Here is a 72,089-nt window from a genome sequence, read left to right on the forward strand (position 1 = left end):
TTGTCTGCCCTCCTTGGATGGTGATATAAAACTCTTCTCCACGATGAGATAGAGATCAGGTGAAGGATGTTAGCAAGAGTATTGCACATGGGTGGAAGGTGAAGTGCCAGACAGGCAGGCATTCATTTGGAAATCACTGGATATATAGCATGCAGAACTAACTTGTACATTAATATATAAGATAAAATCAAAAGCTCAACTTCAAACAGAGTGCCAATGATGAGGTATTCATATAGTAGGCTGTGACCTATTTTATTTGATAATAACTGTATTCACAAAAATGAACATTGAGTTACTGCCTCTTTTCTCTAAACAATAAACATTCTTTAGTGTATTTTTCTACTAACATTGTGCTTATTTTTTCATATAATTTCAAGACTTACTACCAACTCAAGACTAATTCAATCTCCAAAAATACGCAAAGCCCACCAGGAGAGGACTTAATTGTCAGGAAAGCAGTTCAGGTTTCTTTACTTCTTAATTGTTCTTTCATTTTTTATTACCTTTCCTTAGATCATGCCATACTTTTTCTCAAGCTGTTTTACATAATCTAAAAAAGAATCTGAAAGAATATATCCTAAAATTAGGAAATGTGGATCCTGCTGATTTTATAGGAGAAAAATCAAACCATTTAGATATCTATCTGTTGGCTGTTTAAGGGAGAGCACATCAAAACAACAGTCAGTCTAGCATTCTCAGAAACAACTTTTGTTCTTGCTCTCTGTGGTGTGTGTGTGTGTGTGTGTGTGTGTGTGTGTGTGTGTGTGTGTGTGTGTATTTTCTTCCTAATACTTGGGAAAAAAATTTCTGAAAGTTATAGGCCATGATGCATTCTCTGATTTTTTTATTGCATCAATCCATAACCAGATGTGCCACGATGCTCCAACATGCTGTTGACTAACCTTCCCACAAATGTCCCAATGTGCACATTCCTCCTCCCCTCCCCACATGCATCTGATCCACTTCAGCTATTGACTTGCAGCTGTTTCAGCATCCTGCCATCATCCATCCTTCACATATATCCTCTCCAGTGGAGTTATATTAAAATGAGTGGGGCTTTATTGCAGGGAGATTGGCTGTGCTCCAGGACTTCATCATTAGTGATCCTTCTTACACTCATGTTTCATAGGCTCTTGGGTAGTGCTGAATTATGTTTTCAAGAAACTCAATGGAGAGTTGAGTGTGCCTGCACTTCACTGCCTCAACACTGAGGACACCAAGGGCTGCTGGTAACAAGCACATCCTCCACACAAAGGAAACGTGCAGATAACCTGGTATTTTAAATTTTTGTTACGGAGCTGACTTGGCAAAGGTCATGGTGAATGCAACTGGTTAGGGGAGGAAAAACATACCATCCCAATCCTGAATATCATTATGTTAAAAACTTTTATAACAATGAAGATTTATTTCATGAGAAAAGTGAGAAGTATTAATATGTCTCCATATCATCAAACTCCTGTATCCTAATTCTTTAACAACTAAGAAATTTTAATAGGATGGTGCTTTCATCTTCTATATTAGTTTAAACTTGTCAGAAAGATTAAGGAAAAGTTTAGCAGAATATAAAATTAAATAGAAATATATTCTGAATTCATTTTCTATATTTAGAACAAATGAAAATGAAGACCAAAAAAGCAGAAATAGAAACCCTAAAGTGCTTTCTCCTTTAAATTATGGTCCTAACATGGTAAATATACATGGATACTATAATCTAGCCCTATAATCCAGTTTGCCAAGTAGTCACCTAGATAATTTCATTCAGCAAAATGAAAAAATGTTTTAGCATTATCTACTGTTTCACACTTTTCGAAAAAGAGAAATGTTGAGCAGTGTAGTAAGTAGCAGACAGTAGCCCACAACTCTTTGCACTACCTCTGAAAAGGCAGGTTATACTGCTTCAGACAGAAACCCCTCAGATTCACTTGTCCATCAGCCACTTCCCTCTCCCTTCAATTTATTTCTCCCTCTTCCCCAAAATGCCATATTCACTCCTTGGGAAGTTTATTATGGTAAACAAGGAGGGACCACTCAATTATACTTTTCCATAGAATTTGCCTAGATCATGCCACAAACACTCAATAAAACTGACTGAGCATCAGAAAACACATCCACCTCCCTGCTCTTCTTCAAGAATCATACAGGGCTAGTGTAGAAAGAAGCATATAATGTAAGAATAAAAACATATGGTAGAAGGTCAAAAACTTGCTCTTTTGAGCCATCTCCTTTATTTGTTTATTTTTTAAATTTTTTATCTTACGGTGGAGCACATCTGTAATCCCACCACTCGGGAGGTTGAGGTAGGAAGATCACAAGTTCAAGGCAGGCCTGGATTACACAGTAAATTCAAGTGCAGCTTGAACTATACAGCAAGACCCTGTCTAAAAATAAGAGAAGAAAAAGACTTCTTATCTTATTTGTACATGTTTGAAGTTCATGTAGTTTATAATTGACTTGGGAATGGTTGCATATACAAATTAGAGCATGTTTTCTTTTTTTAATCTCTCATCTCTTTTATTGACCATATGATCCATATACATCTTGTTATGGTTTGTGTTTCAATGCCCCACCAATGCCTCATGTGGGTGAGATGGGATGTTTTTTTCCAGAGGTAGTTGAATCTGGAATGTGTGATGCTTGGGTTTAGGGAGTGTGATTACTAAACCACTACATGTGAGCAATTAGTTTAGTCATGCCCTAATCTTGGTAGTCTGAATAACATAAAAGGGACAGAAAGATGCTGTTAATCTCTCTTGCTGCCTTGCTACCTTGTATGCGCCATGTTGTTTTTCCTCTGCAAGGCCTGTTTGTCATCCCTGTGTTGGATCCAGCCAACTATGGATGGAAACTTCTACAAACTGTAAGAAAAATAAACACCTTCTTCTCCAACTTTGCGTGTTGGGTATTTTGTCTCAGAAAGAGAAAAGTAACTAACACACATCTGAACTTCATTTGTATTACCTATAAAATATAAATCACAATGCTTATTTCATTAAGGTATAATGTAATGGCGTTAATCATTCGTTTAGTAAAAATATGTCATATGAAGTACATATTAATCTTATTATTCTATTAATTTTCACTGCCAGGATGCACAAAGATCATTTGCTGTACTGTATATTTTGTGATTTTTGACTATGAACTCATTTTCAAACAAAATAAACATGTAGAATTATTTTGAATTCATTAAGTACAAAGCACACTTGAAATCAATATTTTACAAACCTTAGAAGTATATGAATTCAGGCTAATATGAGAACCAGCTTTAGGTTGTTAATTTTTATATTTTCACTTGTTTATTTTTATTAAAGAAATATTTTTTGTGAGTCATACATGTATAACATTGCCAGAAAAAGAAATACAGTTTGACATGTTACATAATAAAGTAGCTCTAGAAAATATATCAAACTTTGTACACTGAAAATAATGACACTTAAGGTGACATATTAAAACTTTAATTTTACAAGGTGTGATCAAAATGTATGATGAATGTTTAAATTATTTATCATAATAAATGAAGCATTGCCAACAATACTCTAAAATATACCTCCTTACTTCGCACACACTTACAATACCATTTTTGCCACTTTCTGAAGTGGTTCTGGAAGCCTCTTTATGAGATCTGATCAAAAGTATGTTGAGTATGGCTTCTTGAGTGATATCCAACAGGAATGGAGGCTCATAAAAACATTAGGGAAAGTCTTAATCCACCTTATTCACTGGATCTGGCACTGTGTGACTTCTAGTTCTTTTCTGAAGTGAAAATAATCATGCATGGTAAACATTTTGAATCAATTCAGGACACTGAGGCAGCTACAATAGTCCACCTAAACATACAAAAGAGTACTACTAAAAATGCTTCAGAAACCAGGAAAAACCATGGGATAAGTATGTTCAAAGTGAAGGGGTATATTCTGAGGGGTACTAATGGCAAGGTGTATTTTTCTGCAGTAAATATTTCAATATTTAATAATTCACTGTAATTTTCAACCACTTCTCATTCCTGAGACATAAAATAACTACATATACACAAAAATACTACATATAAAATATAAAACATTAATACAGGTGGAAGAGAAATAAATTTCAGTGTATGCTACCAATTATAAGTAAAATACATAAATATATAACACTTGGATCAAAGAAAATAAGCCTAAATAATGTAACATATAAAAGATAGTATGCATATAATAAGCAAATATCCAAAGGAATACAATACAATTAAAACAGTACTTAGAGGAAATATTAGCTTGAAATATGCTCACTTTAAGAAATATATTAACTTTGAAACCAAGAAATTATAGAAGTATAGCCCTTGATTTTCTCAACCCTAACATGAGAGCCATCAAAGAAAGTCAGTAATAAAATCCAAAGCCCCTGGAAAACATTTATAATAAAAATATAGCATATGAAATTAATTATTACATCTATTTCAATAATTATGATAGTGGAATAATATTGGTATTGTGAAAATGTTTTGCATGTAGTATGGATTAAAGAACATCATAATTATGTAATACTCAAATTCTATTGTCATTTGTTTTCTAGAGAACCAAGTTCCTCATTTAGAAAGAAAAAAGAGACTGATTTACTCTAGAAGTGAAAAAATGTTTTATTATATTCATATATATGACATACATGATATGTTTTCTCTTACATTCATACTAGTATTTTCTATTAGAATATATATATACATATACTGTATGTGCATATATTTTGCATGTGTATATATATATATAGGTTCACACACTTGTAAAACACACACACACACATATATATGAGAAAATAAAGAGATTTTGCTTAAAAAGGCAAAAACAATTAAAGAAACTCCAATGCTACAATAAATAATATTTTATGAGGAATTATTTAACATATTTAAACTAGTGAATATCAAATATGTAAATATTTGATATGATGGTACCATATCTTAAAAATACAAATAAATAAATTGAAAAACTATTTTGTCAGACAAAATAATTTTAGTGAGTTGAAAAGAGTTAAAAAATAGGTATAGCTACCTCAACATAACAAAAATGATTTATGAAAAATCCACAGCAAACATCATAGACAAAGGGGAAAGACAGAAAATTTAACTTCTAGATTTAGGATCAAGACATGAATGGCATCTTTTGCCATTTCCATGCAACAGAATGGTAGATCTATTTCAAGCAATTAGGCAAGGATGAGAAAGAAAATATTAAAGTTGGAAATCAAGAAATAAAATTATTTTTATATGTAAATTGCATGATGTTAGAAAACCCCATTTTTTTCTACAAGTATAGCATTAGAATTAATAAACACAGGCAAGGTACATATTACAGCATCAACACACCAAGATCAATTAGACTTTTACACAATAACAGTGAAGAACATGAAAAGGAAATTTAAAAATCAATTCTATTTCCAATGGCATTAAATTTAATGAGTAATTACAAATAAATCTAACCAAGAAGGTGAAAGACTTCATTAGAAAACATTGCTGAAAGAAATGAAAGGAGACACAAATAGATATCACATGTTCATGATATGGAATAATTGATATTATGATATCCATATGGTCCAAAGTAATGTTCATATTTGGCATGATCTCTACAAAAATTCCACTGGCTATTTTTCCAATATATAAAAGTTTATCAAAAATTCATACAGAATTTCAAGACCATAAAATATCCAAAATAATTTCAAAGAAACACAAAAACAAATTTAGAGAATTTGTACTTTCTGATTTTAAAATATATCACAAAGCTATAATAACTAAAGCAATGTTGTGCTGATATAAAAACAGATGTATTGACCAAGAGTATTGCATAAAAAGCACAGAAATAAAGTTTTGTACTTTCAGTAAAATGATGTCAACAAAGCCACTACATGGAAGAGTCTCATCAAAAAAAGTGTTAGGAAAACTGTGCATCCACATATAAAAGAATAAAATTGGATCCTTGTCTTGTATTAACTCAAATTGGAAAAATGGCCTAAAATTAAGATGAAAAACTATAAATCACTTAAAAGAAAAGATATGGGAAAAGCTTCAGAATATTAGACTCGGTGATTATTTCTTGGTTATCACATCAAAAAGTGTTCAACAAAAGCAAACCTGGACAATGGGTTTACATCAAAGTTAAAAATATCTTTATCACTGGATACAATCAACAGAGTTAAAAGGCAATCCATAGAGTGGGAATGGGGAAATATTTTAAAATTGTGTATGATAAAGAGTTAACGTCCAAAACATATAAAGAAATTCTGTAATTCTAAAACAAGAACAGAGAAATAAAAACCCCAACTAAAAAATGAACAAAGGACTTGGTTTGATATTTCCTCAAAGATAAATAGCCAATAAGCATATGAAAACATACTCAACATTACTATTCATAAAAGAAGTAGAAGTCAAAACTATAATGAGATAACACCTCACACAGGATGGCAACTGTTAAAAGGAGGAAAAATAAAAACAAGAAAAAAAATTAACAATTGTTGGCACAAATATGGAGAAATTGGAATTCTTGTGCACTGTTGGTGGGATTCTAAAACAGTGCAATCTTTGTGGGAAATAGCATGGAGGTTCCTAAAAAAGCTAAAGCTATCATTACCATTCTCACTTCTATGTATATATAACAAGTATTGAGAACAAGGCCTGCAAAAGATTTGCATACTTGTGTTCACAGCAGCAATATTCCCAATAACTGAAAGAGAGAAACAACTCAGATCTCCATGGATAAGCAAATAAACAGAACACAGTATATTCATGCAGTAGAATATGAGTAAGCCTTAAAAAGTAAGGAAATCTTGTCACATGCTATATAACATGAACGAACCTTAAAGACTTAAGGTATATGAAATAAGTGAGTGACAAAAAGGCAAATATGGGGTATTTCTAGTTATATGAGGCATCTCAAGCAGTCAAATTTATAAAAGCAGAAAGTAGAATGTTGGTTACTAGAAGCTATGGGAATGGGGAAAACCTAGTTATAAAGTGGGTATGCAATTTCATATTTGCAAGATAAAAAGGTATGTTTCACAACAATGTGAATGCACAAAAATAGTTAAGGTGTGTAAAAAATAAGGAGAGGGAGCTACTTCATTAAGCTTAAGCAAATGCATGCACACACACACAGTTCTTATATAAATCTAACCTCCTAGAAAATATATTGGAAGTAAAGAGGCAATATTCAATAGTAAGAGTAAGATGAATTTTTGAAGAAAAATCTTAAAAGGAAATGTAGAAGCTCTAAACAAAGGAGCATTGGGAGATTTAAAAGAATTCTTAAACAGTAAGGTGTGCATTTTCTTTGATGCTCTAACATAAAGATGTGAGTTTTTGGTAAGTCATAAATTTAGTGCACTAGCAATAAAAATGATTTTTATTTGATAATCAAACAAGCTAACTATAGGGTTTGCTTAGAATAAAAATCTTCCAAGAATTGCCAGGAAAAATTTTTAAAAGGCAATTAATGAGTAAGAACTAACCTTGCAAAATAATACAAAAAGAATATAGATTTAGAAATCAATCAACTGGGTATTTAAATATACTGAGAAATCAATGAACCAGCAGAAAGATCCTAGAAAATAAATACCCAAGAGAAATTTGGTACATTAAAAAATGTGACATTCAATTCCTTAAAGAAATCTCCTTTGAATAAATAGGATTAAAACTTGCTACTCCCCAAACAATAATGATAATCAATTTTAAAGTCTATATTGTACCTTAAAACAAAATAAAATCCATATTAAAAATAGAAAAACATGAAATGCTAGAAATATTATAAACAAAATCAAAGATTTTTCCTACTATTAGAATGAGCAGATCTTTTCTAAGCATAATACAGAATTAGAAGTCATAATGTAAAGTACAGATAAATTGGAACTAAACAATTTTTGTTTGAAAAGTATTATTATCTAAATGAAAAGCTACTAACACATTCAATAGAAATATTAGGATATTCAATAAGAAAAGGTTTCCTAGTCTATAAAAGTCAATGACAATTCCTGTAGAAAAACCAGAAAAGGATATAAAAAGAAAAATGATATAAAATAAATGCAAAAGATTTTTAAACATATAAAAATTTGTATACACCCTCAGTAGGATAAAATTGATTCAAAATTTTTAAAATGAGATGGTATAAGCAGTACCAACAAATATAAGATCTTTTTGATGGATAAGGTATTAAAGGGAAACTATTACATTGTTTATTCTCTTGGATTTCACTAACTGCATTTTAAACCTCAAAGAGTAAATGCTATCCATGTAAAGATCAGTTTTATGCTACCTAAGCCTATTGCTGGCATTCCCTGCAAGTACAGCATAAAGCAGCTTGTATTAAGAGGAAGAGAGAAGATGGCGAAATAGTGACTATAGTTTTTTTTTAAATATGCTATGAATGGATTATAACTTTTCTCTACTTTTAATCAGATCTTTTTAATAAGATAGGGAATGAAATTTTTCATTCATTTGCCTAGTATCTATTGAAAGATTGTATGAGCTATTTTCAGCTCTAGGTGACTCAAGTCATGCACCTAGGGATAGCTACAATTAGCCTTTTACAAGTCATCATCTATAGTTGGTGTCAGAAGCAAGATGCTCGACAATCTATACTTTTTTTGGGGGGGGTACCAGGGATTAAATTCAGAACCTTGCTCTTGCAAGGCAGGCAGCAGCACCACTGAGCTAATTACCAGCCCTGACAATCTATACTTTGAGAACTGTTTAGAATCAATACATTAGCAAATATATTATTGGGTTAATATTTATTTTTTTAAAAGTGGAGGAATTGAGAGATGATATTCAGACATATATTTTGGCTGACTACATTTGATGTATGATACATCATATCTGTAAGCAGAAATCAAACCATTTTTCAAGTACATTCTAATAATCTCCAAGTAATTACATTTTATTTTTGCATATAGTTTCATAAGTTTAAAATACTTTCATATATCATTATCAAATGCTCCGTACATTTCAGTCACAGGAGGGAAGTCAGGCCAAGTATTTCTTGCTCCATTTTATACATAGGCATATGAGCATCATAAAAATGTTATGAATTTTCAAAGGTTAATGGATAAGAGCAGATTTTTAATCACTTTCAACATTTTTTAATTCTTAGTTCAGTTTTCAGCAGCACATTACTTCTTAGAAAGAAAGAAGAAGACCTACAGCTGTCTGACACAGGAACAATTCACCGGGCCATAAAGTTTCCCTGACAGCAAAAATGTGATCAATGCCACTAGTCCATGCTAATACACAGAAGGGCAATTTTTTAAAATCTACCAATGTAAAGCTATTTAGAATACCAAAGATGCAAATGTTTTACATTAACATAACAATAAAAGAGATTAGTTTCCTACATTTTCATATGTTCAGTCTCTCTGGGAATAGAAAAGTTTATAAAGTTAGCTTCCATCCCTTTTAATATTTCTTTGTTTATTTTTACAAGAAACATAACTCCAAGGATCTTGATGAATAATGTAATCTTCACTTACAATAATCTTTTAGAAACTATATCAAGTGTACTAAAGTACTTACGCATTTTTAGCAGAGTATCAACACTAAATTGATAAATATAAACCACTGGTCCTACTAAAGTATTTAGAAATGCTTGACTAGTCATTAAATAGACTTCTGAAAGTACTCTGAAAAATTCAGGGGAATTGTGAATATGATTTATCTTATATGTGACTATCATCATGAAACCCTTCAAGAAAAGGTCCAAAGATGTAGGGGTGATGGGAGGGGAAGGGGAAAGGAAAGAAGGGAAAGGAAAAATTGTGAGAAAAGAAAAAAAATGGAAATGAAATTTATATAAACAGGGAAGGGTGGAGGGACTGAAGGGCGCACAGGTAATGGGGAAAAAATAAGAACCAAGATACATCATGTATAGGTACAAGCACCCAATGATAAATGTAAATGTATTGTATACCTAAAATGTACCAATATAAGAATTTAGAAAAACAGAATCAGTTGTAGAAATTTCTCATTACTCTTTCCAAATTTTGAGGGTGAAAACATCATTTTGAAAAAGGTAAGAAAACAATAACATATCTAATGTGAATCCAGAGTCAGGTACAGACACATTTGAAAATTCAGTCATCAAATTACAAACACCCTTATCAATGGGTATCCAACTTAGGGCCAACTGTACAAAACCTGCTATATTAAGAGATACTTTTAGTGTGACCCTCATGGTCTCTGTCTTCATAGTTCATTATACTTATGGGCCAAGTCAGGGTCTTCACATGTTTGGACCTGGAGTTTGTCAACCCAGAAGTGGTTTCTTCTTAACTGTCAGGAGATTCACTTTATTTACTTGTTTATTTAGGTAATTTATACAATTGTTGTGAGGCAGTACTAAAGTAGAGGCAGCACTAAAAATTAAAATTGATCTGAAGTAGTCTTAAAAAGAATCCTAAAAGTCTAGACATATATAGCCTTAGATTCATAGGGGCTTATACTTAATTCAGGTGTGCAAACTGGGCTCCTCATAGAGAACACACAGAGCTTGTTAATAAGAATTATCATTTAGAGACACCCAATAAGCACATAAACATGGATTAAGAATAGATAAGTGTGTTCACTCTAATAATTTCCCTCATAGGAAAAATGAAGTCATGTAACAGAATGATGACATTTGTGTCAAAGTCTGCATTATTTGAATGAACAGCAAAAGATGAAAGAACCAGGAAGTGAGAGAACATTGAAAACACTGGTGATGAAGGATGGCATAGTATGATGGGAGAGCTTGTTTCTGGGAGTCTGGAGAGCAGATATATTTCCTGGATCTGCCAACAGTGCCTGCATGGCCTCTGCCTCTGTAGGTGTGAGAACTTGACCACAGAAGGAACAGGCTGGCTCTTTCCAGTCTTGTAGGTACATAATTGCACAGATCACAAGAACAACAACAGCAGTGTCACTGGTGGAAGCCTTAGAAAGTTACATGCTGATACAAGCAGCCATACTCACAGAGAAGAGATATTGGGTCTCCCCCCTTCTCCGTGTAGGAAAAGCTGGGCAAACAAGCCATCTTTACAGGTCTTAATAATGTTGAGGACAGAAAGAACACACATTTGCTAGTCAGAGGGACCTAAGTTTGGATAGGGCTCTTCTCTTCACCCATGTTTGGCACAGGTTAAGTTATTAACATTTTAGAGCTTCAATTTTCTCCTTTTTAATAGAGGTGTAATAACTCATCTAGCAGAATCCTTGGTCTTGGCTGGTCAGTTGGTTGGCACAGGCTTTTCATTCTGCTCTAAAAGAAAGCAAGCTTCTTGAGGTCAGCAATGAAAGATATTTGAAGCCTTAATAAATTGACCAGTAATTGACACACTGTAGTTGCTCTATAAGTGTTATGTTTACTGGGTAATCAATTATGTAATTAGCAGTAAGTGACCTAAGGATAGACAGTCGTCAAGGTTGTTTTCTAAGAATAACGGATGCAATCAGGATGTCTTTTGGGTGATTAGCAACATCATTGACATTGGCTTCTGCACAGTACTTACAGCAATGGCCAAACTTTGAGGACTATAGTGATCACCTTGACAATAAAATGAGGTTTAAATTATGTTCAGGTGTTCTATTTCAGAGTCAAGGGAAAAGTCGCATAATTTAGATTTCTGTTCTTTTTAAAGTGCAAGGACAAACACCAGTGATTAAAATATTAACTCAGCTATTTGGAAAATTTACCTGTCCTATTTTCTCTTTAACAAAACTTGCCAAATATGAAGGTTTACATTCTGTAACATAGAGTATTGAACAATGTCACTGGCAAGCAACAACCTCCTCAACATAAAAGAGTAAAAAATAAAGCATTCACAAAAATGCTAATTATCTCTGCGAAGCCATTACTAAAATACTTTGAGATCACTGTCACTTTTTAGGTTATTCTTTTCATATGAGAAGGGTCAAATATTTGATCATTCAGCTTTTTAAAATATTGCAAAATAAAATACTATATTGTAATTTAAAATATAATGTGAACTTTAAGTTTGATATATAATGCCATAAAATCATTAGAAATGATTTTTCAGACCAACACAGCGTGTAAATATCGCTAGAGTGATTAGGTTGAAAGAATTTGTATATATATTGATGTAAATATGAGTTCATATTTCAGTTCTACTTGTTTCAAGACAAATTATTGAAATCACTAAAAAGATTTTATTTTCTATGATATTAACATTTTATTGATTTAAATTGCCCCACATTGTTTGCTCAACTCTATCAAGCATAGGAGACTTGAGTAGGTATTGGTTAGGCAAACAAGTAATAATTCTAGCATTTTTCCTCAATTTTTAAGGAGTTTTCCATAATGTTATTCAAACTAAATTGAGTTATTTCCTTTTCAAACTTTGACATACAATGCAGTGAGTTTCATACTATTTCTTATATCCAGTGAATAATGTGATTTCCTTTCCCTGAATAGAAATAATCATGTTTTATTTGATTTTGAAGTTGGTATGATTCCCAAGAATTGAGAAATTGTAAGCTCCATGAACAGTTGTTCTCCCAAATCTCTTATGAAATCCTCATAAATTTGCATGTGATTAAAGCATTTCATATTGCACTCCATTGTTCCACTCCTTAAAGTGAGGGAGGATGAATCTCCATGTCTACATAGAGGTGACATTTTATAGAGATGTTGCATTAATCATAAGAAGAAATGTAGCAATGACATGTTTTCCCACAGATATTAATTTTCCCATGCATCACTTTTAATAGTTTTTTTTGCCACAATTTGCAAATATAATCCTTTCATAATTTCTAAATATAATCTTGTACAGCCTTCCTTCCTTCTTTACCCCATGTATTAATAATTTAATCAGCAAACCTATCCTATAATTTTATTGACACCAATAACCATGACAGCAGTAGAAAATATCATACCACATAATAATGAGAAATATGAGGCTTATTCTTGATTATTTTTTGTCACGTCCTGAGGACCAATGATATGCTAGCATGCACTGGCACACCAGACCTGGTTAAATAGATACCTAGGGAGCTTTTGATAGCTTGAAATCAGCCACTGTGGCAGTATTTACAACATTTAAATCCAGCATCTGGTTTTGATTTTGCTCTTTGGTGAGTTACTTTAGCAGCATATCAATGCTAAGGACCAATGCTATATATTGTATCTTCTAAATATAAATATACAACTCACAATGCCTTGTTTTTTTTCCACTATCATTTTTGTTGATTCAGATGTCTGTTTCTCTTAACCTGGATTACTTGAATCTTATAATTTCTCATTAAATCCACTTATTTCATAGCCTTTCAGGAAAGCTTCTTGTCTTAGTCTTAATTCCACCATTCTATCATTTATTTCATTTTAATCAAGTTAGACTACCATAACAAATGAGCACAGAATGAGTAACTTTGAAAAACCAGACATTTATTTCTCACAGCTCTGGAGGATGGAATTCTAAGACCAGAAGGGCACCATCACTGGATTCTGGCAAGGGTCATCTTCTAGGTTGGAGACTGACATCTTCTTGATGTAATCTCACATGATGGAAAGAGAATGAGCTCTCTCTTTGACCTCTTCTTCTAAGGGCACTAGTCCCACTTATGAAGGCACAATTATTTGACCTAATAATATCCAAGGCCCTTCTTCTAAGTGTCATATCATTGCAGATTGAGGTTTGATATATGGATTTTGCAAAGGAGAGGAGTAGCTTGCTGCTACTGCATGACCGCAAGTGTGGAGGAGGTCCTGTGTGCCCACTTACTTCAGTTTCAGTCAGTCCAGTGGTGACTTCCTATTGCCACTCTTTGGTCAGATTTCCTGAGTCAACTTGCAGACACAGGAAAGAGTGGCTGTCAGCCTTACTCACTTGACAATCTAGGAGGGTGTTTCCAGACAGTCAGAGACCAAATTTGGGTGAAGGGAGAGTTCTGGTACCAAATCTGCTTCTTCATTCAGCATACTTCCTAATCCCTACTGTATTTGTTGTAGCTCTTAAAGATAACATTAAGAACTATCAAGAAAATGTTTCTGCCAGTTTATTTGACAGCTTAGATGAAATGGAGAAACTTCTTGAAAATACAGTTTGCCAAAATTGGTACAACTAGGAACAGCTGCTCAAAACATTGCATCTGCTAAAGAAGATGAATTTGATACTCAACACCTACCCATAGAAAAACTAACGACCACAAAATGAACCAGGGGAATAAAACTTCCTCATATTCCTTTAAATAAATGACCACACCCCCACAAAATAACAACTTTTTGATTTTATTATTTTACAACTTTTGCTAATTCTTGTTCTTAATATAATAAAATCAGGAAGATTGTGTTCTTTTGTCCTTGGTGAATTTGTACAATATAGTGTCTTAGAGACAAATATACAACATCATTTTTGATGATATAGCAAATAGTAGAAGTTATATAGTGATTGGTGTGTTACAAGTGCTGATTTATATACTTTAAATCTAACTTATTACATACAATAACCAATAGAGTAGTGTATATTACTCTACCCATTCAACTAACAGATTAGGAAACTGAAACTAAGAACTTAACATGTACAAATGATGGAATTGGGTAACTTAAAATAATGTAAACAAAATGGTATGGGAAGTCATTTCTCATAGAAAATTAAAAATGAACATAGACTCTGATGGAAATAACACAAATTCCAAATTAATCTGCAACAAATTCCAAGAATGAATTAATAAAAAATCAACACATTTACTTTCTATATATATGAGAAGTGTATGAATAATCAGTCTTTTTAACTTTCATTTTAAGCAGATTGCAAGATGTCCATCTAATTGTCTCATTAGTTTATCAAATCAGTTTATAACTCTTTCTTGACTGACACACGTGCTTTTGTACACAACACCAGTGAATATAGTCATTACCATAATGTAATGTATGACAAAATTGTTTGAAAACATGTTTGTCAAAACAGGAAGATCAAAACTCCCCAGAATTTCTTGCTAGCAGCCATCAGTGTAGAAATCAAAACAGCATTAACATATTCCTAAAATGTGTTTAAATTTGCCCATGTCAAAAGCTATGTTCCATCTCCTAAAATATTTTTTCTTAAAATCAAAGTCAGAAACAGAACTAATCAAACATTTTTGTTTCTAAATACAATTGTGCAGACACACATGCTTCATTGGACAAATTTGTACATTTTAATTTTTTAAATTATTTCTTTTATGTAAACCTATCTGTCAAAAATTTGTCCTAACTCAGACTATATTCTTCAAATAATATCTTTACTTATTTTATTATGTATTTCACACATAATTACTAATTCAACTGATAATTATTGCATCCTTCTAATGACTTCAATTTAGGGCAATAAATATGAACAAGAGCTTTCTCATGGAGCACATATATAATGAAACTGTTAAATAAATAAATGTACTTACTATATAACTGCTAAATGGTTCTTGAACAGGAAGGAGTGGAGATCAAAGGAATAATGACTTTGTTTACTGAACAAAGTAAACAGGGTTCTACAGGTAAAGAGGGAGCCTCACGTTCAAATTCTTCTTTGGAATGGCAACTAACACAAAATGTATGCCCTGTGTACAGTTCTTCCATGATAATGGATACATTTCTTTGAATAAACATTTGTTTTTAAATGTTTATAATTTTTCTTTGGAGAAGAGCACCCAAAGAATAAAGAGAAAATATTCATTTAAAACACCATCAGCAGGGCCAGGATTTAGCTCAGTGGTTCCACTGCCTGCCTTGCAAGTGCAAAGACCGAAGTTCAATCTCTGGTACCAAAAGCAAAAAAACAAAAAAAAACCCACCAACAGCAAGCCAAATGAAACACCCTGGAAGAGCTCTAGCTTCCCTTCAGATATAGGAGCATCACTTGAGAAATTACTAAAACTCAACCTAAAATTAGGTAAAAGAAGAATCAGTTGATTCTCAATTCCAAGCACAACAAAATTGTTTATTTCCTTGGTTTGCAAATGTAGTTTCTCCTTAGTTAAAATTTGAATCCAATATTACAAGTTAGATATGTTATATATTTTATTACTACTCCTAAGATTTTTAAACACTAAAATGTTTAACTACATGATCATAGTTAAAATGCATTTCAAAAGAAGGACCATATCCCGTATATTTTTGATTCCCTGGAAAAAAATTAATAATAGTCATATTTTAAATATATTTTGTTTTCTTAATTTAATCAGGAATAAGGGAATCAGAAAAAGTATTTTTCACCGGGTTATAATTTAAAATATTATATAAAAAGTTTGTAACAGAAAGGACAAACTCTGTTGTACTAAGTAGCTATAAATTCTCTTTTTGGAACCAGCGTTCAAGTCACTTTTTAAAAACTTACATTTCTACATGGTCATTTGTTCTTTGTTCAAGCTGAATACACTTAACTGAAGCCATTAGTTGCTTCCATTCTCCACAAATTTTCAGATCTCCCTTTGTTGTTTAAAGGTGAATAAAATCAAATGGAAGATTAACTTGTTCTATGACATACTATTTTTTTCTTAAAAGATTCAAGGCAGGCTGTATATAAGCATTATCTTAGTTTCTGTGGTAAATATTCAGAGTTTCTACTTCAGTTTTTGTAAAATTCTAGCACATGACACCAATTCAGTTCCACAACTTTGTATTTTTTAATTTGTAATCCTGAGTTTATGAGTATCTTTCATGGAAATGTTGATGGCTCAGCGAATTAAGTTACAATTGCCTCTGTACCAGGCCTTATAATAAGAAACATGTGTTTCACTAACCTTTTTTGCACCTGACTTGCCCTTTGGGTAATATTTGTTTATTGCTTGTAAAGCATGACATGATTGAAGAATCCTACATCCTTCCTAACTAAAAACAAAAGGCACTTCACTTTTAGAATGAGTGATGGTATTCTAATGTATGCTGTCTTTAAATGGAAACTTCTTAGAATGCTTGGATAGACATTAGAGAAAACTACATGCAGCTCTGTATTATGAGCACTGTGTCTTAAGATCAATTTCCAGCTGTGCTGTTTTTTCTTTTAAATCAGTTAAATATAGCTGTCTTTGTGTTTCTGAGTTTTTGAGTCTTCAAATGCTATAATTTGGAATTTCAGATAAGCTTTTAATGTGTTTAATTTAGTTAGTAATCTAAATTTCTATTGGAGTTTTCAATAACAATGCAATGATGGGGTCAGCGAACACAACTCCATTTAGCTTCCATATGAGAGGTTTAAAAAAATTGCTTGAAAATTAATACCTAGGTTAATAACTATTCTGTGGCCATACATAAACTTTCTATTAATGTGATTTGACAACTTTTACTGTTTCTGTGGTTATTTGTGACAAATATAGCCATATACTTAAAGTACAAATAAATATTTCAGTGTTATTTCAAAATCTGAACACTATGTGTTTGGAATTCCTCATATGATTTGGTCAAAATTAAACTATGCTACAATATTTTACTTCCTTTGACACATGCACATGTTTAATTTTTGTGCAATGGTTAGACACTTTTATATGCATATATTTTATATATTTAAAGCTTACTATTATAACAAAGTTTCTCCCATTACACTCATTGTATAATTAAAGACAAATACTGTATAGCATTACTGGAAATTCTTAAGTCTATGTGTATTTTTGGTAGCACTTCATTTTATAGATATTTTAAAATAATTTTATAATTTCTTGGCAATCACATAAGTGTGGCCTGTATTATAAAATCTTATTTGGAGAAAGACTTTAATGCACTAAGAGCACAATCTTCAGGATCAAGTAAATAAGTTCAATTTTGATTCTGGCTTTTTCTACTAATTGCTACATAATCTCTCTAAATCTGAAAATTCTTCACTTGGAAAGCTTAAAGTTTTTGATGATATTGAATTGAGAGAATTATGTGCTTATGTTGTTTCTATATTACAGTTTCAAATAAAGAATATTTTGACCAGAAACTTTGCTCTATAGCTTGTAGATATGAGTACATGATTTTGCATTCATTCAGGCACTCTGACCCTTACTTTCCTCATCTATGAAACAGGCTCATCGATGTTGATCTTGCAGCACTTCAGAGAGAATGGGAGTAAAACACATAGCACCAATAGTAGAATATAACAGAAATTCAGTAAGATTGAATTACATATTTGCAAAAAAAAATCCCAAACAATAATTGTATGTTTTCCATTAATAATAATCTTTAAACTCAGACTTCAGTGCCTTTGATCTACTCTGTACAGAAAATAATTACAATTCCATGTGTTGTTAAATGATCATTTCAGTTTTGTTAATTTTATTCCTTCATGAGGGTCATATTTTAGAATTCTTCCTATCTAGCACAGAATTTTGTTATAGTCGGAGTTCAATTGAACTCTTTCATAACAGACTTTTTGCGACCCCCATAAAAGAATTTAAATTTTAAAATGCTTTGCTTTGATTTCAAGTGTAAATTATGCCAGTACCATTTTCAGGATTAATGGTGTGATAGGAGTAACAATACTCAGAAAAAGCATTATACTCAAGTATGATATATGGCAATAAGAAGATGTGATTAAAAATCACCAAGGGGAAAGGCTTGCACAGAGTAAAGGCTGCAAGAGAGAAAGTACAAACTTTAGGTGGTTTCCCCTTCCAACAAAGTCACAGGGGCACACTCCGTTTTCCCACCAACATGTGAAAGTATGTGTGATGTGTTCCAAAACCAGGAAAGGCCACCCAGAACTTGGTGCTCAGAGAGTCCCACTCTATGGAGCCAAACAGATGTCATGGTATATCAACTGTTTAGCATAAATATAAGGCCTCCTAAGGCCTCAGTTACACAAAATCACTGCTCTTGTCAGACAGTTCCAAGAACTATGAGGTTACCTGCCAGGATACAACAAGAGTGAGTCCAAAGAAACAAGCTTTTTTGTATATGCAGGGGGTAAACATTCTAGGACTCCAGAGTTCATTCTTTCTTGCCCAGTAAAACATTTACATATGGGCAATTTCAAATTATACAAGGAAAAGATTTATTATTACCCTCACTAATTCCATCTTCACTCACTTTCTCTGAACATAGTAAAAATGAATCTTAGTTTCTGATGTATTTTTTTCAGAACACATACACCTTATCATTATATGCCCTGCTTGGTATCTGATTTTAATTAACAGTGTATGTTACTGGGCTTTGCTTATTTACAAATAAATAATCTCAATATTTTCTTTGAGTACATACTTTTTTTAATGATTATACTACAATTGATGTAATCCATTGTCTATTGATATACATAATATATATAAGTGTATATATAAGCATATATATATATATATATACACACTTAGGTAGTTTCTAATATTTCACTTTAGAAACAATGATTCAATGGCATATTATTTATATGAAATTTTGAAATACACTACATTTTGAAATTTCAACATTTTGAAATTCTTACAAGTACAATTTCTGAGTCAATTTTTATTGATATTTGCAAATGAACTCCTACTAGTTTTACTAATTTAAAATCAACCAGGCTGCAGACAGGCAGGTCTGTGCATGCCCTACCGAGGTCCTGGGTCACGTGGGGGATGCCAAGTCACCCTGCTGCAGACAGGCAGCCACCTGGTTCCACACTACAAAGACACAGAGGACACTGGACCACCAGACCAAGGTCCTGAGTCCCGCTGTTCCCGGCCCAGAGGCAAGGGGTTCTGAGCCGCTATCCCACTGTTCCTGGTCCAGAGGAAGGGACTTCCCAGCCACCATCCCTCCTGCTGCTCCCAGCCCATAGGAAAGTGCTTTTGGGTCACCATCCCTACCGCTGCTCCCAGCCCCTGTCCCACCTCTCCCAGCTCAGAGGAGGTAATCTGTGCAGGTGCTAATAGCCCCCCACCACAGTTGAATTGAGAAAACACATAAATAAGTCTCAAAACCAGACTTCCAGATCACCTACAGCAACCCCAAAGTGAAATGAGATGGAACACGCTGATACTCAACCACCTGGACCCACTGAACTGGCAACAAAAGAGGATCTGGAAAAAATGAAATCAGAAATAATTGCTCAGATAACAGGAGAAATTGTGCCCCTAGTGCAAGGCATGATTAATAAATCTAGAGAGGAGCTCAGGAATATGATGGAATCCCAACATAAGAAACAAATGGAATCCATAAAACAGATGCAAATAGATTTCCAGGACATGAAAATCTCCATTGAAAGTCTACATAGCAGAATGAGCCAATGTGAGGACAGAATTTCAGATATAGAAGAAAAGATTGCAAGTAGTGACCAGGAAAAGAAAAATTGCTTCAAAATTATAAGGGAACATGAGAAATTAATCCAGCAGCTGCTAGATGAGGCAAAGAAGAATAATATAAGACTGATTGGGTTCAATGAAGAAAGAGGAGAGAGTGGAGATGACATAAAAATTCTCTTCACAGAAATAATGGCAGAAAACTTCACAAGCAGGGTAAAAGAGCTTGACATACAGATGAGTGAGGCATATAGGACTCCAAATAGCCTTGATCAAAAAAAATCTACACATAGGCATATAATTGTTAAAATTCCAGAAACACAACAGAAGAACAAAGTTCTCCAAGCAGTCAGAGAAAAGAAATAAATCACATACAAAGGAAAGCCTATCAGAATCACAGCAGCCTTCCCAACACAAACCATCAAGGCAAGAAGAGCTTGGAGTGACATATTCCAAGCCCTAAAAGAAAACAGCCTCCAACCCAGATTGATGTAGGCTGCCAAAATATCTATCAAAATTGATGGAGAAATAAGATACTTTCATGACAAAGAGCACCTTAGGAACTTTGTGAATACCAAACCAGCACTCCAAAGAATTTTACACAATATCTTAGGAACTGACATTGAGGATCACAACCCCAGGAAGCAAAGCAGAATGAACCCATCTGGCATGACAAGAAATTAAATGTAAAGAGGGAGAACCCAACAAAAAGAAAAAGTCATGGCAATGACAAGTTAATATGTTTCAGTTATAACCATCAATGTTAAGGGACTCAATTCACCAGTCAAAAGAAATAGACTGGCAGAATGGGTCAAGAAGCAAAATCCAACAATATGCTGCATACAAGAAACACTTAATTCAAAAGGAAACTAATAGACTGAAAGTTAAAGGGTGGAAAACAATACTCCATGTGACAGGAACCTGAAAAAAAGCAGGAATAGCTATCCTCTTTGCAGATCAAGTAGATTTCAAACCAACACTGATTAAGAGAGACAAAGAAGGACACTATATCTTTGTAAAGGGAAGAATCCAAGAGGAAGAGATGACAATCATAAATATCTATGCACCAAACACTAGTGCATCCAACTATATAAAACAAATACTAACAGACATGAAAAGTCATATATGCACTAATACAATTGTAGTGGGGGACCTCAACACCCCACTGTCACAAATAGATAGATCAACTAGACTAAAAATAAGTAATGAAATACTAGAACTCAATCGAACTCTTGAACAAATGAACTTAACAGATGGTTACAGAGTCTTCCACCCCACAAAATCACAAAACACATTCTTCTCAGCTGCACATAGGTCATTCTCCAAAATAGACCACATACTCACACACAGAACATGTTTAAGTAAGTGCAAAGGAATTGAAGTTATGCCCTGTATATTATCAGACCATAGTGGGATGAAATTGGAGATCCATAGCAAAAGAAACTCAAAAAAGTTCATAAACATGTGGAAATTGAACAACACACTTCTGAATAACCAATGGGTCACAGAGGAAATTAAAGAAGAAATCAGACATTTCCTTCAATTAAATGACAATGACAATATAATATATCAGAATCTATGGGACACAATGAAAGCAGTCTTACGAGGGAAATGCATAGCAGCGAATACTCATATTAGGAAAACAGAATGAGCCCAATTAAATAACCTGATGCTGAACCTCAAGCTTCCAGAAAAAGAAGAGCAGGAGAAATCCAAAGCTCATACAAGGGAGGAAATTATAAAGATCAGAGGAGAAATCAATCCGATGGAGACTAAGAGAACAATACAAAAAATCAATGAAGCCAAGAGTTGGTTCTTCAAAAGAATCAACAAAATTGACAAACCTCTACCCAACCTTGGCAGAAAAAGGAAAGAAAAGGCCCAAATCCATGCAATTAGGAATGAATAAGTGAAATTACAACAGACCCAGCAGAAACCCAGAGGATCATCAATACCTATTTCCAGAACCTATATGCCAATAAGATGGACAACACAGAAGGAATGGACAGATTCCTAGATACATATGAATTACCAAAGTTGAATGAAGAAGACCTAAAAATTCTGAACAACCCAATATCAACCAATGAAATTGAAAATGTAATTAAAACTTATCAACTAAGAAAAGCCTGGGCCCTGATGGCTTCACTGCTGAATTCTACAAGATATTTAGAGAGGAATGGCTGCCACTACTGTTTAAACTCTTCAAGGAGATTGAAAGGGAAACAATACTCCCAAATTCATTCCTGGAAGCAAGCATCACCTTGATCCCCAAAGCAGAGAAAGACTCAACTAAAAAAAAGAACTATAGGCCAATCTCACTAATGAACATAGATGCAAAAATCCTTAATAAGATAATGGCAAACAGGATGTAGAAGATCATCAAGAAGGTCATACACCCTGATCAAGTGGGATTCAACTCAGGGATGCAAGGATGGTTCCATATACAAAAATCAATCAATGTAATACACTATATCAATAGAACCAAGGACAAAAGCCATATGATTATCTCCATAGATGCAGAAAAATCATTTGACAAAATCCAACATGCATTTATGTTAAAAACCCTACAAAAAATTGGAATAGATGGTCTCTACCTCAAATTGACAGAAGCCATCTATGAAAAACCAACAGCCAATATCATACTAAATGGTTAAAAACTGAAATCCTTCACACTCAAATCAGGCCCAAGACAAGGATGTCCACTCTCACCACTCTTGTTCAATATAGTTCTGGAAACATTAGCCATGGCAATTAGACAAGAGAAAGAAGTAAAAGGAATAAAGATAGGTAATGAGGAAGTCAAATTGTCATTCTTTGCAGATGACATGATACTCTATATAGAAGATCCCAAAAACTCCACCAAAAGTCTTCTACACTTAAAAACCAAATTCAGTCAAGTAGCTGGTTACAAGGTCAACACACAAAAATCAATAGCTTTCCTCTATACCAATGACAGACTCACTCAGAGAGAAATAGGGCAAATAATTCCTTTCACAGTAGCATCCAAAAAACTGAAATATCTAGGAATCATCCTAATGAAAGAAATCAAAGACCTCTTCGCTGAAAACTATGGTACTCTGAAAAGAGAGATTGAAGATGATATCAGAAAATGGACAGACATCCCCTGCTCCTGGGTAGGAAGGATTAATAGAGTGAAAATGGCCATACATCCAAAACTGCTATATAGATTTAATGCAATTCCAATTGAGATCCTAGCAGCATACTTCATAGACCTTGAGAAAACAATCCAAAAATTCATTTGGAACAAAAAGAGACCCAGAATAGCAAAAGCAATTCTAAGTAACAGAGACATGGCAGGGGGCATTACAATCCCCAACCTGCAACTCTACTACAAAGCTACTGTGATAAAAACAGCATGGTACTGGCAAAGAAACAGACTTGAGGACCAGTGGAAGAGATTAGAAGATGCAGAAACAATGCCAGACACACTCAGCCATCTCATCTTCAACAAAGGAGCCAAACAACCTCCCTGGAGGAAAGATAGCCTCTTTAATAAATGGTGCTGGAAAAATTGGGCTTCAACTTGCCAAAGATTAAAACTAGACCTGTATCTCTCACCATGCACCAAACTAAAATCAAAATGGATTAAAGATCTAAATATTAAAATAGAAACTCTGAAGCAGTTGGAGCAGAGTTTAGGTAGAACCCTTGAAGACATCGGTGTAGGAAAAGATTTTATGAACAAAACCTCAGTTGCCCATGAACTAGCACAAACAATCAACAAGTGGGATCTCTTCTTATTAAAAGGCTTCTGCACCGCAAGAGAAACCACCAGCAGTGTGAAGAGACAACCCACAATGTGGGAAAAAATCTTCACCTGCTCTTCCTCAGACAAAGGTCTACTATCTCGAATCTATAAAGAACTTAAAAGGATCAGACCTCCGAAATTTAAAGACCTAATCCGAAAATGGGCATCTGAAATGAACAGACATTTCTCAGACAAAGAAGTAGAAATAGCAAATAAATACATGAAAAAATGTTCAACATCACTGGTCATTCGAGAGATGCAAGTGAAAACAACGCTGAGATTCCACTGCACTCCAGAAAGAATGGCTGCTGTCATGAAATCAACCAAGAACAAATGCTGGCGGGGCTGTGGGGAAAGAGGAACCCTGCTCCACTGCTGGTGGGAGTGTAGACTGGTGTAAGCACTGTGGAAATCAGTATGGAGGTACGTCAAAGAACTAGGACTGGAAGTCCCATTTGACCCCGTTATTCCACTGCTGAGGATCTTCCCCAAAGTATTAAAAGAATCATCCCACAGTGATATATGTGCACCCATGTTCATAGCAGTGCAGTTTTTAATAGCTAAAACTTGGAAACAGCCCAAATGCCCATCACCTGGAGACTGGATAAGGAAAATGTGGTTTTTTTTATAAAATGGAGTACTCCTCAGCCATAAAAAATGAGAAATTAGAGACATTTATAGCTAAGAGGATGCACATTGAGGCAATACTCTTAAGTGAAATAAATAGGACACACATGAATAAATTCCAAATAGTTTCTCTGGTGTGAGAAACTGAAAGTGTAAATAAGGACTAAATGTATAATAGGTAATGTGAAATAGGAAGAAAAGGGGCAAAGGGGAATGAAGTGGGAGCGCTAGAGGAAAGGATAGAAGGGAATGGGATTAATATGAGAAAATGGAAAATAGGAAGAAAATCTTTGTAAATAGGGAGGAATGGAAGGGTTGAATGGAGGGCTGGGCAAGGGTGAAAAATAGGAACCAAGAGAGACTATGTAAAGGTGCAAATTTCCAATGATGAATGTCATTACATTGTATGCCTAAAATATATCAATGATTAGAATGAATAATTGATAATTTAAAACAGGAAGAAAAGGTCCAAAGGGGTAGGGGTAGTGGGAGGGGCATGGGAAAGGAAAGAAGGGAAAGGAAAAACGATGAGAAATGGAAAAAATGGAAATAAAATCTTTGTAAATAGGGAAGGTGGCGGGCATGAAGGGAGGGCTAGGAATGGGGAAAAAATAAGAACCAAGATGCATTATGTAAAGGTACAATTCCCAATGAGAAATGTAATTGTGTTGTATACCTACAGTGTACCAATAAAAGAATTTAATATAAAAAATACATATAAAAAATAAAATAAAATAAACCAAATTATGATTATGATAACATTAAATCATCAAAAATAGTTTACTTATGCATTTCTGAATGCCAGCAACATTTCAGTGTATGAATTTGAAGCATCACATGTCAAACTGAGACAAGTAAATATTACTAAGGGTAATTTAATATAATAAAAATATAGTATTAATATAGAGAGAGTAGAATTAAGGGACAGCATGTGGACTTTTTGCTCTATGTTGAATTCTATAACTATTCCTATACCAGAACATTAGAATATTATTTATTGAAATTGGCTTTGTAATTCAGTCTCCAAATCTTGAACTCTTACTTGCTTGGAGTATGTGAAAATAATATGACAATAATTATGTTCACATCAGATGATGAGAGATCATAGAATAAATTATTGTGAACTGCAGATCTGACCATTAACTTGATTGTTGGGATTGTTAAGATTGCAGCTTCAGAAAATTATACTGTTTCCTATTAGGAGAATCTTCATATAGAAAGCAATTTTTTTTTTCTCTAAATGAAGCTGGGAAAAAATACCACTTTAAATGTATCAGAATCACATTTCCAACTAATTTTAGCTAGACTGTGAAGAAAACATTTCAGGAAGATAAACTCATATTGTCTTCATTTTGATGGCATACTCTGCCATTTTGTGTGGTCCTATGGTTTTCAGAATGACAATGTATTCTCAGTTTTTCCTTGTCATTGTCATTTCTGATACAAGAATAATATATCAGCATTTTAATATCACATATATATTTTTAGTGATTCTGGATAAGCTAAATTGCCAGCAGGCTACATTATTGTAATTTTTTTCTTGTAAGTCTCCCAGATGTAATGTTCTTGTTCATGACAAGTTTCATGAATATTTTTCTCCTGTTGGAGCATCTTCTAAAGTGGCTGGCTATCTGTGGCACATTTTATGAATCCTAAAAGAAATCATTTACAGGCTTTTATACTTTGAGATTCTTTTCTCCATTCTGGTGATTTGTATGCATCAAATCTTTTGTCCTTTAGGTAAGCTCAGGTCTTCGAATTCTACAGAGATTATCAACAGATGACCTACTAGTCATGGTATATACTTCCATCAGATATGAGAAATAACAAATTTCAACATCACCAATGCTAGCTGTTTTATCTATTAATTAAATTACTTATTTTGATGCTTTACATTCTTATCTAAAGCACTTGGGGGTATTTGTTTTAAACTGTAGAGAACTAAACATTGTAGATCAATTTGAAGTAGCAAGTAATTTGGACTGTTTATTTCATGCTCTACATGCAAAAATGTTATTTTTCATCATCATTTTGCTGAACATGTCTAAGAAAAAACATTAAGAGATGGCTTTTTTCTTCTTCAGTCACAGAGGAAGGAAACAACTATTAAGATCTTTCATTTAAAGACTAGTTATTAAGAGCATTAAAGGTCTATATCCCCCCTGAGCATGAGCAAACACACTTTATATAAAGGAAAGACAATTCTCTTTCATAGATTCTCATTTGCTCTGACACATATTACCCATTTCAAGAAATATGTTGCTTATCTGTCCCAAAACATTCCCTCACTCAGTGGTACATTACTTGCTTGCTTTTGTTTTGTCTGACTTTTAAGCTTTTGTATTAGTGAATATGAATAATACCAAATACTGGGTTTCACGGTGAAATTTTCATACATGTGTATAATATGACTTCTTAATGCTTACTGCAACCTTTCCCAGAGGTCCGGATGCACAAGTCCCTTCCCACTTCATAATTATCTGGGGAATGTTTTTCCTCATCTTAAAAATGTGTGTAAATACCGAATAGTATCTCTAGTGTGAGAAACTGAAAGTATAAATAAGGATGAAAATGATTAAAATGAATAAATGATACTTTGAACTAGGAAAAGGTCCAAAGGTGGAGGGATGGCAGGAGGGGAATGGGAAAGGGAAGAAAGTAAAGGAAAGATTATGTGAAAGAAAAAAAAAAATGGAAACAAAGTCTATGTAAATAGGGAAGGGTACACAGGTAATGGGGAAAAAATAAGAACCAAGATACATCATGTACAGGTACAAGCACCCAATGATAAATGTAAATGTATTGTATACCTAAAATGTACCCATTAATATATAAATTAAAAAATGCTGGCAGTAAAAATCAGTCATTGTTTTTAGAGACATCATATAATTCCATAAAATATACTCATCACACAGTTGGCATTTGTGCAATATTTACTTTGATTTTTTCTATAAAAATTAATTACTTCAAAACAATTCATAGACTATACTCAGATCGTATTTGTGCTAGAATTCTGGTTGCCAGTGACTTTCTAGTATGCATCAAGGCATGCAGCCACATTGCTGAGACAATCAATAGTAGTCACACAGGGCAAGCTGACAAATCTAGAATACTGTCTTATATTCAAAAAAAGGGTTTACTAGGTGTGGTGATACAATCCTGTGATCCTAGTATTCAGGAGGCTGAGGGAGGAGGATCGCCACAATTTTGAGGCCAGTATGGGCAATGTAGTGAGTTCAAGATCAGCTAGAATTACACAGTGAGATCCTGTCTTAAATAAATAAATAAATAAATAAATAAATAAATAAATAAAGGGAGCTGGGATTTACCTCAGTGGTGCCATGCCTGTCTCACAAGTGCAAGGTCCTGAGTTTGATCCCCAGTACCAGAAAAAATTAAAAAATTTAAAAAATGAAAAAGGTGGGGGTTCATATAATGTGAAATTTTCATAAAAAAATTATTCTATGGGGAGTTTGAGACACTTGGAGATTTTCTTTTAAGTGAGGTGAGCTCTTTTTTTAATGATTTTCTCTTTTGAATTCTTCAGTGTTTAAATGCACTTTTTCTAAATATCAAAAAAATAAGGTAATAAGGATGTATACAGTTCCCTCTGGTAATATTTCATTTCATAAATCATATGTGCTTTGAAAATGTCATTAGTGTTAATAAAATATTAATAATTAAATTAATGTGGTTTAAGTGATTAATACATTCCCCCAAACAGTAGGAATTATACAATCTTTATTTGTAGCATTTGAGATGGGAGAATGAGAACAATGTTATCCAATAAACAAAATGGGTGCTAACATCTCATTTGGGTACTCATAATATAACTATCTTTCCTGGGCATTCTTCACCTGTCAAACATGGTGTGGAAAACACTTCTTAGAACATTTCTTTTAATTCTTTCAATACACTCATGAGGTAGGTATAATTATCTATTTATAGTAAAAACATTATGCAAATGTTCCAAATTCCACATCAAATAAATTCCAAAGACAGTATTTAACTAAAATCCTCATTTTCTTGAAGTTTTACCTTAGAAAAACTTTGTTATAAATTATTTCTTTGTTGCTTTGAAATTTATGCAAGTTTTCTTTCATCCTCTTGCAAGTTTTAAAACCTAGGACATGTTTTCCTCAAAGTGCTAGGAACCATCTCCAAAATGTGCAAACTCCAAAAGAGATAGTGCTCTTGTTATTCAGTCCCTGTGGAGACATGGGCGCCTAATCTATCCTGGACCTAACTTAGGATGCTGTGTTAGCTTTGTGTTGATGCAACAAAATACCTGACAAAAATCAATTTAAAGGAGGAAAAATTAGTTTTGGGTCACAGATCCAGAAGTTCCAGTCTATGTTCAGCCAGCTCCATTACCTTAGGCTGTGGCAAGGTGGAAACATCAACATGTGGCAGAGGAAACCACATAATAGCGGGGGGAGGGGGAGAAATAGGTAGAGGACAAGATGGACTCCAAGACTGTGCTCCCAGAAACCACTCCCTTCAAATACATCCCAACTCTCAACTGCCCATTCAGCTCTGAACTCATCAATGGGTTAATCTATTGATGAGCTTAGTGCCCTCATGATCTGATCACTTCCCAAAAGTCAATTAACTGGTCACCAAGCCTATAACACAATGAGCCTTTGGGGGAACATTTTAGAACACCACCATAGCAGATGGGCAGTAATTTGCAAATACAGATGGCTTAATAATAGAAAAAAATATGTGCAAATGAATGCATAACCCAATGTACTCAACATATCCCAATGACCAACCTCCTTCTAATGTCTTCCAAAACTTTTCCACTAGCTTACTCTAGAGCTTAAAAATCTCCTACCTTTTACATTAGTAGAGTTTAAACTCTGCCCCTAATTGTAACGGTCTTGAATAAAATCTCCCTTGACTATATAACTTTCTCCAAATTTTTCCTTTACAACTAAGAAAGTAACATTTTGACAAGCTATTTTTAAGAGCTTTTACTTTCTCTGGAGAGATAAATTGTTGAGCTTTGTTTTTAAATCCTGATCATTCTTTAGTGTGTCATTCAAATACCTACTTCCCCATGATGCCTTCTTGATTTACCTCAATGCAAATAATTACTATGTCCTCAGTATATTGTGATACTTCATATTGTGTATGAGCTGTGCCTTCCCATCAATTAGGACATACTAACAATATAATAACAAATAGTGAAGAACTGTTTGAGATACTATATATCACTGTCCCACTCCTAAGCGCAGCTCTGCAAGTTACTGAACAGTTGAGTGTCACTAAATTGTCAAAACAAGGGGTAAAAGAAGTATATCTATTTATGAGATCTCAGAGCAGTGAGGACAAACTGATATGCAACCCATTACCAAAGATAGAGCTGTGAGTCACCAAGTATGAGAAGTTGCTTTAGGGCAGAGTGCAGTGAAAGTTATTCTGCCATCTTTCCAGAAAACTAGAAAGGTACTCTTAAGAAAAATTGTTTGAATATTTGCAAAATTCTTCATGGATAAAATCTTTTAAGTGTGACCCCCCATACTAATTTTCTGATCTTCAATCAGTGTTTGCTATTTTATCTAGATGCTATTTGAGTGTGGGACAGAGAACTTTAGAATGATAGTATGTGATAGCACCAGTAGGAAAGGAGAAGGGGAATCTTCTTTGGAGTGAAAGGTTTCCAAGAAGAGAGATTGAGTTAGTGAAAAACAGATAAGACTGGGAGGTATGGGTTGGCAGTGATTTAATCGCAGAATTCGGTTCAGGCCTGCTTACTGAGGGTCAGATGGACGATGTGAAACAATAAATGCTTAGGAAAGTAAATAGATTCTGTCCTACATCACCAGGGTCTGTTGAGGCCTCCAGCATGCACAATGTAGCTTCTGAAATTGAAGTTTGCCAATAGTAATAGTCAACAAACTGAGCCAATAACTCTAGTAACTCCTCTCTCCCAGAAAAAGAAGTTTACTTACATAAGGAAACAATGATAATAACCAAGAATTGGCAGGATAATTCTTATTTTTCTTATTTCCTTTCCACACACAATGTTATGGAGCACCCTGATCATAGGTCTGGATCTCCTGTGAGACAATATGATGCATGATGACAAGAACAGAAGACAGAAACAAGACTAGAGAGAAGAAGCTGGTCTTGGGCTGACCTAAGCTGCCCTGGGTAGCAAAGACAAAAGGTACAGAGGACATCCAGTGTTTATTCATAACAATCGTGGGAAGGAGGGGAACTGGGTAGGCTTTGGGACACCTGGTGATAGTGTGTATCACAGGCAAGACTGTAAAAGAGAGGCACTAGCATGTCTTTACTGAAGAGAACAAATGGTTAATTCAGAGGGAAAGTATTTAGTTGGTCTCAAGCTGACCTTGGCTGGAAGTGAACTTAGCAGGGCTCTGCTACTTCATGGACTAGAACTTAAGCCGTTAGCAGAGAGGCTATACTCGACCCAACTCTGCTATCTGACATGCCCATTTTAGTCACCTAAAGCTTCAGTCAGACCCCTAATATAATACAGCCTAATTATGAAGGGCAAGAAACTAGTGCCACTTACATCCTGCTAATATGGAACAGAGATGTCTGCTACACCTTTCCAGTCCCACTACACTGCAAAGTGACGCGGTAAAAGGAATCATGGGTAGGAGGCATAAAAAAAGGAAAGTATACTCATTTCCCTCTAGTCCACCAGACAATCAAGTCATATTTTCATTCTTTCTGGGTGAGCATATGAGTTTAAATTGGAACTGACATTTTTAAGTAGGCATAGTTAAGTCTCAGTGATAAACATTAGACTTCTTAGATAATCAAAAGTACCTGAAAAGTTGTAATATCAGACAGAGTTATTTTTAAGCCCTGCTGCTATCCAAGGAAATTACCATTGCGTATGTCAACTAGTTGAGATCTCACTTAGACCTGCTATCCAATTTTATCCCCCACATTTGCACTATTCCTTTCACAGATTGGGTGTTTAATAAGTCCTTTTTGAATGAAATACTTGGAATAGGACAGCTCAGTATTATGATTTATATCTAGATGTCTGCTCAAAGCCTCACGTGGGGCTTTTGGATTGTGACTGGATCATAGGAGCATAATAGTCCATTGATGAGTAAAAATCTAAATGTGATTTGGGAGGTAAGGCTTGGTTGGAGGAAGTGGGTCTCTGGGGGGGTGGCCTGGAAGGGTCTATCTCCCTCCTTCCTCAACTGTTTGATCACTACTTCCTATCTACCTTGCTCTGATGTGTCTCTCACCTGCCACACTCCGCAGCCACGCTGCCCTACCTTGATGCCAGCAAAGTATGGACTGAAACCTCTACAAACAGTAAGCCAAAATAACCCTCTCTTCCTTTAACTTGTGTGTGTCAGGTATTCTATCCCATTGACAACAAAGTAACCAAGATACTCCAAGACAGAGAAACCCACTAGATAATCATCCTACCAGTGTATCAACAATATAACATGTAAAGTTAATGCTTATCTGGATGTATTCTTCTTCTGTAGATAATGCTGGAATAACTAGTTTCCTTGAGTGTGAGTCCCTGGGCCTCTGAACTACTGAATCTTGAGTAGGAAGAAACAAGTAGAAATTACAAATAAAGATGCAAATACAGAAACTGCTGCAAAAGACAAATGGACAATTTGAAAAGAGGTTAATAGAGTCTTTTCCTGAAGAGATATTCTGGAAAAAGTAAAATTGCAAGACAACTTTGGCACAGAAACAGCTACTGACTCATCCAGCTCTCTTCTCAGGAAGGATGCATTCTTCCCTAATATTTGAATATATGTATGTCTGTATATTAAGGGTATTTTGCAAGCTTTCTAATAAATTGTTTTACCTACACACTTACTTATTATATTGGAAGCCATCGGACATACACAAAGCTTAAATGCGTTGAAACAAAAAAGTTTATCTAAATCCTTCATGTATTTTTTTTAATTTTCTTATTGGTTCACCTGGTAAAACAATGAACCTTGAAGTCACATTCCTCAATTCTGTATGTATCAATAAAAAATAGCCATACATCTAAACCCTCCTTGAGTTTGTCCTTCATCTATAAAATAAACACACAAATGAACTTCTATTTCACCAAGGTGCTCTGAAGAATAACTAATAAAAATGACTATCATATACGTTTTTTAAACTGGAAGGGCCAAACAAATTCAGGGTCATAAACATGCAATCAGGGGTATATTCATAATAAAGAACAATATATTTGAATAATAAGTGGCACTCTCCTCACAGATCTTCCTTTTGCTTAGCCAGGACTTAATTTTCAAGGAAAGCCCTTCAGGGAGCAAGAGATTGATATTAATTCCTTTAAAGAAATACTTTCTTCTAAGTAAAAAAATAGCTTTCATATCTTTCAGACTACTGATTATTTCCTAATGGAGGCCAGAATAAAAGTGCTGAACTACTGAATTTGGCTCTGACTACAAACTGTCAAATAAATTAAACTGACTAATGTGTGCTTATATGCTTTGCTACAAGGAAGAGAGCAGGATCTTGTATGGATTTATACAGACAGCAAGGTGAGATTGTTCATTGTTTCCATAAAAGTTAGTTATGTGTAAAAATATGAGTATTTTCCTAAGTCAAGGATACCCTATGTTACAATATTCTACTAAGTATGCCTCCTTAACTTTCTTTTTATTTTATGATTCAATTTTGGAAAAGTATAAATTCTGTATAATTTAGTTACTAGTAGCATGGCTGTTTCTTAAGGGAATTTATATTCAGATAAAATGTATGCTATAGTAAGGTACCTTTCTGTGCTGATTAAAGACAAAATGACCTTCACATATTCCCATGTTAAAGCAAAGAGAATAGAGCAGGAATAACTCCTGACATTGAGGGATACATTCCAAAAGTTCTGCTTGTTCCCTAGTCATTGACACTCTTCGGCATTTTTGCTGAACTTTGCATGGACTCATACTAAAACAGGTTTGGATGCCAGGTAGGGTGTGGCATACCTGTAATCCCAACACACAAACAGGCTAAGGCAGAAGGATTGTGAATTCAAGTCCATACTGCACAGCTTAGTGACTTATCAAGAACCTGCATAAATAAATAAATAAAATTTTAAAAGTCTAAGGATGTAGCTCAGTGGAAAAACAAGCAAATCCCTAGGCTCACTCCCCACTACCTTAAAAAATGGAGCTTATGAAGTTGTGTGTCTGGAAAGAGAAACTAGGAAGAAATGGATTTTTATATTTCGCAGTTTGTCTCTCCACCAGTCCTCTACAAGTCTAGTGGGGGCGAGAGGCATAACTCAGTAGTAAAATACTTGTATAGCATGCTTGATGCCCTAGATTTAGTCACCTGCACCACAAGAAACAAACAAAAACAATCCTCTGCAGAAAACCTAACAAAGAAGTACATTTGATGCTACTGCAAAATTGAGCCCAATATGTTGTCTTTTGTCTGGGAATTTTAATATTTCAAATGATTTCTCAAAGCTTCACACCATAATACTTCCACTGGTACTCTGATATCAAGGATGAATCTGCTACCTTCCCTTTAATTTTTTTAAACAGGACAGAAAACTTTACTTTAAAGAATCTTTACTAGGAATGGTCAACCTGTTCAAAAATAGCTTCACTGACAGCTTCCTACCTTTTCAGAACTAAACTTAAGCTGTGTCTTCTCCTTTTCTCTTTTAAAGCCCTGAAATAATTGGAAGAATATTTTTATCATACCATCTATCTGGAAAAGGAAGGCTGGATACTATGAGAAGGGCCATTCTTTCTTGTGGTATTTTTGGCTGTGACTCGGGGTGGGATGTTTGATATGTCAGGAGAATGATGGCCCTCGTTAGATTTCCAGCCCATTTGCACAGGTATCAGAAGAGTTCAAAGGCAAAAGATCAGCATCTCATCAGTAACCTATAAAATTTTTGTCTTTCGACTTTTGGCTCTCACTTTTTCTTATACCAACATAGTCTCCCTTTTTCCTAGTATCCTTTAGTCCTTTTTTCCTCTCTCTTTCTTTTTCTTTTACTACATTTTTACACTGAGTTTTTTGATAACTAATCACATTCCCAGGGGCCATTTGCCACTTTATAATAATAGCAGTAATGAAATAATCCATGCTTAAGTTTCTTTTAGAATTTCTCATAACCCCATAGATGCCAGCAGGTTAAATTTAGTAATTTCCACGGTGGATAGGCACAAAGTGACCTCCAATTTCTCTAAATTTTATTTATTTATTTATTTAGAGAGAGTCTTGCTATGTAGTGCAGGGTGCCCTTCAGCTCACCATGTAACCCAGGCTGGCCTCAAACTCACAGTGATCCTCTTGCTTCAATCTCCAGAGTGCTGAGATTAGAGACATGTACCACCACGCCCGGCTTCTCTGAATTTTTAGACAGAGAACAAAGAGTCCATAAATTTGTACATGTTCGTTCTCATCAATATTGCGGCTGGCTTACTATAAAAGCATATTATATCACAAAGAAACCCTAGAAGTAAACAATATGGACTGGTTATGTTTTAGCCTGATTGTTATGCCTAATTTGTTTGGACAGAATTTCATGATATTTTGTCTGATGTTAATTAGAGGCATTGATTTCTGCTCATTAATCATCTTGTAAGACTAAAGAGTAAAATTTGCCTGGACCAATCTTTTTTTGTTTGTTTGAAGTACTGTATGGGGTATTACTGTATATGAATAAAAATTAATAGGATATCAGCAAATGGAGATGTAAATTATTAACCTTTAGGTTTAAAGAGTGAAATTGAAACACTCATACAAAAATATGTATTTTAGGTGCTAAATCTACTTTGGTATTGCTTCTTGGTTACTAAGGCTAAATACTATCATTGACAAAGAATTTGTCTTTTGTCATATAAAAATGAAGCAGTGACTGGTTAAAAGCCATATGACTCATACTCAAAGGCAAAAGTCACAATAAACATACATGGAGAACTATAAGTTTTTGTGTATAATATTTACATTTAGTATCTGTAATATAATTTGTCTTCTGACCTCAATAGTGGCCCTTACCTTCTCATTGGAACAGCACCTTCATTGCAGAAAGTTAAATATAATTATTAAGAGAAAGATCTTTTGTGCACCGAGGATCACCATTTGAATCCACTCGATTTCTTAGGGTAATAAGCATGATAACTATGAAACTTCTTGGAGTCTTAGTTTCCTCATTAGTGAATTAGTAAAGAGTTTAATTAAAAGACACAACAAAAGTAACACAGATGTGGTTGTGTAGATTAAATATGTGTCAAAGGATTAACATTATCAGGTATTGAGACTGTGTTCAACGAATGTTAGCAATAATAACATTTTTTCTTATTCTTTATCTTACTCTTTACTGTCCCTCAGACTCTTTTGTTGTTGCTATCATTGTTTTGTCTACTTCATTTTTAGAGACAAGATCTTGCTATATAGTTCAGGTTGGCCTCGAGCTCACTATGTCGCCCAGTCTGACTTCAAAATCATAGTGATCTTCCTGCCTCAGCCTCCTGGGTGCAGGGATTACAGGTGTGAGCCACCATGTCCAGCATACCTCAGGTTCTGACTTGACCTTTCTTTTCCCAAATAGCATCCAAGGTTCTGCCCCAGCATTGCATGAATCTATTATTTGTTCCTTCACATTTCACTGAAATTTGCAGAGACTTTATATTATCTTCATGAGCTGAGATGTTTAGTATCTTTGATAGGATCTATTAGCTAGTCAGTTGATCCTTGTAAATCCTCTAGTCAATGAATGCTAAATAAGACAACCAGGCCTTTGATTTTACTTAGTTAACAAGTGAGTACATATTTTAATGGAGAAATTCTGAATCCCATATAGTGAACTATAGAATTTACAGCTGAAATAAACTTGGGTTTTGTCCAGTAAAAATGTTTCCTTTTAGTAATGAAAATTAAGCTTTAGGGAGTCATCCAGACCATACATGTGGTATATCAGTCTGGCCTAGCTAGAAAGCAGAACCCACATAATTTTTTAAGCAAATGTGTGTATATAAAGATGATTAACTACTGTTCTGGGACATTTGTGTTACTATACCAGAACCCCTGAGATTGAGTAATATCTTAAGAGTAAAAATATATTTTGTACAATTCTAAGGTCAGAAGTCAAAGATCAAGGTGTGTGTACATTTGGTATTCTGATGAGGGTTGCGTCCTCCAGAGAAGAGAAATGTCCTCACTTGGCAATATGCAGAAAGACAAGAGAGTGGAATGCTGTGTGAACACTTTTAAAAAAGCCTTCACCCTACTTAACAATGGAAGAATCACCTCTTAAATGTTCCACTCTTGAATACTGCCCCATGGGCAACACTTGAATCTATGAGGACAGGTAATGAAACCATAACAACTAGGTACGAAAAAAATGAAGAGTCAAAAATAGAGCAAACTTTCATAGAGTTGACAAAGTAGGATGCAGCTTTCTTCTCTGAGGCAGAGAAAAGGTTATATTATTGAAGTTTAGAATCTGCAAACAAGAATCCTCGAAGCAGAAATTTAGACTGCAAAATCCAGGATGTTACTGGGGCTTGCATATATTCAGAGGACAGGTCCCATAGAACAGTTAGCCACACTGGTTGACTTGTGCTGATGCCTCTAAGGGAGTTCAATGAGGCTACTTCTACAAATGTTGGCAGTACTTCAAACTGGGCTCCATTACTACTCACTGGAATTAATTGCCACTGCTAAAGTGAAGATAATTTTTAGAAGGAGGAAGCAAACCCAAAGGAATAAATTTCTTTCTCTTTCTCTAGTCTTCTATTTTCCCACTAGTACTCCTAATTGACAGATCACATGGAGAAACAGAAATATGGTTGGCAGCTTCAACAACATCATCACAGATTAGAGAAGTGTGCGTTAGACACTGAAATACTTTATTAACTGGATCAACTAGTTCATGGAAGAGTCAGATGTACCACCAAACCCAACAGACAACTCTACTGGTAGATGTTGAAAGTGACAGATGAAAAGTGTATCTCCTACTTCATTAATCACTGTTACATTTCTTGAGTGTGACAAAACACAGAGAATTTTCCATTGATACATTATCTAGTCTTTCACATTTATGAATTTCTCTTCTTCCATATAACATATAACTTAGTTTGTACCTTGACTTTCTCTCATTTGTCCCATTTCCAGTACCATGAAAAATTTCAAAACCAGGTTTTCATCTCTTAATCTTTGATTGTATTAAAAATCAAGTGGGAAATTCCTGGATTCAAGAACTGCAACTTTATTTGGTTATTATTATTATTTTTATTTGATACAGGAGATTAAGTTCAGGATCCTGTGCTTGCCAGCCAGGAGCGGCACCACTAAGCCATATCCTTGGCAGGAATTGCAACTTTAAATGAGTCTTACGCTAGCTAGATGGAAACCACCACTCAGTAGTCCATACTCTTGACATAGTCTTCTGCTTTCAGAAATCCTTCATTCCAGATTCTCTCTTGCCTTTAATAATTTAGATCTCTCCTCTCCATTCTCTCAGCCCAATCACCTTCCATGTCACTCTGTCTTATTTCCATGCTTCTCTCTTTCAGTTCCACTGACTGGAACTATAGGTTGTTCTCCACTTCATGGCAAATCTTTTCATACAGGTAATGCATTACAATCAGCTGATTCCCACTATGGTACACATAATTGACATTATTTAGCACTGTGGATTATTTTTCATTGGAGATTATCTTAGTTAATTTTCTAATTACTAAGGCAAAATACTGGATACCCAAAGTTAAAGGAGGAAAGGTTTATTGTAACTCACCGTTTGTAGAGGTTTCACTTCATAGTCAGCTGGCTCTATGGCAGGATGGCAAGGCAGAGGGGCATCACAGAGGAAAAGTAGCTCATGGTGGACAGAAGGCAGCAAAGCAGCAAAGTAGCAAAGAAGCAGCAAGTGGTGACAGCAGCCCTCTTTCTGTCTCTTATATTCTATCAAGGATACACACCCATAGGGTAAATAGTCGCACACCCAGCATAGGCCTCACATTTTTCATACCCAGAGCTATGCCAAACCAATCAGTGGGCTAATTTGTAATCACTCACCCTTAATTCCACCATCACACACTTAATCCCAGTATTACACACTCTACATCCAGCCACCTCTGAAAAGTCCTACCTAGGACCACGTGAGGCTTTAGGAAGACATCTAGACACAAGCCATAATATGTAGAGACAATTAGGATCCTTAGGTAGGGATAGATTAAGGAACTGGACCCCTTTAAGAGGAAGAATGGGTGGAGCCTCTGCATCTCCACAAGCAGCTGAGCCGATAGCCTGTGGTTTTGAGACCTGCTTCTGTGTACTTACACTGATCTGACAGTCTGTGGTTTTGATGCCCTCTCTTGTGTAGCTACACTGTCCCACATAAGCCCCTTCAATATTCCCCTAGCCCATCAAACCTAGTGCCCTAGCAAGAAGTCCAATAGCCAATCAAGTAATAACCCTCGGAGGGAATAGAGATGGGCCTCTACCCCATAAGACAGGACTGCAGCTCCGGATTCATCAATATCCAGCTCTGGGCCCCACCACTCCTCTGGAGCCTCTCTTTACTATTTCTTCTTGCAATACCTCCTCCTCCTCTTTCTATGTTGGAGAGAGAGAGAGAGAGACAAGCCCAGCGAGGGTAATCCTGGAAACCCCTAGATCCCAGACCCATCAGATGTAACAGTAATAACCTATTACCTTAATCTCTTATCTGTAAGACGACTCCGATGTTTCCTTTATAGGAAGACAGAAAGGGAGTGGTTAATAATATGGTATTAGTGCAATGATTTCTGAGTTTGAATCCTAGTTATGATACTAAATTATGTAATCTGGGAATAGTCTCTGTGCTTCATTGTCTTCATTTACAAGATTCCTACCTTGTTAGTTTGTTGTGGGATATAAAAAATGTTATGAAAAGGTTGCTTGAAATTGAGATAATATGTAATGTATAAAGTTGTTAATAGAATAAATAATAGTGTACATGTCAGAAGTTAATGTTTAAGCCAAGATTGAGACTCTGATAGACAAGTGGGTAGCATTTGTTATATAATGAATCTGTTTACAAAGTTCCTTTTGTGTCTTAAACAAACCAACTTGTTAAATGAATAAAGTTCTTTAAAAATTGTTTTAAATAATATATTGTTATAGATAGGTTTAGTAAAGTGTTATCTGCTCATAAATTTTAACATAAATAGAGTGCAGGAACTCAGTGTGAAGGAACATGAACTTAAACTTATTCACAGATGTAGCTGAAAAGAAGTTATTAATGAGAGCGAAATGAAGGCCGAAAACAAGGAGGCTACCTTATGGAAGCAATCTGTAGAAGAAAGGATCAGAGTGAGCAACAGGACCTGGAAAGATTTCAGCAAACATGGAAAGGGTACACCTGGGTTCCTCAACTCAGAATTCTCTTCTGTGTTTCCCTCATGCCACTCTCAGGTTTTCTTAGGAGATAAGAATCCAGTTCTGATACCTAATCTCTCTGTTGTGGGAAGACCTTCTGAAGCATTGGTTAGAAGAAGTAGGAAAGGCATCTGAGTGTGGTTGGGCACAGTTGTAAACCCAGCAATCTGGAAAGATAAAGGAGGAGGATCTCAAGTTTTAGCCTGGCATGGGCAATTTAACTACTTAGTCTCAAAAAAAAAAAAAATGAAAAGGGGGTTGGGCAGGGTTCAGCTCTGCATAAAGGCCCTATGTTCAATACCCAGGACTGAAAAAAGGATAGGAAAGCCTTTTTATTTGTCAGGAAGGAAGCAGGCAGAGGCTCATATAGTAAAAGAGCAGCATAGTGATATTTACATTTACAATAAGAATTTACAAACTGTTTAGCATTTATATGTGAAAACAACTCCAGAAATTATCAGGATTATTATAAGAGAAGTCTTGGGAAAGATTCTTCCATTTTCTGATAAGATGGTGTCTTTTAGCTATTGCTTTCAAAATTATACATTTGTGCTAATTAGCAGTAAATCTTTCAAGGTAACAACTATGTATCGTAAAACCTTGAACTACACTTGGCATATAACAAATGATCGATAGCCTTCATTCCAAAAAAGAGTCAAATTAGTCATTAATTTCCATTTAAGGTGTGAACTTCCTATGTGTATTCCATTATTAACACAGTTTCCTTGTTTCTAGAATATTTCTGGTCAGTACCCCATTGACATTTATCAGAGTGCAGTCTGCTGGTCGTGAGAAGGTCCAGACACTGAGCTCACTTCAATTCCACTGCCCTTGATATGTTTCCTCCTTAAAATTTGGTCCATATGCCAGCAACAAACTCTTTGGAGCTTGCTACAAATGCAGATCCTAGGGTCCACCTCAGTTCTACTGAAACAAAATCTGCATTTTACTAGATCTTCAAGTGATAATTCCCAGTATTATTTGAGAAGCCAGAATGCCTCCTCTGTGAGGTCTTCTACAAACTAGTAAGCTGAGACTCAGTCAAGAAGAGTTAATATATTTGTGAAAGTCTCCACTAAGTGATGCTTTACAGATAGAAAACATTTAATAATATTTGGATTTAGACACCTCTATCACTCATGGGAAAAGTTGATCATTTGTAGTATCCTTATAAAATAAATTATTTTTTATCTGTAAATAGTAATAGTATAGATCAAATGTTGTGACCAGAAAATCAAAGATAACAATGAATACAGACATTATCAGTGTTCTCCCTTTCCCTTTCCAATATTTTATATGTTTGCCTACTAAAAATAATACCTGCATCAAATTTTTTTCAAACAGAGAAAAAAAAAGCTAATAGATTTTCTCCATGTTAAGCTTTTTTTCCAGACTAGATTTGCTAAATACTACATTATATTCAATATTTAGTTAAAACTTTTATGTGAAAATTATATTTCGAATGGAAATCAGAGTGCACATTTTACTTGTATAGGTTTTATTTTTTTTAATTTATATTCCTAGTATTCCTAGAGTATTACTTTCCTTTTAGTTTAGAATTGGACACACTTTCTTTATGTCTATAGAATGCAGGAAGCGAAGCACAGTCCTGTTTACACTGTTTTAATATGAAATCTACCAAAATTTCTACTGTAATGATCATGGAAATGCTTTAATAGCTATCCTAACTGCTCCAAAGTAGAAAAAATTTAAATTGTTTTTTTCAAGTATTGAGATCCCTCGCTTTCTAACTTGATAATCATGTCAATGACAGCACTTAGGTTACATTAATTTGACAAGCAAAATGAAGATTTGGCCAAATGGCACAGCACAGAATGGTTCAAATGTAACATCCCACTGTCTGTGCAAAACTCTGCAATCTTGTGGTGTTCAGAATACAGAAAATTGTTTCATGTAAAAGGAAGATTTGTTATACTCCCCTTGACACCCTAAGTATTTATAAGTATATAGTCTGGTAAATTTTAAATAGAGTTCATACTTGTACTATATTTATCTTAATCTCATTACTATTATGAAAAACAAAGGAAATAGGCATTAACACTTCAAAATACCATTAATTTCATATTCTATTAAATAAAAGTTCATATAAAGATTTTTATATTACATCAATCCACTCACCAAAATATGTGCTTTTAAAAGTATGAAATTAAAATAGAATTTTAAAACTTTATTTTATGGAAAAGAGGATATACACACGTATGTGTGTATAGTGTGTTATAAGAAAAGTTATTCAGTTCTGATCTGCATAGAAAGTATGCAATAATTTATTCATAAAATATTTCCTAACTGGCTACCACACTAGAATTGTGCTTTCTACACAGAAAAGCATGATGATTCCAAATTGCAAATCAACACTATCACCTGCATTCTGGTGAATATACAAACAATTAACAAATGAAAAATACTATATAATTAAAATATTATAAAAGAATGAGATAAACAAGGGCAAAAAATGAAAACAGAATAGGAAATAATATTCTCAAGAAATGTCATTTAAGTTGGAAAAAAAGAGCTTGAGGCACAAACAGTTTGGGAACTTTTAAAATAAAACAAAACTAAAAAACACTGAACTATCTTCTAAAGATTGGAATACAGCAAAAAATGGACGGCATTTGGCCATTAGACTTGCTGGGTAATTAGATAGGAAAAGTAAATCTGTTTTAATGAATGTGATCATCAAAGTGACCTCGTCCTTACCTTAATAATGTTTTTTGATTTGGGCATGAAATTTCACAAATAAAGCATAATACATCTACTAACATAATGTTTCTATCTGTTATTTGACTTTTCGAAATTTAGTCATTTATTGTTTTTAGATAGAAGTAGTAATACAAAATGACCCTATTAAAGGAAGATATTTAATTGAAAACACACAAAGAATTCACAACTAACATAATTTTTCTATCTGTTATTTGACTTTTTGAAATGTAGTCATTTATTGTTTTTAGATAGAAATAGTAATACAAAGTGACCCTATTAAAGGAAGATATTTAATTGAAAACACACGAAGAATTCACAACTAACATAATTTTTCTATCTGTTATTTGACTTTTTGAAATTTAGTCATTTATTGTTTTTAGATAGAAGTAGTAATACAAAATGACCCTATTAAAGAAAGATATTTAATTGAAAACACGCGAAGGATTCACAGATGTGGAGGAAAATATAACAAACATCTTGGAAGACTACCAGAAGTTATAGAATTTGTTATAGCAGGAATCCTCACTCACTGGAGTACCATGGTTATACAAAACTCAATCACTTTTTCCATCTTTGCATTGTTTTCTCAAAATTGAATATCCCAGGGAAAAGTTTGATTATATATTCCTTTGCACTGTTGGAGTTATAACAGAAAGGACTTGTTATAGAAACTGCCAAGGATCTTTTTCAATGTGTAGTGAAAGCCAGTATATATCTTAAATTACAGTCAAACTATCACTGCATGAAATAGGGAAGAAATAATTCCCTAAAAGAAGATGGATGCTGAGAAACCACAACCTAAAAATATCCATAAAATAACAGAAATGTTTGCCTGCTAACTTCAATTGAGAGGCTATATGCTTTTATTTTCAGTGTTCATTTACAGATATTTATGTTATTTCATACATGCAGTGGAATTTAGTGGACCATATTCCATATACAGTAATATAAAATGATTCAATGTACATTGAAAGGGATGCTATCATTAATTGATGAAAGTTATCAGTTACATTTATAGTATTTATGAGACTACTTTCCCCTAGCTTTTATCTATGACCCATGATTACTATAAATCTTGTTGGCAATTGATGGTTGCTCAATAATTCCTTTTATTAACAAGTTATTTCCTTAAGCTATTTTTATTTTGCTTCATTTACCTTCCACCTGTCATTTTAGTTCAATTCCTGTATTAAAATATATACTAGGACTACCTGTCTTTTTTAGCTTTACCATCACCAGTTATGATTTTGAATTTTTGCAAATAATGAAATATTTCATTGCCATGTGAGAAATTAATAAAATGAACAAAGAAAAAGAAGGAAACATATTTCATTGCTATATCTGCCTTTAAAAACAAATCCTGAATAGCCATTTGGAAGACAGTATTAATTAAATACAGTGGACCCTCTAGTTAGGAGTCCTAACATATGAACAACTTGTCTTACGACCAGAATTTTAGTTGTAACTTACAAACAAAGTTTTGAGTTATGACCCGAATTCTGCCTGCTTGTGCTTCCAGATAGTCTCAGATACAGATTTAACCCTTAAAGAATTCTGGAAGGAACATTGCAAGTTCCTTTCCTGTGTGGGGTTGAGAAATCCTGGCCAATGTCTCCCTAAGGGCACTGAGATCTGCCTGTATATAGGAGAAAGACTTTGGAGGCTGTGTAGAGGAGTTGAGCCTATATTGACCAACTTGAATTACAACCAGCCCTCAGAAATGAATTGAGTTCCTGAGTGAAGGGTCCACTGTATAAACAAATCATATGATTATTTGTCAAAGAATACACTCACTTTCCCCTTTTATGTCATGCTAGATCAAATTTCATTGTTTCTGAAGCCTGAGATCCTGATAAGGGATTATAAAGTATTTCTTGGCCAGCAGGGGATTTAATTAAATATGATCACTTCAATACAGCACATAGTAGCTGATCAATTTGTAGATGTATGTTTGCAGAGCAACAGTATATAAACAGTATAGACAGAGGCAGTATTACATAGTGGTTCTAAGCACTGGTTTCACAATTTTAGGTTTGGAACTTAATTTCTTCCATTTATTTGTTGTGTAACTTCAAATTATTTATCTCTTCAAAGCTTTACTTTTTTGTTATGTAAAATAAACATTAAAATACAGATTTGTTTTTTGGCATTGAAGATTATTAATTGATGTACTTTGAGTATCTAATACGTGCCAATGATGGTGATGATGATGACAATGAGTTTGGTATAAAGGAATATAATGGAATTAAAAGAAAAATAGCTAAAATATTAAGGCTACCCAAAAGACAATATGTGTACCATAGCAAAGAGAAGCAGCAGAAATTCAAGGAAAATCACAGACCACAGTAGCACCTTTTCTCAAAAAATTCTTGGGCTTGTGTCGGGGATTTGGCTCAGTGGTTCTGCCACCTGCCTTGCAAGCGTAAGGTCCTGAGTTCAATCCCCAGTCCCCCCCCCCCCCAAAAAAAAATTCTCAGGCTTGCTTCTGAGTAGCTATCTTTTAACAGACTTAACAAAGTTCATTTTTATTTCACCTTATTAACCTTTTTCCTTCTGTCAAAATTATTAAGGCAGGTGGTGGAATTGCTGGCTATAGGAAGCTATCAGGACAGCCCTGGAGTGTTAGTCACCAAAGGAATCTGAGGAAAATAAACAAATGGTGATTTTTCCCCCCTGGTGAATTGAACAGAGTGAAATCTCAGGTTGTCTTTCCTCCCATATCCAACTTCTTTAAAAATAAAAATAAAATAAAGTAAAATTGTAGACTGCCTTTTTAAATAAGAGAGCAGAATGCCATCCACATCATAGAGTAATCCTTTTCAGGGAGGAATACTGGGTATAATTTTCTACATAAATGGAAAAAAGTAATCTTCTCTCCAGTATACCCCTCTTCTGTGTTATGCCGGTTTAGCCAGGCTAAAGCTGTTGACAGAAAATTCACCACTCGGATGAGAAGCAAAGATGAAAAGAGGTATTGCAATGGGGATGAAAAAGCTTTATATAATGAGACAAATCCCAGCACCTCTGGGAACTCATTCAGTATGGAAACCATTTCATGTTTCTTTCATTATGGGAATGATACACTGTCTATTAAAAGTAGAGAAGTGAGATTGTCTAGACAGTTATTTTAATAGGGTGACTTGCTTTGAATCGTCATTTGGTTTTGCAGACAACAGCATGCAAACCTATTTTTCTATATCACCATGCTTCAAACAAGTCCAATCTATCATAGTATAGTGGAGTTAGCACCTCTTATTATATAAACGTGTCAGGGCATTTCAACATAAACAACACATTCTGCCCAGCTGCAAAACACTTATTCGAGGAGTCCATTTAGTTTCATAAACTTTTTCTAAATCTCTGACACTTTAAACAAACTATGACAGGCATTTATATTGTATGCCAAACAAGAGGCATAGTTCACTATATAAAATATATCTAGCAACTATCAACAAAAGAAAAGGATATGAGATAAAATAAATCTCTAGTGGAAAAAAATCAGACATATTAATAATCCCTAGAAAAATATTCACTTTTCTTTGCCTGTCATCAAAGCCAGATAAAATTTATCTCAGTCTTAGAATTTTCTTTTGATTTTAGTTTTACATGACTGTCTCCTTTTGGTAGTGGTGTTGTTTTGATACGTTTTCCTGTGCTGATTCATTTGATATAATGTATTTAAACATAAATATATGAATAAATACAAACACCTGTTCTATGACTGAAAACATCTACATGAAAAATGTATATTTGCCAGAAATTACAAACAACCTTCTCCCAATAAATGGTGTGTGTGTGTGTGTGTGTGTGTGTGTACACAGTAGTAAATAAAATAACAAGGCAAGGCACACTGTTCTAGGCTTACATATCTATTTTCTATAATTACTCTTTTCTAAACTGAACTTCCTAATTGAAACATAACCTAAACCAATTCTGCATCATAACACTGTGGTTTACTGAACTGCTCCCAACTTCTCCCGACCATAACATTTAGAAGTCTCTCCAAGTATTGACAAGAATGAGCTGCAACCATTCATGGAGGAGTCAAGCTTATAGGAAAAGAGACAAGTATACTTTCAAGGGACTAAGATTTGAAATATTGATATAGTCACATTAATTGAATTTTTGCCTTGAGAAGTGATTACAAAAATGTTGCTCCAATATTAATTTGCACCTGCTTTGGATAAGATTAACATTAATTTCTTCACCAGTCCCCATTACTCTTTTATTATTCATTAACATCTCTCTTTGCATGTGTAAGAGACCTTGATGAAGCATGTTTATTCATAGACTAACCTTTTTAAATAATTCTAACAGCTCTCTAACAGTCACCTTCCTGGCATGCTGAATATCTTGTCTTTGTTTCATTATTCAATCCTTGCACTCTATCCTCCACTTGAGATTCTGAACATGAATCATACTCCTCTTCCTATTACTCTCTTCCTCCCACTAAACTGTCCTCCTCAGCCCATTCCCACAGGAGAGCTCTGTTCACAAAATACTGCAGCAGAATGGTCTCTATGGAACTGGGAAGAGTAGGATTTCCACAGACCTGGGTGGGTGTAATTATTGATTTACTTTTTGGTAGTTCATTACATATTTGTTACCACATTTTGGTTCATTTACCTTTTCTTAGAATATTTAGTTAGAGTTTGCCTTTGAAAAAAGCTTTCGAGGTGACATTTTATCTTTTTTTTGCATATGTAAGCTCTCAGGCTTATTTTTCTGAGCAGATAAAATGGACAAAGCAGTGAAAATGAGAGCAAGAAAACCAGAAGAAAAAAATGTGGAATAAGTGAAGTAATTATATTTTTCTCCAACTTGTGATATAGTTGTCTTCTTTGAGAGTTATAAGGCTATATAAATACTATAAAATGGACAATAAATTTTTTCATTTCAATTATATGCTTATTGTTAGAAACCTACCTTAAAAAAAAAACCTAAGGCTACATCTCACATAAAATCACAAGTTAGATGGTTTCTTTGAATTAAGTCATTTTTTAAAATGTGGAATATATTAAAATATATACTTAAGTGTTTCCTCCAATGTTTTTTAAATGACATTAAGTAACATTTATATGTAAACTTTCTCCAAAAAAATAAATTTCTCTATCATCAGTAAAAGAGTAATTATTTTAATGTATTTTAATAAGTATAAAGGAGGAAAATACAGGTTTTCTTCTTATCATTCAAATAAATATTTTTCCTTAGCTGTTTCTACTTTGTCAAAATACAGAAATAAAAAAAACAATTTGATAGAGTTGAGAAACACCCTGTTGTCACTTGACAGCTTACAGAAATTATGTAATATTATTTTTGTTATTTTTCCATAGATATACTAAATATAAAACTAATTTGAAAACATTTTTCTTAACTTCAAATATATTTGGATTGTACCGAGTAACCTATTATTATTAATTATTCATTTTATTGGCTATTTTAATGTTGAAAACTGAAGCTTCCAGTTACAAATTCCTGCAGCTTGGGTCATGCATGTCAAATAGAGTTTTGTTTCACAAAGCCTGTTACAGAACAAGGGAAGTCTGCAACAAAGACTACCCAAGGCCACAGTGAACAAAAGGTCCTAGGTTTGCTATAATGTTCTAAATTGAATCATCTTTACACTTTACAATATGGTATGCAAAGTGTAATTCAAATGTATTAGATTTATTATTGATTTAATCTCAGTTATAACGTAGAATGTTAAAGGATAAAACCTAAAAAACATATGCTATAACATCCATACCAAGAAAATGAAATTTAGCAAAATGAACTGCAGGAATCTATAAACATATTGAACCAGGCCATGTAAATAAGACAGAATAGATCAGAACCAATAAAGAGAATGTTATCCCTTTATTAGAAAGTGAGTTTGGTTTTTTTGGTAGAAACAAGGCCAGGGACACTGACTAACAAAGAGGCTCACTTATAAAATACAGGAGAAAAACCCCAATGAAATGAAGGGACTTTAGACAGAGGGGATGTGCTCTAATTCTAAAACTCCATGCATCTAATAAATTGAATTAAGAAATGACTGGCCAAAAATCAATTTTGTACACACACACACACACACACACACACACACACAATGACAATGAGATTAACAGCATTGAGAATATATCTTCCTGAAATTTGTGATAACTACCTTCCTCACAAAGAATTAGAAGTAAAAGAGACGGAAATCAGAAATCAGAGTCCAAAGGATTTAAACATATTGAACACTTTTTATATTACCAATAAACTTTCTCCAGGAATTTCATTCCAACATACATTTCTTTCAGTATTTTACAAGTTTAGCTTTTCTCCAAATTTTTATCTGTCCTCCACTGGTCATTGTTCATAGTCCTCACCAATTATCTGATACTTTAAGAAAAAAATGTCACACAATAGTTTTTACATACAATCTTTTTATTTTACTTGGGATATTTTCTGAGAATTCTGTCTTATTTCAATTATATGTATGACTGTTCTTTAATCACTTCAGGATACTGTAAATACTGATTTGTAATCAATTTTAATATCTGGTGGTACAACAACTACTATTCTACTTACCTTTATTTTCCCAGATGGTGAACTATGCTTCTGCATTAATTTTTTGATGTAAGGTTTAGAATTAATTTTTCAGTTATATGTGAATAATTTTTTTGAATATTGGAAATAAAATGTCCTTACTGTAATGTAAGTAAATTGACAGGTATATTTTAGATATAACAGTTCTTTAAAATATTACAATTACTCATCAGGCTAAATGATTTTATTCCACTTGTGCATTTTTGTAACAATTTTTAGAAATAAACACTTAAGAATTGTTTACATTTTGAAATACTTCTACCACTTTTAAATATAGTTGTATAGTTTGGAAATTTTCTTTTTTACATATATGCACTACTTATTGGTTCTCAGCCTTTTGGCTAAGATCAAATGTATATGCACTTTTAACAAATGTGTTCTTAGGCATATTAAAATTTTGTTCTTATAAATTAGAGCTTTTTAAACTATAACTTATAACTGATATTCTATGTAAATATAGAAGAAATAGTAAGTTTTGTATATTGCCTTTTAAATAGCTATTTCACTGCTCTGTTCAAAGGCTTTTCAATGGATGAGATTAGGATTAAGACAAATGCATGAATTGAAAAATGACAATTGCATGTATTTTTAGCTAATACTTGCCTTTCAGCTTTCATTTTTAGTTCCTTTCTTCCTTTAACTGAAATTTGCATATACTACATTAGAGGAAAAACCCTCCTGATCCTTGGTAAAATAATAGTCCCATCTCACTTCTAGCTTTTGTGGATACAAATTGACTTTTAAATTTTTGAAAGTAATAACTTGTGCTGCTATACAAGATTATACATGTATGCTGTTCAAAAGTTGACTTTTGCTCAAATAACTCCTTCAATACTTAGAGTTTAAGATGTCACTTTAGTACAGGGCTTCTTAGACTCTCTTATATTGAACATTTACAAATGAGTACTCCTTGAGAAAAAAATATGAGACATTTCTCACAGTAATTTGAAAACAGAACTTTTCACTGGGCATGGTAATAGACAGCTATAAACCCAACAGTCTTCATACAAATAGAGAACTTTACAAAAAATAATGGTATTGTTGCTCAATTTCTTTGGGTAACTTTCAAATTTTTGTGTGCATATTAATATACGTACCTATTATTTCTTGTGCAGTGATTCAGTCTTACAAGAATATCAATTATGTATATGCTTTCTCTCATTCGATTTTGCATTTCTATTTTCTTTCTCTTCTTTTTTTTTTTTTTTTTTTTTGATACCGGTGATCAAATTTGGGACCTTGTGCTTGTGAGGCAGGCGGTGTAACCACTGAGCTAAATCCCCGGCCTACATTTCTATTTTCTATATTCTTTTCTATATATTTGTGTTTGAAAGAACACACTTTTTAATTCCCATAACTGATTATATCTTTCCACACTGATTCTGCCCTTTAATAAAATAACATATGTAATTCTTCTAATTTTTATTTTCAATATTCTTTTTTTAAAAACATATAACCATTAATTTTATTAAATTGAATTAAAAATTAATTTTTTCTAATTTCTTTTTTTGATTGAGACAACACATTTTCTTGAACTCTTTTGAAAATATTAAGTATTTACTTTTATAGGTCCAATATTACTGTTGCTTTCATCATTACTTTCTTCTTTTTCAGTAATAATCATATATATTTCTCTTTCAATTTCTCTGGTTGCTCTTTAGAATCAACTCATTTTAAGTAATCTTTCATATATTTATAGTGTTGCTCAGTATAAAAAATTAAATTTCATATAGAAAGATCTGTATGGGGACTATGACAGAACAAATGACTTTACTCTCTCGGACATTGGTCTTCTGCAGGGGAGTTTAAAATTCTTTGGAAATGTACAGTTTGTGCAACTGATTGATATTCATAGCTTCTAAAACAACTCTCAGGTTTTTTGTATAATTATTTTTTATGACTACCTGTTTAAAGTACATAATATTTGCATCCATTTTGTAATCTCCTTTATCTCTCCCTCCGTCCATTCATATTTTGATCCTTGTCCTTTTTTTTTGGTACATGTTTGTAAGATAATATTTACATTTCTACATGGAGTTGGTATATGTGTATAACACATTTTAATTCCTTTTTACATCCCTTTTCCTTCTCCTTTGTGACCTCTCCCTCCATCTCTTGATGGTTCCCTTTGAGAAAAATCTATCTCCCTAGTCCCTATTATCTATCTTTTATTTTGTTCTTTTTCATACTTTGGATTTCTTATATAAGGAAGACCACATAATATCTAATCTTGTGTATCTGATTTATTTCCTGAATATTTGGTCTCAAGGTGCATCCATTTTCCTAGAAATTACTCATTTATCTTTCTTTATGTCAGAGTAGTACTCCATTGTGTGTAAGTACATTTTCTTTATCCATTCATTTGTTGATAGACACATAGGCCATTTCCTAGACTTAGCTATAAAAAATTGTGTTGCTACAGACACAATTGTACATTATCGTTGTAATATGATGTATTCAACTATTACAAGAAGATAACTAGATGGAGAATACCTAGGTCAAATGGAATTTCTAGTTTTTGTTTTTTGAAGTATCTCCATATTGCTTTTGAAAGTGGATGTCCTAGTTTACATTCTCACCAATAATAGAGCATAGTTTCTTTTCAGCAGCAGCCTTGCCAGCATTTGTTGTTATTTGAGTTCTTGATGATGGCAATTCTTTCTTGGGTAAGATGAAATTTTAGTACTGTTTTAAATTGCATTTTTAATGGCCAGTGATAGTGTTTCTTCATATATTTTTTGGCAATTGTTCTTATTTTGTGAAGGGTCCATACATTTTACCTACCCATATTTTATTGGGTCTTTTATTTTGAGGGGTAAAATTTTCTTTCTTTTTTAAAAAATTAATTTTATTGGTACATTTTAAGTATACAATATAATGACAATAATCATTGGAAATTTGCACCTTTACATAATCTCTCTTGGAACTTATTTTTTCCTATTCCTCTGCCCTCCCTTCCATTCCTCCATCCCTCCCTATTTACAAAGATTTACATTTGTTTACATTTTTTCATTTTTCTCACATTAATTCCATTCCCTTCTTTCCTTTCTCCTACCCCTCACACTGCCCCTTCCGCTTTGCCCCTTTTCTTCCTATTTCACATTATCTATTATACCTTTTAGTCCTTATTTACACTTTCAGTTTCTCACACTAAAAAAACTACTTGGTATTTACACACGTGTGTCCTATTTATTTCACTTAAGAGTATGGCCTCAATGTGCATCCATTTAGCTATAAATGTCTCTAATTTCTCATTCTTTATGGCTGAGTAATACTCCATTTTATAAAAAGACTGCATTTTCTTTATCCAGTCTCCAGTTGAAGGGCAATTGTACTGCTTCCAAGTTTTAGCTATTAAAATCTGTGCTGCTATGAACATGGGTGAACATATATCTCTGTGATGTGATTCCTTTAATTCTTTGGGGAACATACCCAGCAGGATAATAGCTGGGTCAAATGGGACTTTCAGTTCTAGTTCTCTGAGGTATCTTCATACTGATATCCACAGTGGTTGCACCAGTCTACACTTCCACCAGCAATGGAGTAGAGACTAGTGATGTTGAACATTTTTTCATATGTTTATTTGCTATTTCTACTTCTTTTTCTGAGAAATGACTGTTCATTTCTTATGCCCATTTTTCAATTGGGTCTTTAAATTTGGGAGGTCTGATTCTTTTAAAGTACTTTATAGATTCAAGATTGTAGGCCTTTATTTGAGGAATAGCAGGTGAAAATTTTTTCCCACATTGTGAGGTGTCTCTTCACGCTGTTGATAGTTTCTCTTGCTGTGCAGAAGCCTTTTAATAAGAAGAGATCCCACTTGTTGATTTTTTGTGCTAGGTCATGGGCAACTGAGGTTTTGTTCATAAAATCTTTTCCTACACAAATATTTTCAAGAGTTCCACCTAACCTCTATTCCAGCTGGTTCAGTGTTTCTGTTTTATTATTTAGATCTTTAATCGATTTTGATTTTAGTTTAGTGCATGGTGAGAGATATAGGGCTAGTTTTAATCTTTGGCAAGTTGAAACCCAATTTTTCCAGCACCATTTAATAAAGAGGCTATTTTTCCTCCAGTGAGGGTGTTTGACTCCTTTGTCAAAGATGAGGTGGCTGAGTGTCTCTGGAGTTGTTTCTGCATCTTGCAATTTGTTCCACTATTCCTCAAGTCTTTTTTTTTTAACAGTACCATGCTGTTTTGTCACCGTAGCTTTGTAGTATAGTTTCAAGTTGGGGGTTGTGATACCCCCTGGCATGTCTCTGTTGCCTAGAATTGCTTTTGCTATTCTAGCTCTCTTCTTGTTTCAAATAAATTTTCGACTGTTTTCTCAAGGTTTTTGAAGCATGCATGCTACTGGAATTTCAATTGGGATTGCATTGAATCTGTATAGCAGTTTTGAAAGTTTGGCCATTTTCGCTACATTGATTCTTCCTACCTAGGATCAAAGGATGCCTTTCCATTTTCTGATATCTTCTTCAATCTCTTTTTTCAGAGTGCTGTAGTTTTCACAGTAGAGGTCTTTGATTTCTTTTGTTAAGTTGTTTCCTAGGTAATTCATTTTTTTGTATGCTATTGTGAAAGGAATTTTATGCTCTGTTTCTCTCTCAGTAAGTCTGTTGTTCATGTAGAGAAAAGCTCTTCATTTTTGTGTGTTGACCTTGTATCCACCTACTTTACTGAATTTAGTTATTAAGTTTGGAAGACTTTTTGGGGTCTTCTGTATAAAGTATCATATCATCTGCAAATAAGGAGAATTTGACTTCTTCATTTCCTATCTTTATTCCTTTTTATCTCTTTTTCTTGTCTAATTTCTGTGACTAATGTTTCCAAAACTATATTGAGCAGGAGTGGTGATAGTGGACATCCTTGTCTTGTTCCTGATTTTAGTGTGAAGGATTTCAGTTTTTGACCATTTAGTATGATATTGGCTGTTGTTTTTTCATGGATGGCTTTTATCAGATTGAGGTAGAGACCATCAATTCTAATTCTTTGTAGGGTTTTTAACATAAATGAATATTGGAACTTGTCAAATGCTTTTTCTGCATCTATTGAAATGATCATATGGTTTTTGTCCTTGGTTCTATTGATATAGTGTATTACATTGATTGATTTGCATATGTTGAACCATCCCTGCATCCCTGGTATAAATCCCACTTGGTCAGGGTGTATGATCTTCTTGATGATCTTCTGCATTCTATTTGCCAGTATTTTAGTGAGGAATTTTGCATCTATGATCAGTAGTGAGATTGGCCTATACTTCTCTTTTTTGATTGGGTCTTTGCTTTGGGAATGAAGGTGATGCTTGCTTCCAGGAATGAATTCAGGAGGATTGCTTCCCTTTCATCATCATTCAACTTTTGGTAATTCATACATATCTAGAAATCTGTCCATTTCTTCTGTGTTTTCCACCTTATTGGCATATAGGTCTTCGAAGTAGGTATTGACGATCCTCTGGATTTCTGCTGGGTCCGTTGTAATTTCATCCTTTTCATCCCTAATTGGATGGATTTGGGCCTTTTCTTTCCTTTTTCTGATAAGGTTGGTTAAGGGTTTGTCAATTTTGTTTATTCTTTTGAAGAACCAACTCTTGGCTTCATTGATTTTTTGGTATCATTTTTCTCATCTTCATTGCATTGATTTCTGCTCTGATCTTTATAATTTCCTACCTTGTATGAGATTTGGGTTTGTCCTGCTCTTCTTTTTCCAGAAGCTTGACATTCAGCATCAAGTTCTTTATTTGACCTCACTCTTTTTCCCTAATGTGAGTATTCACTGCTATGAATTTCCCTCCTAAGACTGCTGGCATTGTGTCCATAGATTCTGTTATATTATACTGTCATTGTCATTTAATTGTAGGAAATGTCTGATTTCTTCTTTAATGTCCTCTGTGGCCCATTGGTTATTCAGAAGTGTGTTGTTCAATTTCCATGTTTTTATGAAATTCTTGTAGTTTCTTTTACTATTAATATCCAATTTCATTGCACCATGGTCTGATAATATACAGGGGATAACTTCAATTCCTTTGCACTTACTTAAACATGTTCTATGAGTGAATATGTGGTCTATTTTGGAGAATGACCCATGTGCAGCTGAAAAGAATGTGTATTCCGATTTTGTGGAATGGAATACTCTGTAAACATCTGTTAAGTTCATTTTTTCAAGAGTTTGATTGAGTTCTATTATTTCTTTGCTTATTTTTTGTCTAGTTGATCTATTTGTGGGGTATTGAGGTCCCCCACTACTATTGTATTAATGCTTATTTGATTTTTCATGTCTATTGGTATTTGTTTTATATAGCTGGGCACACTAGTGTTTGGTGCATATATATTTATGATTGTCATCCCTTCCTGTGGGATTGTTCCCTTTACAAGGATGTAGTGTCCTTATTTGCCTCTCTTAATCAGTGCTTGTTTGAAATCCACTTGATCTTCAAAGAGAATAGCTACTCCTGCTTTTTTTCAGGTTCCTGTCACATGGAGTATTGTTTTCCACCCATTAACTTTAAGTCTATGAGTTTCTTTTATAAATAAGTGTGTTTTTTGTATGTAACATATTATTGGATCTTGCTTCTTGACCCATTCTGCCACTCTATTTCTTTGGACTGGTGAATTGAGACCATTAACATTGATGGTTATAACTGATACATATTGACTTATCATTGTCATGACTTTTTCTCTTTGTTGGATTCTCCCCCTTTGCATTTAATTACTTGTCATAACCAGTGGATTCATTCTGCTTTGCTTCCTGGGGCTGTGATCCTCATTGTCTTTTCCTAGGATATTGTCTAAATTCTTTTGGAGTGCTGGTTTGGTATTTATGAAGTTCTTAGGTGCTCTTTGTCATGAAAATATCTTATTTCTCCATCAATTTTAAAAGATGGTTTTACAGGGTACATCCATCTGTGTGGGAGGTTGTTTTCCTTTAGGGCTTGAAATACATTACTCCATACTCTTCTTGCCTTGTGGGTTAGTGTTGAGAATTCTGTTTGATTTTGATGGGCTTTGCTTTGTATGTGATTTGTTTCTTTTCTCTAAGTGCATATAGAATTTTGTTCTTCTGTTCAGTTTTTGGAATCTTAACTATTATATGCCTATGTGTAGATTTTTTTTTTTGATCAAGGCTAGCTGGAGTCCTATATGTGTCACTTATCTGTATGTCAAGTTCTTTTCTCCTGCTTGGGAAGTTTTCTGCCATCACATCTGTGAACAATTTTTTTATGTCATCTGCACTCTCTCCTGTTTCTTCCTTGACTCTGATCAGCCTTATGTTATTCTTCTTTGCACCATTTAGCAGCTGCTGGATTGATTTCTCCAGGTCTCTTACTATTTTAGAGAAATTTTTCTTTTCCTGATCAATAATTGCAATCTTATCTTCTATATCTGAAATTCTGTCCTCACATTGGCTCACTGTGCTGTGTAAACTTTCAATGGAGTTTTTGACCTCCTGAAAATCTGTTTCATCTGTTTTCTGGATTCCATTTGTTTCTTATGTTGGGATTCCATCATGTTCCTCAGCTCCTCTATTTTTTATCTGTGTCCTCTGTAAATTTATTAATCATGTCTTGCACTATGGGCACAATCTCTGGTGTTAGCTGCAATATGATCTCTGATTTCATTTTTTTCCAGATCCTCTTTTGTTGCCAGTTCAGGGAGTCCAGGTGATTGAGTATCAGATTTTTCCATCTCTTCCATCTTGTTTCCCTTGGGGGTTGTTTTAGGTGATCTGAAAGTCTGGTTTTGAAACTTGTTTATGTGTCTTCTCATTTCAAGGGTGAAGGAGTGTGCTGCTGGTGCCCGTGCAGCTCACCTCCTCAGCACTGTGTGGAGCTCTCCTCCTTGGTGCTCGGGCAATGGTAGAGTGGCCCAGAAGGCTCCCAGGGTATAATTTTCTTGAGTTCTTTATATACTTTAGATATTAGTTCTCTGTCAAAGGAATAGCTGGCAAAATTTTTCCCATTCTTTAGGTTGTTTTTTCACTTTATTGGTTGTTAATTTTGTTGTGCAAAAGCTTTTTAATTTGATACAATCCCATTTGTTTATTCTCTGTATTATCTTTTTGTTCGATTGGGTTTCTTCAGAAAGTCCTTGCCTATGCCTTTTTCTTCACGAGTTTTATCTATTTCGTTTTCCATCAGGTTAAGTGCTTCTGTTGTTTCAACATTTAGTTATTTGATCCATTTTTATTTTATTTTAGTACATGGTGAAAGATATAGTCCTAGAGCCAATCTTCTACATGTAGTTAGCCAGTTTTCTCAATATTTATTAAATTTATTCCCTTCTTTATTAAAGAGGCTATCTTTCCTTCAGTGTATGTTTTTGGTCCCTTTGTCAAAGGTCATATAGATGAATGTGCATGGGGTTGCTTCTGCATCCTTTCTTCTGTTCCACCAGTCCTCATGTCTATTTTTATGACAGTGCCATTCTTTTTTTTATCACAGTAGCTTTGTAATATAACTATAAGTACAGGATTGTGAAGCTTCCCACTTTGGTCTTTTTACCCAGGATTAATTTGACAGCATTTCTAAAATGCCTTTGGAATTTTGGTTGGGATTGCAGTAAATTTGTGTATCACTTTTGGAAGTATCGCCATTTTGACTTTATTGGTTCTGCACATCCAGGAACAGAAGATATTTTTTCTATTTTCTGATGTCTTCTTCATTTTTTTTTCAGAGCTGCAGTTTGTTTTTTGTTTTGTTTTGTTTTTTAGAGGACTTTCACTTCCTTGGTTAGGTTAATTCTAAATATTTAATTTTTCTTGGTGTTATCGTGAATGGTACCTTTTTCCAAATTTCTGTCTTACTAGGTTTCTTAATACTATACAGAAATGCTATTGATTATTGCGTGTTGATTTTGCGTTTTGCTATATTACTGAATTTGTCTGTTGATTCTCAGATCTTTTGCTGGATTTGTTTTGGGTCATCTATGTAGAGGATCATGTCATCTGCAAATAATGACTTCTTCCTTTCCTATACATGTTTCTTTTATTTCTTTTTTCTTGCCTAGTTGCTCTTGCTATGAGTACTATGTTAAACAAAGTGGTAGTAGTGGAAGTTCCTTGTCTTGTTCCTGATTTTAGAAGGAAAGCTTTCAGTTTTCCCCCATTTAATGTGATGTCAGTAGTAGGTTTGACATAAATGGTTTTTATTGAATTGAGATAACATCCTGTACACCTATTTTCTTCAATGTTTTTATTGTGAAAGGATGTTGGATTTTGTCAAAGGCATTTACTATGTCTACTGAGATGATCATGCAATTTTTTGCCCTTGCTTCTGTTTATATGATGTTTTACATTTATTGATTTGTGTCTGTTGACTCATCCTTGCATCCTGGGAATGACCATACTTGGTCGTGATGTACGATCTTTTTGATGATTTATTGCATCCTGTTTGCCAATATTTTGTTGGGGATTTTTGCATCTGTAGTCATTAAAGAGATTGGTCTATAGTTCTCTTTTTTGGTAGGATCTTTGTGTAGTTTTGGAATCAGGGCAATGGTAGCTTCCAGGAGTTAGTTTGGGAATACTTCTTCCCTTTCAATTTCATTAAAAAGTTTGTGGAGTATTGGTGTTAGAACATTTCTGAAATTTTTGTAGAGTTTGGTGGTGAATCCATCTGGAACCAGCCTTTTCACATTTGGTGGATTTTTAAAAATTACTGCTTCAAATTCATTGCCTGTTAATGGGTTATTTAGGGGTTTTAAATCTTCTTGGTTCAGTTTTGGTGATTCATATGTATCTGGAAATCAACCCATATCTTCTGAATTCTGAGATGTATTGGTATACAAGTTTGTGAAGTAGGTGCTAATAATCTTTTTATTGTGATTTCATCTTTTTATTTCTAATTTGCCTGCAATGGCACTGTAATGGAGCATCCAGAATACAGAGAAGTAATTCAGCTTCAGGGTGACCAGCACAAGAACATGTGCCCCTTCCTGGTAGAGGAGGGACTAGCTACGGAAGTTAAGATGAAAGTTCATGGGTGTTAAATTCTCTTGGCTCATTGGAGTTTAAGTGAAGATTTCCTTTCAATGAGCAGAATTTCCCCTTCTGTTTAAAATCCTCACAGCTTATACAATGTAACCATTTGGGGTCTGGTTTCACTTGGACTAGTGTAACACCTTCATGCAGTAAATTGGAAAAGAACCATGCTATCTAGCCTGGAAGTCCCTCATTTGAACAGAGGTCACAAAGTAGGCACCTAGCAGTGTGCAGCCTGAAGCAGAGCAATAACGTGATGTTTCAGCAAGTCCTGAGATGGAGACGCAGGCAGCTGTGTCTGGGCACTCTCTCTTGCTCAGTGCCCTGCCCTAGAAGGTCACCAGAGCTTGGGGTGAGGCGGCAGCATAGCTATGCCATTAGAAGGAGCCTTTAGTAGTAAAGAGACTGGTGTCTAACCCAACTGGGGAACCAAACTCTGGCCACCTTTCCTCCAGAAAGGCAGTGAGACAGAGGTCCTTGCACGGAGGTCTTTCCCTGACATCCTCACTAACAGGCACTGAAACCACAGCACAGGCCAGTTACACTCCTGACAAAGAAGCAAACACTGACCCACAGGACCAGTGTAGCAGGCTACAGAGCTTGCAATTTACAGCAGCTGCCCAATGCTATGAGAAGTAACAGATTGGTTTTGGTTTTCTTTCTCCCTTCCAGTTTTGATATTATGCAATGCATTTAAGTCCCTATTTAAATAAAACTTGTTTTCAGGAAATGAAAAAAAAGCCAGCCTTGGTGGGGCACACTTGTAATCCCAGGGAGGCTGAGGCAGGAGAATTTTGGTGAGTTCGAGACCAGACTGGGCTACACAATGAGACCCTGTCTCAATGAAAAAAAAAAAAAAAGTGTCTTCTCTCATTTTGGGGGTTAGATTTGCTAAGGGTTTGTTTACTTAGTTTATTCTTTCAAAGAACCAACAACTCTTCAGTGTTTTGTAGTAGAGAATTTCTAAACAGAATTATTTTTTTTAAATCCTCTCCACCTGGCAGAGAGTCCTTCTTGAATATGTTTTGGTCACTCGTTCAGCACAAAATTAGCTGCAATTTATTATTTGGAGCAAATTCATTCAATGTTTGCAATGTAAGACCTGTTTTTTCCCCTCAAGACAGATGATACATGTTGGTTAAGAGGCAGCTACTGTTCACCATGCCATCAGAACTGTGATTATGAGCAAATGGAGGAATTTGAAAGCATGAAGAGAGGGTACTTACTAGCCAAGGGTTACTAAGAGTAGTTGAGATAAGGGTGGAATAAAGTTAAACTTTTAAAAGATGACATGCGTCACAAAAGAAATATTAGGTCTATTTTTCAAAAAAGTGCATAGGCTTGAAATTACTGGTGAACAGGATCATTATGTGATAGAAAAGTACTTTAAGAATTTTGTGAAGCTGAATATGAAGTGTTTTTTGCCTGTGAGGTAAGATGGGCAAGATTAGAAGTTATCTGACCAAAAAAGACTTTTTAAGCAATGTTAAGGGATGTTATTATCTGTAGAGCAATAGTGAGGCATTGAAAGTGTAATCAGGGAATTGATGGAAGAAACTGCAATTTATAAAGATCTTCTGACTTCAGAGTAAAGAACTGTTTGAAGAGGAGTAAGATGAGAGCATGGGAGATCAGTGTAAATGATTAAAGTAGGAAAGAAATAATGTTCCTTGTGAAGGAGAATGAAAGGAGAATGAAGGGATGTGGGTAGCTTCCTCAGATAATTAAAGTTAGAATTCACAGACTTGGTAATTGACAGGTGGCTTGGAAGTGGAGGAAAGAGAAGTCAATGATTATGGCTTCCAACTAAAACAACTCACTGGGTTGTTGGTAAAGTTACTTCTCTAAGCAATAGTTTAAATAGAAATTTGGGTTAGCTAATATTTGTGTTAGAGGGATGAGTGTAGGGCACATATTGTGTGAAAGGATAATGAAAACTAATTAATAAAAATATAATATATTGATGAATTATGGCTATTTCACTAATGCAATTTAACCATGGAGACATCAAATCCCATTGAAAATATGTTGTGTTTTTCAATATTCTCTTCTTTTTATCTTTCTTCTGTTAAACACAGATTTACAGAAGAAATACATCCAACATTACATCCTTTACTCATCAATGGAGATTTTTGATTCCTCTACATGATTTAAAGATATTTTAAAATTCAAGCACCACTTAATAGCATCACTCAATATAATACTACTAGATATTTATTTTGCTTCATAGAATTCCAGAACTTTTACAATATGGATCTGGCGAATAAGAATCAGAAGTGTAGTCTGACTGTTTGCATCGTTTTGCTTTTTTTTGGATTCTGGGTTTCCATAAAACTGACATTTTCTGTTTCTTGCTTTCTCGCAAGATTTGTGACCACCTATTAATCTACAATGCCTAAGCCTCTTTTTTTCCCCTTTCACTTTAGCTTTAGAATGGACTTTGTTCAATCATTTATGTATGATTAACAAAACCTTCCCTTTTTAATCTTTGTTCTCTGTTTTTCTATGTGGTAACACTGGAAGAGTAGTCTTGATTTTTCAAGTCTTTAATTTTTTATTTTAAAACCCCATTTTCCTTGTTATTTGTTTCTTGACCACTAAATCACTACCACTCAATTTGATTTTTGTTTTGACAGTACCTTATTTCAACAAGCAAATATCCACACCACTTTAGGTAATGATAGCTATTGAAAGATATGAATCCAACATTTTAGTCTTATCCTACTTTTGACTGTTGTTTCTCATTCTTATGAAGTTTGCAACTAATTTTTCTGATTGGCTCAATACTCTTGCCAAAATGATAAATAGGGATTTTGGTTCATTCTGTTTTGTGTATTTATAATTTTCACTTTGTTAGTCCCAAACTTATTATTGGTATTTGCCTCAAATTTGTAAAGTGAGGGAAGAGTATGGAGAGTTTAGGTTAGGAGGATTTTATGTGCCAGATAGGAAGACAGTTTTCATCAAGTCAATGCAGATTTCATTGGCCAGAAGTCAATCACATGGCCATGAGACAGGAAATTAGGGCAGTGTGAATGGGTGGAGCAAGTGGGCTAACCTGTCAGTGTTGGACTCCCAGCACACATGTGCAGAATACAATCCAGAATGACTTTTTTACATTGTACTGGGACCAATCAGACAGTGCTATTTTCAATTCTTCATTTACATCTGCCTTGAAACTATCTGTCCTTGATAGGATAGTTTAGATTTGACATCAGGCCAAGTGAGCTTCTGATAGGATGACCAACTCAAATATCTGCTTTGTACGGCGTGGGGGGAGGAATCTAGGAAGATTCCTGACTCTCACTCTGTAGAGTGTATTTCTTTTCCAACTTTAATAAATGTATATCCTAGCTACCTTTTATTCATGTCTTGTCTAATTCTTTGTTCAGGATAAGAACCTGGAAAGACCCCAAGGCCAGTAACAGCCACACTGACCAACAAAGGTAGCTCCAAAGTGTGGACTAGTGTGTGCCCAGAGAGACAAGGAAATGGGTCTGATGAGCTATTAGCCAGCTTATACTATATTAAACATCATTATAAGTTACATCAGCTTCCACAACTCCTCTATGTAGGAACAGAATTAGAAGTTTTGAGTCATCAAAATGGAAGATTGCCTGTCGTTTGTGGATTCTTGGTCCATACCCATTTCTAGTTAGGCAATTCTATCACCTCAGTAGGCATTGGACCTTCAGATTCTGGTACCTCTGAGCCCAGACAAGACCTTATCAGGTATAACACCAAGAACCCAGACACGTGTATTTGTCCTCAAGGTATGCTCTTCAGCTTCTTTCCATGAGGCATTGCTCTAAAATTTATTTGAGTGAGGGACAAAAAGTAGAATTAAAGCAACTCCAAGTCAGCTATTAGTTTTGGGAAAAATTCTGATTTAGTAGAACTGATAAGGTACAAAAAGCTGCAATGAGGTCAGACATAGACAAGCGAAATGACAAAAGAAAAGTTGATTTGATACAGATTTAAACATTAAAATCATTTTAATTTTTAAATCCAGGATATAGGTTTTCTAATGAGCCTACTCAGTCTCTCATATCGTAGAGACCTGTGATATATACATAGGCAGGATTTCGGAAATTATAAACAAAATATAAAAGTTAAACAAAGTAGGCATTGGACCTCTTTTGGTGTAACTTTATTCAGGAAAAAAGAATATAAATTCATATCTTTTTGTGTCTGCTGCTGTGTTTGTGAGAAAATCATTTAGCTTGCCAACAACAGAACTTCTCTGATTGTCTTTGCTGGAAAGTTACTTCTTTCAGTGGTAATTGTCCTTTTTAAAAATATAGAGTGCTTTTTGGTTATCCACGTGAAGAAGATTAAAGCTAGACCCATGTCCCTGACCATACGCAAAACCAAAATTAAAATAGATAAAAGATCTAAATATTAAAACAGAAACATCCAATCTGCTGGAAGATAAAGTAAAACTCTTAAAAACAGAAGTATAGGAAAAAACTTTCTGAATTGCACAAAAAATAAAATCAAGAATCAACAAATGAGACCTTATCAAATTAAAAAACTTCTCCACATAAAAGAAAACAATCAACAGAGTGAAAAGACAAAATACATAATAACAAAATTGTCAGCTATTTCTTGGACAGAGGACTAATATCTATAACATATAAAGAAATTGAAAAAATGAGACTTCCTGAAATGAAAGACTCAATCAAAAAATGGACAACTAAAATGAATAGACACTTCACAGAAGAATTACAAATGGCCAATGAATACATGGAAAAATGTTCAAATTGCTGGGCATTTATAGAAATGACCAATTAAAACAAGAAGATTCCATCTTACTCCAGAAAAAATGGCTATCATCACAAAATTAAATAATAAGTGCTGGTGAGGCTGCAGAGAAAAGTAATTCTTCTACATTGTTGGTGGGAATGTAAACTAGTACAGCCACTGTAAAAATCATTAAGGAGATTTATCAAAAAACTAAATCTAAAAATTCCATTTGACCCAGTTCTTCCCCTTCTAAGTATCTTCCTTAAAGAGTGAAAGGCGTCATATTGCGGTGACACATGTGCACCCAAGTTGATAGCACCACAGTTCATAATAGCTAAATCTTTTACATGGCCTTTATGTCTATCAACAGATGAATGGATGAAGAAAATGTGGTATTTATACACAATGGCAAACTACTGTCCATAAAGAAGGATAAATATGAGTAGAAAATGGATGCAATTTGAGGCCACGATGTTAAATAAAATAAACCAGACACAAAAGCTTAAACATAACATGGTTTCTTTTATATGAAAAGACCAAAATATAAATAAAGAACTAAATATAAGATAGATTAGTGAGAAACAGAGAGATCTTTTTCAAAAAGAAACATGACTGAGAAGGGAAGGGGGAGGAAGAAGAGGGGAAAGGGATGAAAAAGAATTAAGATGTGTGATATTCAGGAATCAACTCCCTACAGTGAATATAATTACTATGTACTGCACTGTGTACTAATAAAATGGAAAATTAAGAAAAAGAAATAAAATACAGTATGTTCTTGAGTTTCACCTTCCCTTAGGTAAGTAAACACATCCAGTTTGGGGGGTTGAAAGTAGTGGTTATAATTTTTGTGTTATACACATTCTATTTCAGCCACTACCCAATTATCCACAGTGTATAGCAATAAGAGCTAATCAAGTTTATACCTGAAATCTAAACACCATCCAAAGATTTCTAATCAGTTTAATTGATCCTTCCAGTCAAAATTTGAAAAATCAGCCTGCCCCTATGAAATTAGTACCTTTGGACTTGAGAATCAGTTATCCTTACATCTACACTGATGAAATGTTTCATGGCATTGCCTCCTTTATGGATTTAAAGTATACTGGAGCCTGGAATGGAAGTCAAAGGTACTCTTTTAAAGTGCTTGTCTAGAGGCAATTGGGCTATTCTTGCTGTTAAGTGTTCACATCTGATTACTGCATAGTCATTCCCATTTGTTAACTTCACAATTTATCATGAAGACAGGCTCAAAGATCAAATCAGTATGCACTGGACAAACTGGGTGCACTGAGATTTGACTGTGCCCTGCCTGTACTCTGAGGACAAAGCCTACAGTACTGCTCACCTGGTGGACACTTAATAAAATTTGATGTTGATGATGTTATGGACATAACTGGAAGCATGAAAACAATGAACAGAAAGCAAATTTTCGGTCAGGCTAACACCATTCTGCCTCCTAAAACAAGAACATAATTTTTCTTTTCTATGCAATTTGCTTTCACCCCTAAAGCCAAGATGCCATAGAATTAGCATAGCCATCAACACTATTCAGCACTTACAGAACCATTTTAGATGTATTTGTGAGTTAAAATGAATTTCCAACATGCTGAGCGATGTGATCTGTCATATTAGTCTAGATGTCAGGTGCCTAAACTTTCTCTGTGAGCAGTATTTACAGAGTTTTGCTCAAGAAGTCATAAAGAACATATGTGGGAGAAGATTGTTATTTAAGATAGTGAATTATAACTATCGTGAACTTTTTAATAAAAACACCTATACCAATTAGTTAATATTTTGTACCAAAGTGATTATTTCCAAATTTCATTTTCTCTAATCAAATCATTGTTTGTTACAGAAACATGGCATGCTGTCAAATGAGTGGAATGTCTTTTTCTAATCCTGACTTATTAGTATAATTTTTCCCTTCAAGATAGACAGCAAAAATATCCACAGGAGCTATAATTGGGTGTGGAATGAGACAGTCCCCTCTGGCAATTGAGGTGAAATTGGTTGGCTGTTGAATTGCAAAGATCCTATTTTTCATAGCTCTTGTTCTTCCCTCTTTCCCCACAGATGGGGGAGGTTAATCAGCAATTCCATAGTATGAAGCTCTATGGTAAACTGAACTTGTATTTGAGTTCATGTTCATGTTGATTGACCATGTGAGCTTGGAAAATGACTTCACCCATCTAAGCATTAGTTTCCTCATCTGCAAATTCAGGACAATACCACCTTCTTTGTTGAAGTGGCTAAAAGAAATTGAATATTGTGTTTATAATGTGCCTATTAGAAAATAGGTACTAAATAAGTGGCGGTGATTATTATGATGAATTGCTACATTCCAGGAAATAACAATTTAGTTAATTTGAATTGCATGGAAAAGAACCTCACCTTCCTTCCCAGGGCATGATCACACTTATTCCGTGGTCAAAATACTAAATGTCAATTTTAGTTCCACAGTAAAATTTTACAGTGAGCTATCAACTCTAGGATACGGAGGTTGATAATGGAAGTGCTGACAAATTTTTGATGTCTTCAGGAATGTAATGGGCTTCTTAAGGAGCTGGAGTTGCAAGGTAAGCTGTTTACTCTTTTCTGCTAAGGAGGCAATTATGCAGGCCTGTCGGAGAACTTTATAATATGATTAAATAGTCAACATTAAATCAAATGCCGATTGAATTCTCAAGAGGCAGTTTACCTTCACAGTATTTTCGAGTTACTGAATTTATTTTCAAATGTCTTTGCACTGGACGATGGGGAAGGAATTACCAACATTTTTAAGACACTATTAAAATGGGTTGGGGTCGGGGATTTAGCTCAGTGGTTCAGGTGGTTGTCTCACAAGCACAAGGACCGGAGTTCGATCTCTAGTACCAAAAAAAAAAAAAGATGGAGAAATGACTTTTAAAAAATTTCCCTAATTCTAATATTTACTAAATGAAAAACTTTATATCTATTTTTTTAATTTCAAGATAACTTAATTATTGGTCCAGACAATCTACTGAATGTTTGTTCTTGTCAATTTGCATCAGATTTACATTTTTGACATACTGTAAAGCAGTGTTGAATATGTAGCTAATAATGATTCCATTTGCAATCTGTGTACTAACTCAATTTGTAATTTATTTCTAATATATTAGATATTGGTATTTACAAATACTAAAATATATTAACTACATTGTAGAAGAGTATTCTGTATATTATCCTTAGAAGATAAAATTTTGGAAAGTAAATTAGTCTATAAATAATTTGATTTTTATATTTAACATTCAGTGTCTTCACTAAGTCTCAATACAGTGGACCTTCAAGTTATGACCAGACTGACTTACAAACAACTTGGATTAATTAGGTTAATAGAAAATTCATCTGCCTTTTGTTACCTATAGCATGTACCCAGGTAAACATCCAGATCTCAGCGGTATTGACTTAGTTACAACAAAATGTCCAAAACTAATTGAGTTCGTAAGTCAAGGGTCCACTGTGTAGCTAGTGTAAATTAAAGGTAAAGATTAAATAAGACAATAGGGATGTTTTACATAAGTGTTCAAAATTTTGGTTGTGATGAGATCAATGTGTTTTTAAAAACAAAACTTTCAAAATAATAAGAAAATACTTATTAAATAGGTAACAGAAAGTAATAGCTAAAAGCATAGCACTTTATATTTCCTGGGTACAAATCCCTGCTTTTTCTCAACTAGCTTATGACTATGGGTAGGTTACTTGCATTGTGTGTGCTGCTTTATTTATATATAAAACAGGAAGTTAATAATACCTCTAAGTTCATTTTTAAGAGTTGCAGGAGTATACACTTGAATAATTCTTCAAATTTTGCCTGGAAGAAAATATTGAACATATAGATACATTTACATATGTAAGTAGGTAGGTATTTAAAAGCATAGGTCTTGTGAAGTTTATTTTCAAAAAAATTTTAGACAGCGTTTCATATTATTAAGAGTGATGCATAATGATAATTCAAGGTCACATTTTTATATATCATTTATGACCTAAAAAGGAGTACTCAATTTCTTTACACCAATTTCACTTCCTTTAAAAACTGAGCTCAGAATTGCTGGACATTAATGTAGTGTTCCTCAAGGGCTAGCATATGTTAGAATCATGTGCAAGACTTGCTAAAACAGATTGTGGGTCTCAGGAGGCCTGAGCATTTGCATTTTTCACATGTTCTTAAGTGATATTGATAGTGTTCTAGTGTGGAGGCCACACTTTGTGAGAGTCTCTGCCCAGGATAATAATTTGGAGAGTAAAGAAGACCTTTGAGTATAAAAACTAATTTTACTTCTCTACAGGTAAGTAATTACATCCTGTGCTAACACTTGACTGGCCAGTTGATATGTAGAGTATATTTAGTCTCGTGTCTTAGATTCTGCTTCTGATTAAATGTCCCCTTTGCAAATCATTGTAATGTAAACCATCTTCAGCTATGTCCAGTTAGGAAAATTCTCAGTTTTTGTAGAAGAAGATAACTAATGGAGAACAGTTGGATAAATTATTAAGTCAACTATCCTATAAAGTCTGATTAACAGACTATTGATGTACTTAAATATCAAAAGGGGCAGTCAAGTTTCTCTACATCCAGGGTGTCTGATTTGAGGAATTTCCTTTAAGTAGCATTTTAGGATGATTAATTTTGTGGTGGAACAGGAATAAATAGAAATTAATTTAGATTGGGATGGAAGCTATACTCATAGAACTTTTGTGAATAGTGGCAAGAATAAAGAGAAACATTTCAAAAAGAAAATGGAGTCAATTCTGTGGAGACAACTGACAGTTCAAGCTGGGGTTCTCAGAGATGGTGTGCCCTTAAAGAGCAAGGGAAAACAGCTGGAGGAATGATTTTATGAGTGTGGTATATTGGATTAAGTTTCTGACTCTGAACCAGTATGTCTTTCCTGTAAGGCTAGTCATTTTCCTTGCCCTGTATCAAATCAGTACTAGTGTTCATTCCTCAAATTCAAATCCACTTTTAGTGATTAGTTCAATGAGAATTTCACATTTCCAAAATCCCTTTCAGACAGGCTCTGTCAATTTCTCCTCTCCCTGCAGAATCCAAGTTCTCTCCTCATTCTTTTCCCACTCTCCCACCCAACACTACACATGAAAAACACATGGGCAGATAAAAGCAAGGTGAAGGCAAACATAAAATGATTGTTGCTTATTATTGGTTATTTTTAATTTTTGTCTTCTCTATGCAACAGAAAAACAAGCATGTACTAATATTTGGAAGAGTAGAAAAAATTAAAATTGAATGGAAATGGAGAGAAAACATTTATATATAATATACACATAATATATATAATACACACATATTTTCTATATAAGCGTACCTATATAATTTGATGTATACAAATTTATGAGGTATAGTGTGCTAGTTTAATAAATGCATAAAGTATGACTTGATCAATTCAAGGTAATCAATAGTACTATCCTCTTAAAATTTGAAAATATTTCTTAACACATAACAATTGTGCCTATTAATTTGGTACATTGTGATATTTTACTACTACAGATTTTCGAGATAGCTTATTGGCTAATCATTCTAACCTCTTATTTAGAAACTCAGTGAGAACAGAAGGGTGAAATTTAGGCTTGGAGATGGGAAAGGACAGGAATCTAGCACTGAGTGGGAGGTACTTGATCCTCGCCATCCCATAACATGGGCAGACTAGGGTAAGGATGGAAGGAAGTACAAGAGTTATCAAGGTCACCGATCCCTTCCTTTTACCCGGGGCACTTGTAGCAATTGCCAAAATGGAAGAAGCAGGGTCATTATGCAATATTGTTTTTATGTCCACAATTTCTATTGAACCCAGAAATTCAAAGGTGAAACTACTTACATTACTGCTTTAATTTGTAAAAGCTGCGTTACTTCTTTAATTTGTAAGAGCTAAGGTGTATTGAGTAATGTATTACACATTTGGAACACAGTGGCTTTGTTGCTTTTAAAAAAAGTAAACAGTCAAACTGCACAAACAAATCTTTAAAAGCAAAAAAGGCAGGATGAAATAACAATATCACAAAGCGCTACACAAGTAAGTCAAAGGAACACCAAAGACAGTGCATGCATAGATATTCAGCATTTAATTAGAGAATTTAAGTTTCCCTAAATTTAAGAAATCAGTTTATAATGAGCAGAACAGCTAGGATCTGGCTGTGTATCATAAAATGATGTCTAAATGACAAAATTGTCTGCAAATGTCTCCTTCACTTTTGTACGAGATATTTTTAGAGGTGAATCTCCATGACACAGTCATGACAGCTGATAGGTTGGTAACATTTACAGCAGGAGTCCTTAGTGTTGATACCAAATCCATTTTAATGCTTTATAAAATTGAGAACTTTAAAAAAGCACAATCCCACAAAATATATGCATTAGTTATTTTTATATCTGGATTTTTAAAGGAAAACTAATAGAAAGTGGAAAAAATCATCATATTGAGAATTTTCAACTTTGACAATGTAACAGATTCTTTGCAATTGTGTTATTTTAGTTTTTAAAATCTGAATTGTAAACTGATATCCCAAAAGTGCTTAAACTCACAGAATTAACTATCGTGATTAGTTGCCCAGTAGTCAGATAGAATGTTTAAAAGTCAGTGTTTCTTGAGTGGTGGTGGAAAAAATGATTTGAATGAGAAAGACAGCAGTATTCTATCTGAGGAGGATAGGGATATGAAAATTATGAACAATTGTACCTAAAATTTAGCAGCCTGTGGAGGCCAAGAGAGAACAAGTAAGGGCATCTACAGGAATCAGGTCCTTGGCCTGGAGACTTTAATTTTTGCAGAAGCCACCACACTCCTCTGAAGAACATATCTTGCCATCTCTAGTATGCCTAAGAGGCTGCGACAATAGGAGAAAATAGATGTTTCATTCATATCTGATGATGTGAATTTGAAAGAATATCCACAATATCACTACTGTTGAAAAGTGTCTTTTGCATTCCTAACAAGGGATTTTCAGCTCAACTTCAACTTCTGGTACACTCACAAGCTGGGGCCAAAATTGTATAGCATAGTGCAAAGGAGTTTTAAGAGCCTCTAGGAAGATACTATTATTTGATTGCATCAGAGTTCACTGAGACAGTGACCATGCATCTGGAAATAATCCCCTGAAATAGGCAGTGCATGCTTAGTCATTTACCTGTAGTTCCTATCTGTTCTGCTTAAGTTTCTGCACAGCAAAGCTTCTTTTAAGAGCTTATTGATACTCTTATCTAGTCTGGTTAATTAAGCACCCTATTGACAAAATCTGGATCTTTATTTAATCTAGTCTCATAGAAATCAGAAGCTCTCAATTTCCCATGAAACTTAGCTAATGCATAAAACAGAAACCTCACAGTAATGAGGAAATAAATTAATATTCTGGCATTTATCATTTTACTTTTTCACAAGGATTTTTCTCTTTAATCCTAATGCTCTGTGAGATGAGTACTATTTTGTAGCCCCATTTAACAGACATAGAAACAAAGCCAAAGCCATATGCTATAGCTAGTAATTTCCAGAGTTGGAATTCAGACCCAGACAATTTATTTCAAGAACTTGCTCTTTATTTCTCTGCCATTTTACTGTCTGGGAGGCAACACATTCATGTTCATCAGATGGATTTTGAAGCAGAATTAGGTAGTCAGTCTGGAGAATCAAAAATTATAATCTTATCTTTTTCAAGTGATGATAAGCTGTTTGCAAGGATTGAACTCTCTTAGTTATTTTTCTTTTTGCTGAGACAAAATACCAACACCCAATGTTAAAGGAGGAAAGGTTTATTTAGCTTACAGTTTGTAGATGTTTCAATTCATAGTTTGCTGGCTCTAAGGCAGGGTGGCGTGGCAGAGGGGCATCACAGAATACAAGCAACAGCAGCAGCAAGTGGTAAAGGTAGACACCAGCAGCTCTTTCTGTCCCTTACATTCTTATCCAGGCTACCCGCCTTGAAGGTGGGAAGGACTCACACCCTTATTCATATCATTGCACTGCAAATCAATCCCAGCATCACATCCTTGATCCCAGCCTAGATCTAGCCTCCATCTAGGATTCCATGTGAGGCTTTAGGGGGTCATCTCAATACAAGCCATAACAATGTCTTTAACAAGTTTTACCTCTTATTCATGCACTTTTTAAGAATTCAGCAAGCATTGGCTGAATCAAAT

The sequence above is a fragment of the Heterocephalus glaber genome, unplaced genomic scaffold (genome assembly GCF_053883595.1).
Source record: "Heterocephalus glaber isolate CG9 unplaced genomic scaffold, H.glaber_assembly_v1.0 deba00001666, whole genome shotgun sequence".
NCBI lineage: Eukaryota > Metazoa > Chordata > Mammalia > Rodentia > Bathyergidae > Heterocephalus > Heterocephalus glaber.